General features: G+C 53.7%; 1 protein-coding gene across 1 annotated transcript; it reads right to left on the reverse strand.

Annotated features, from left to right (window-relative positions):
* Positions 1-15304: 15304 nt before the first annotated feature.
* NDNF (neuron derived neurotrophic factor) lies at positions 15305-49055 on the reverse strand. Its single transcript, XM_053658515.1, has 4 exons — positions 48643-49055; positions 26916-27104; positions 24438-24562; positions 15305-22861 (listed from the first exon to the last, which is right to left on the reverse strand). The coding sequence occupies exons 2-4, from the start codon at positions 27101-27103 to the stop codon at positions 21468-21470; spliced, it is 1707 nt and encodes a 568-aa protein (XP_053514490.1). The 5' UTR covers position 27104; positions 48643-49055; the 3' UTR covers positions 15305-21467.
* Between the last annotated feature and the right edge of the window lie 20746 nt (positions 49056-69801).

Genomic DNA, 69801 nt, shown 5'->3' on the forward strand with positions numbered 1-69801 from the left:
GGGTAGAAAGAGGATTATGGTCCACTTCTGTTGTGCCAAAATGAGCAATCCCATCTATCCTGACACAGAACCCCCTCATGCACCTAACAGAAAGACGACGAGAAACTTGGAAACACACAAAAGACATTGCCGGCCTGGTGCGTGCTGTCTCAGATACATCCAACTCTGCAGCAGCGAGGGCCAGCATACAGGCTGCTTCTGTTAGATGTAAAAATGCCGTGCCCAGGGGTTGGGGCCAATAACCTCAAGAGTCAATCACCCCGTAAGATAGTAGCCGGTTTAGCATCTAACCTAGAAATTTTTTTCCTAACATTTCTTTTTAAAATTTCAGACAGCTAGTTCATAAATGTCCTTTGAACAAATTATAACATTTCCCTGGTGCTTTATTTATTAATGAGTTAAATAATATCTTTGATATGCATTTATATTATATTTGCCTGATAGTATAATTTTAATTTGTTTGATAATTATTATTGTACATTTAAAATAATAAAAACCCATCCTGGCTGGTATAGCTCAGTGAATTGAGCAGGGGCCTGTGAAGCAAAGGGTCACTGGTTCCATTCCCAGTCTGGGCACATGCCTGGGTTGCAGGCCAGGTCCCCAGCAGGGGACACATGAGAGGCAAACACACAATGATGTTTCTCTCCCTCTCTTTCTCCTTCCCTTCCCCTCTCTCTAAAAATAAATAAATAAGCTATTTAAAATAACAATAATAATAATAACTCCAAACAACAAAGCTATCGGTGCATGAACTTAGTGCAGAATTGGCATTTTGAAGAGGCCTCTAGGGTCCCCTATTCTATTTTTCTCAATTCCAGTTGATGCTCTCAAGGCACAATCACGAGGGAAACTGACACATCCCTGCCTCCCCCTCCATCCTCACGCCAAATAACCCGCTGATGCCGAGGGCCCTACCGCCCTGCATCTCACCGACACCACACAGGCCAGAGCCCCCACCGTCTCTGCATGAGCACCATGTACGGCGGCCCCTAACTGGTCCCCTCATCTCCTTCCATACCTGTCTCCGTCTGTCTGTCTGTCCTGCACATAGCAGCCAGGGTGCTGCCTTACACACACTTACCTGGATACGGCGCTTTATGTTCAAAACAATTCCTCGGCTTTCTGTGGCCCACAACATAAACTGCAGGGCCCAGCACAAATAACCCCCCTATCTTATTACAAAATCACAAGCACATGATTCTGTAGCATAACAATATTGCACTCAAGCACACCATGTGACATTTTAGGTGAAATGTTCAAATTAAAACAATACATTGTCACACCCATATCACCCTACCGACTGCGCTCAAGCAGGCCTCACTTCTGCCGGGCCCTACAGTTCGGCACCAGCCTAAGGACCCTGCGTGGATATGCCCAGGCTCTGTCTCGCCGGCCACACCTGGCTCCTGCCTCTCCATTGGATAGGTCAAGGGTCAGCACCCCTGCTCTAAAGAGCCCGAGAGTATTTTAGGCTTCCAAGCCATACAGTCCCTTTTGCAATTACTCTGCCCTCCAGATGCAAGAGCCGTCCCCAGCCAATCCTACTCGAACTCCTAAGGGCCTTTTTCAACATCTTCGAGTGTCGAACCTCCTCCTGCCCCGGGATCTTGGCATGCACCGCTGTGTCTCCGCCTGGAGCAGGTTCTTTCCCTCCTGCCTACTCTGAAACACAAACAGCTGACCACTAGTCAAGCACACGGGTGTGTAATTGCACATCCCCCGCAGGGGTCTAAATGGAATAGTGCTTTGTGCAAGCCTCGCTTCTGGAAGGTTCTGGATCAAGTTCTGCCCTCCTCCCCGCCCGGAAGGCATGGTCCCTTCCCAAAGACCCAGGGCAGACTGGGCGCAGGAGCCCCAGTGGACGCCAGACTGGGTGCGACAGGGCCTCGGGATGACGGTGATTCTCCGGGATGTCCAGGGGTGGGTGGCGTGGGGCCGGGACAAGGAAGCTGCTTCGCATGGGGTCTGAGCCCCTTCCCACAGCCAGGCTGATCGAAGTAACGCAGCCAGAATAACATGGTTTTTTTTTTCTTTTTAAAAACCACTCTTACTGTTTGAAAATAAAATCACCAGCTCCTTCCTGCAGATACAGGTAGAAGATGCTTCTTTGTGAAAATCTTTTTGAGGAAATCAAAGTCAAAACAAACATTAAACCAGCAAACAAGCAAACCCCCTTTGCAGATCAGGATTAAACGCTCCCTCACATCATCCCCCATTTGGTTTAGTTTTTCTGGCTGTGAGTCTCGGAGTTTCTGCTGCTCGTCCACGTGAGGTGGCGCCGGAAAAGCTGCCGCGACTCAGCAGAAGGCAGCTGCTCGGTGCTGCAATCTGGTCCCTGGCTGGAAATTAGGTCCTTGGCTCCCACACAGGAAGCGAAATGCTGTGTTTTCATCTGCTCATTGTTGCCATCCAAATCCCAGGCCACACACGGGAGAGAGACACTGCTTTGACTTCTATGCAGAACAGAAACCTGGTCTGAAATATGGCAGAAAAGATGCCCGCCCAGCTCTCAGAGAGGAAACAGTGGCTATTTCCCAGAGTCTCCAGTCCCTTGTCAGGGACTGGCCCACGAGAGGCTGGACGTTTGATCCAATAGCTTTGTGCCTACAGCTGGATAAACTGGGCAACTGCCCAGGGTCATGAATTCTTCGCCGGACAAAGGAAGCGATGCTGATGTGGAAACCAGACAGTGCTGGGTGGGAGCAAAGGCAGTGAGTAGGGCAGTGAGTGTCAGCAGGGACCGCTGGGGGACTGTCGGAGACAGAGGGCCCTGTCCCAACACTATCTCCGCTTTTCCTGCCCTTCTCAGGCGGGGGGCTGCCCTGTGCACCCGGCCCCTCTGCAGGCCTCTTTTCTGCTAAGTCTGACATCCTTGACTCTTCTCTCCCTTCACCTGTAACCTGTCACTGTGTCGAAGGGAAAAGAGCGCAGTAGACAAGTGCGACCTTTCCTGTCTGTCACTTCAGGTTCGTCTCCCGAATCAGGGTTGCCCCTGACCCACGGACTTCCAGTCTCCCTTTAAAAGTCGTCATGACCCTGACTTGCGACCATCTTTATGCTGCTGTGACTCAGGTTGGCACTTCGACCCTGGTGCCTTTATTCTTATCCTGTTTGCGTGATACTACCCACCCCTCGCTGCCTTCGAATTATGTTTCCTCCATAAAACTATTTTTTCTGGGGGGATGGGGTGAACTGGCCCTCGGCAGCACTTGGCCTGCTCCGGGTTACCCTCCTTCACTCCTCACGGGGCATCGGGGGGCCACAGGGCTCCAAACACCCCACGCAGGGCTTTGAACCCGGACAGGCAGAGGCCTTCTGCTCTCCTTCCAGAAGCACAGCTTGAGCCCAGATTCGCCTTCCCTGGAGACGCTGTGTCCTGTCGTTCACTTTGTTTCTGGCGGGACTCCGGGGAGGCAGGAACTGTGTCGTGACCTTGTCCCCAGACCTCAGCAAAGGCAGTGTGCCTTTTTCTTTTTTAATTTTGGTAAAACACACATAACATTCAGCATCCTGACTTTGTGCCCACTGAGCAAACGGCACCTCACCCCTGACACGTGGAGACGTCTCAACTGGAAGACTTGGCACCGAGCAGAGCCGGGCTGGGCTCGCCGACTTGTGCGGCAACTGTTTGATGGAGGCGCCAAGAGGAAGCACAAGTAACCAACCACGTGTCTCTATCCAAAGGCTTCGCCGAAAGCAGCATCCATTTTCCGGGTGACGACAGACGTCAGCGTCATCTTCAAACAGAGGTGGTGTCTCTCTCATGTCCCCTTTTAACTTGTTTTTTTGTTGCGGCCAATATAAAAGGGTTTTCTGCCACTGATAAGGCGGCGACTCAAACCGCAGTGGCTGTCCCAGACGTGGCTCCCAGACGCTGCTCAGAGCATGTGGTCTGCAGCCACCGAGGCAGAAAACACGCTCCCTGAACCAGCGGGAGGACTTCCGGGAGCAGGGCCAGCCAGGGCTGCGGCTCTGTGGCTGATCCGGCCACGAGAGACGGGCGTACTTTGTCCATGTACACACACGTACACACCTGCACACCTCAGTGATCTCAATACCAGCGCCAGTGAGGTCCTACGAGAAGGACAGTAGCGACTGGGCCTCTCACCAGTGTCGCCGGTGGACGCGAAAAACAATACAGTGTTTGGGACACTGCTCAGAAGCTCCTTCTAAAGTCAAACAAACTTACCCCATGGTCTCACAATACTCCTCTTAGGGCTTTACCCAAGATAAATAAAGACTTTTGTCCACAAAACATCTCAAATAGAAATGTTTATAACAGCGTTATTCATAATATCCGTCAAGCGGAAACCACCAGGTTCTCATCAACAGGAGGAGAGATCCGTGGTGTCTTCAGCCCCCGGGTGGGTCACTGCCGGGCGGCCGGGAGGAGCAGGGTGCTGCTGAGCACGGTGACGCGGGTGGATGTCCGACCCGTGACGGCAAATGCAGGGGCCCGACTCAGAAGACGACGTTCCTCCACGGCTTCATTTATATAAACTTGAGGGTGAAGAGTGCTAATCTAGGGGAAAGACAGCCCCCTGTGGCCTCCTGGGCCCAGGGGCAGGGGCAAGGGGACTTCCTGGGGTGCTGGAGATGATCTATGGCTCGATTGTGGTGGTGACGTTGGTGTGTAGTTCTACCGAACCTGGTAGAATTGAATGCTTCCAGTGAGTGCATTTTATTATCCTGAATTTGATCAGAAAAGGAAAAATAATATTTGGTTGCTGGTTTTATCTAGTGTTATATCAATAAAATACACCTATTCAGTTGTATAATATGACCTAATATATAAGGCAAAATTTTATAAATTTTGCAGTAGGAGGGGAATATCCTTACGATCTCAGGGTGAAAAAGGATTTCTCAAAACCGCAAACCTGAAAGCGAAAAGAACACGACCCGTCCACTCCTTTCAGCCCCAGGCACAGCTGGCCGGCCCTGTCCTCTGCACTCCGTGGTTACCGGCATGTTTTCGCATCTAAGGGAGGCTGTCTGAGTTTTCCGGACGAGCACAGTGAAAGTTTCACTTCTCCAAAGGTGCTACTGTTCCCCCCTCTCATTAACAAAGATGACTCTCAGCTTTCAATTTCCTGATGTCCAGGAGGCGCAGGGCCTGGGGCACTCACACCCTCGGAGGCGGGGGAGACCCCACTCGCTGTGGGGACGCGGGTCTCACGTCACATCTCCAACTGGATGGCACGTCTCCAACTGTCAATTTGTCCGGCAGTGAGTGAGGGTTTACTGGGGATGACAGCCTGAGCTCACGAGCGTGAGTGCAGTTTGCACTCAGAAGAAACAAGTTCATTTACGTGCACCCTTTCACCTCTGTCCTCTATGCACACAAACTCCTGTGCCCTGGTCTTTGGGGGAACAGCCCACTTTACGGAAATGGCTAATCCTGCCTCCTACAGCCATTGCCCCACTTCCTCCCGAGTTCTCTTCGCCGTTTGCTCATCGCTTCCCTCCTGTCTGGCTGGTCTCTTCAACATGATCCCCTCCCTGGGTTTTACTTCTTTCAACAGCAAATCCAAAGACCTACATCCAAGATTGCTCTCTCCAGCAAAGCTTTCATTTAGAATGGAAGGGCAGATAAAGTGCTTCTCAGATAAGATCAAATTCAAGGAGTTCATCATCACCAAGCCCTTATTATATGAAATGTTAAAGGGACTTACCTAAGAAAAAGAAGTTAAAAAAGATGAACAGTGAAAGGACAGCAAACTCACAGTTACTAACAACCACACCTAAAACAAAAGCAAGTTAAGAGGACAGCTAGATCAGGAGCAGAATCATAGAAATGAAGATCACATGGAGAGTTAGCAACAAGGGAGTGAGAGAAGGAGAAGGGGGGAAGAAGGTACAGAAAATAAGTAGCATAGACGGTAGGTAGAAAATAGATAGGGGGAGGGCAAGAATAGTAGGGGAAATATAGAATCTAAAGAACTTGAGACAGGTGGTCATAAACTAAAGGGGGGGTATGGTGGGGGAGGGGTGTGCAGGGTGGAGGGGAATGAAGGGGGGAAATAGAACCGTAATGGCATAATCAATAAAATATATTCTTTAAAAAACCTGTTTCTCTCTACCCCATTCTACCCAAACAAGCAAATGAGAAACAGCTTCTTCTTGCTAACCCTTAGACGTCCTCACCCCCGCCCTTCTCCGCACAACTCTTTAACATCAGGACTTTCGTACGCCTGCCCCTCTCTCTTATTCTGCCATCATTGCCTCCTACTCCTACTCCTACCCTGAAGTTGTACTTTTCAAGGCCAACACAAAAGGAACATTGGAAATGTCACCCGCACGCGCCCATCTGCCCTGCAGCAGCATGAGTCACTGCCCTCCCCCGCACTCCGTTCTCTCTCCCCCCTTGTCCTGCCATGTGCTCCTGGTCCTACCCGGGCGATACGTTCAGCCAGTGGAGCTCGCTCTTTCCCATCAACACTGCTTCCCAGGCTGGTCCCGCGGATGCTCTCCGTGATGGAAGCGGCCCTTGCAGGGAAACCAGCGAGTTCGGGTCGTCACCCCTCCCCTACATGGACGCCCCCTGAGAACTCTCCCGCCCTACGGCCCTTCCTTCGTTCCATGTTTTGTTTCCCTTCATCGTTTCTGGGCGAACACCCTTCCTTTAGTTTGGAGGTGATCTGGACGCAGCAGATACCTCACTGCGGCGTGTCTCTCACCAAAAGCCTCCGACATGTTGCGTGTGATGGGCAGACAATCACGGGCCATCCTAGCAAAAATAAATGTCACCGCAGCGTGCAGTGAGGCAGAATGGCATGTCTGGTTCCCCCTCGCAGGCGTGCCAGGGCTCTCTGCTGTGCTGCCACACACATCGGTGAGGTACGAGTGTGCACACACCTGAGGGGGGCGTTCTCCATCCCTCACAAAAACTGGGAGGCCCGTGAGAAGACTCACGTCACGCTGCGCGATGGAAAGACTTCATTTCCCCAAAGGGAGTCTAAATGTGGCGGCCCCCCATTTAAACCAACCACCCTATTCCGTGTTCCTGCTTCGGGATGTAGGGTTGAGTCAGTCGTTGCTGCAGAAAAAGTTAGTTACGGCCGAACAGAGAGCAACAAACAAAAGTCGCCACTTGACTCCCAAATTCTAAATCAACTTTTAAACTCCAGCTCTGAGAGAATAGGTTCAAAGAAGAGGTTTTTCAGTGTGAAAAGCCCGAAGTGTGTGAACCAACAGCTGTTGCACCAGCGAACTGAACACAGACAATGACCGGAACCGAAATGATTTCTATTCATGTAACGGCTGCTGTGTCCCGGCCATGAAAGAAGACTCAGAACACAGCCGGGCTGTTCTGGAAGAGCAGGCGGAGTCTTCCTCACCTCTGGCCACAGACCTCCCTACCTGGCGAGCAGTGTTTATCCAGGTGCCACAGGGGTGCATGCGTGTTGGGACACCCGCTGCCGCTGCCCAGCCAAGGACGACCAAGGGCTATGTGGCTATCGGAGGCAGTCCTCGCTCCTGCCTTTAAATTCATTTTGGAGCGACTTCGAGAGAACTTGCAATGTTACTGACAACGTCTCCCTGGGTCAGAAAGACATGTCATTCCTTGTCTTCCCCAACTCAGTGAGTGTCCCTGCGCTGGGCTTGGAGCCGGGGCCTCGCTCCCTCAGGCACCCCTCCGTGTCCCTCTGAGGGGCCCCCCCGTCCCTGCTTTGGGAGGGGTTCTGAAAGTCACAAGCCCTCACGCTGCACACACAAGGCATTTGTGGGTGTCAGACCACCACAAGGAAGGCGCCCACACAAGGAGTAGCGTCTGAGTAGGGCACGGGTCACGGGAGCAGGAGGGGCTCAGTGACTGGTCTCGTCACTGCTGGCAGATTCCTCAAGTGGAATCGAACAGTTTGGGCAAGGTTAGCTGGGAAATCTGAAAGTCACAACAGACCAAGTGACAGACCAACTCCTACAGCCGAATCGCTGGATCCAGCACCGTTCTCAGCTCGGGGGACCAGGCTGCAGAGAGGTCAGAAGCAGGGCCTGGATCCGGTGAATCCAAGCCCCCGAGGGCCCAGTGAACGGGGCTGAGCCATCTGGGGCATTACCTGAATGGCTCTTAAATGTTTGTCATCGGGACCAGGTGCAGGGATGACCAGCCCGGTGACCCATTAGACCCCTCTCCCCGGGTGGTAGAGAAGGGCTCAGACTACTGAAAATGATGTCCAGGCGTGACAACGTACTGATAAAGCTTTTCTCTTTGTTGGCAGTTCTGGGGGTTAACAAAGTACAGTGACAAAAGTCAGAGTAGCCACAGAGAAAGGGCAAACAGGACAGTGCCGAGAGCAGAAGAAGCACCTGGTCGCCTCGGCGACGGTGGGGCTGCCCACTTGGTGTCGTCAGCAGCTCACCCTAGAGGTTCTCAGGCTGGCAACTGTGCTCCGAACTCTTCTGTCTCTGGAGGATTCTAAAGAAGCCTTGGCTTAAGGCCTCTCGATGAGATGGACGCCCAATGGTCCCGGGAAGATGATCGTGTGTTTTAGATTAGAAACCTGAACTCGAGCACCGGGGCCTGGGTGCTCACGGCGGCCCCACCGTGAACGCCCCCCGACAAGGCCTCTGATCAGCCCCGCAGGGCGGCCTTCCCCTGGAAGACGGGTTCTCTCCAAGTCAGACGTTCGAGCAGGGCGCTCGGGGGGAGCTGCTGCGTCAATGTGAGACGGGACGAGCAGGCTTCCGAGGCCGGCCTGGACCGCAGGAGCTGGCCACAGGGGCCGGCGGCGAAGTCCGAGCTACGTGGGGCGGCCTCTTACTAATTAATTCATAAGGCGAAAGCTGACGGATGGTCTAAGTAGTTGACCTCATTGTCCCGAAAGCTGAGGAAATCCCAAAGGCCAAGGGACGCTGGGTGTCTCTGAAACTCACGCTGACCATTGGAGAGTGTTGTTTATTTGCTTTACTTTCCCTGAGGACGGAGGAGGAAGTCTCGGTTAGTAAAAGCCAAGGCTTTGCAGAGTTAGTTCATCGATAAGGGTCTCGGTGAAGCCTGTGACCTCTCGCTGGGGCGATGGGTTAGATTTCCCCGTAACAGCAATTAAAATGTTGAACAAACTTTCAGGCCCCCAGTCTTCCTTCTCAGCCACAAAACGCCAGCGCGTCCCGAGAATGAACAGACATGACCAGCAGATGCACACACGGGCAGATGCGTGCCGCCCACTTGTGGGGTGACAGAGTCGTGACAGAGGAAGCTGAGGCTTTGACCCCACCCACATGCTGTTGTTGGATGGTGTCCAAGGCGTGCCCCGGAAATATCCTTGGAAATACTCTTAAATACCCAGCCGATGGTGCTTCAATGTCATGGCCAATTTAGGCATATTATTACAGGTTAAGTAATGAAACACTTCTCCCAAAATCCACCAGATTACTTGCCTAAGCAGGGGGCGGTTTTGTGAATGCAACCATGAACTTCAGCAGTGTCTTCTCTCTGAGTCAAGGGCGTGTATTTGGGAATGATCCTTAAATCCCTCCAAGATCTTCCTCTTTGAAGCGGCATGTTGTGTTTCTGAAGCAAAGCTCCAGTACTAATTTTAGTTAAATGTCGATGAGTTACTTAAAAGGTGCCCTGATGAATCAGCCCACCCACCAGAAATCCAGATACGTGGTCGCGCACCTGAAACTTGACTGCGTCAGCCAAGAGCATCACAGGTTTTCTGACGTGGGTTCCACATAGTACACTAATGTATATTAGATACAATGTGGCCACTCCACAGATTCTAGTCATCATCTACCACCGTGCAAACACATCACAGTATTACTGACTATATTCCCCGTCCCCATTCCCCCCATCCCTGCCCGCCCACCCCTCTGACAACCAGCAGGATGGCCAACTTCGCCTGCCCCGGCTGCCTTCTTCCACGCACAGGGACCCAGCGGCCGCCTCCTCGGCGGGGAGGCTGCCGGGGCCCTGCTCTGCCGCCCGTGGCTCGCTCTTCCTTTGGAGCACGCAGGGAGGGAGAGGTTCCGTGTCTGCGCCAGCTCCCGCTGGCTGGCCCCCTCTGCCTTGAGCTATGGCTAGCAGCGGGCTAGTTCCACCCGGGCTCACAAACAACGGCCCCTCGTAATTTCACGCAGTCATGATTAATGACGCCTGCTCCTGGCGGCACCTGGGGAGGAAGGTGTGGTCAGGGCTGGTTTTCCAAAAGAAAGTGGTCTCTGGGTACGCCTGCAGTGTCTTAAAGTGCAGCGAGACGGAAAACCGATTTATGGGCCCACCTCTCATTTCAACGTTTTTACTGCAAATCTAAGTGCGGTCGGTTTCTGAAGCAAAGCTCCATGTCGGGGCTTTGAACAATCTGTTGTTGTGAGCTGGAAATACATACAGGAATAGAAGCACAGACTCCTGGTCACTCCTACCATTTAAGTCCCAAGCTTGTATTTGTGTGGGGTTTTGATCTTTGAAAATACTCCAGAAAAGTAAGGGTGACTGTGTGACTATCGGGCCAAACTTCATAACTAAGTTTGACATTGAACGGCGGAGCTGAGACAAGGAAGGCATTGAAGAGAAAAGGCTTCTGAGTGGGAATCAAGGAACAGCCGGGCCACCGGCGGCACCCATCGCTCGGAGCCTGTCTGTTTCACCGTTCAGCCGACTGCGTTTGACCAGATGGGCGGAGAAAGCGCTTCCAAGATGAACTGACAATGCGCTCTCTGACTCTGTGGTTTTATGACTGCTGGAAATGACTCGGTGCGGAGCGGTGAGATGGCTTCCCTCCTGCTTTTGCACGGCCCACCAGGTGTACTGCCTGCATCTCATCCTCGGGGCCCATCTGCTCCGAGACGGGGCCCTTACCTACACTGCAAATGTGCCGGGTCACAGACTGAGTGCAATAAGTTGGGGCTGAAACGGCGGGGCATTACATAAGCTTCTCAGCACGGGCGTGGACCGAAGAAACCAGTCACAGAAGTGCAAGTCGTGACACTGAGCAGAGACCCAGGAGAGGGACATTCTTCCTCTCCCACAAGCAGCCGTGTTGAGCCGGCAGGAGACAGAACATAACGTTCAGACAACACATTTAAATGGCCAGGTTGCCAGCCCCGGATCCACAGGTGATTATTCACACTCACCTCCTCTTCCTTTATCGAAGTGGTAAATCCTCCTGGTCGTTTGCTGGTACAGGTAAGGGGAAGTCATGGGATCTTTACAGTCGCACAAAGCACACGCCTTCCAGGCCCCTGGCACAGCTGTGTTTTCCAAGGACTCCATTCTGGTTTGCACGTAGCCGCAGACGAGACTTTTGAGAAAAGCTCAAGCTGACAACAAAGAAAACACGTGAAAGCTAAGGTTTTCTTATCTGCAATCAGGGTTCATCTCTGTGCAATTTCCTCTTCTGACCCCGAAGTCTGCACCGTTGTCAGGACCTTAAGTTTATTTACGGCCCCTGCTTGGACTCCGGCCCTTGGGAAGCCTGGTACCAGGCCTCCCTGTGCACCGCACCACGGTGATAAAAGTCGGCCCGGAGCAGCCATGGAGGGGGGCAGCTGTCTCCACTCTGCTCTGCGTGACCTAGCAACAGCCCAGCAACAGCCCACACGCAGGCTGGCCTTCGTGGTGGGCCTCTGCCCCAGAGGGAAATCTGAAGGTCGGTCCAAGGACATGCACTTTATGGCTCTGCCCGTGGACACCGAAGCAAGCATTCAAATACAGCCTGGCAAAGTGAACATGGGAAGAAGCGGCCAAGGTCAAAAGAGGTCAAAACCAAAAGGAAGATGGTGTCCCCAAAGCACAGTTTTCAGCTTCGCCGCTGGGTCTGCCTTCCAGGCTCCTGCCAACCAAGGGAAGAAAGTCAACAGAACACGGGAGTTCCCACACTCCTGAGTCTCTGGTGCTATGACTCCAAATCTCATAGAAAACTCCCCCGACTCCCTTAACATTTTTGACTTAACATTCGTAAAATTTTCCCAAACAACGGTCTTTGCCAAAACTTGAATATCAAATATTAAATATGGCAGAGTAACACCCTTAAGAGGCTATTGTGTTTAGTAGCATCTTTTATCCGTCAAAAATGAGGAGGAGATGTTCCCGTGGGTTTCTGAATTCCATTCGCTTTGTTAACACAGCCTGGCAGCCAGGGGACCCTGACAAAATTTGCCCTGTGACAAACCTACACAGTGACCCAAAAGGAGTGACAAGCCACGCTAATGAGAAAATGATGTGAATGGCCAGCTCTCTGCTCTTCCCACAAGGATTTTTAATTACAGAGAAATCAGCAGCCGTGCCCGGGGTTGCCCAGGGGCACTGGCCATGCAGAATGACACCTTGGAGGGGGGTGAATTTAAAGTAAATGGGCTGGAAATACTGGCGTTCCGAGTGCTCAGCAACCGCACACTGGGGGAACACGCGGCCCCTCGTCCGGACTGTGCTGACCCCAGGCTTTGTGGCGGCTGATTCCGGGGAGGGGGCCCGTCCTTGCAATCGATCCCTGATCGAATGGGAAAATCGTCTTTCACAGAGACCGCCTGTCCCAGATCTGGACAAACAGGGTCACGGTCAGCCCGGGATCTCGTGAGCAGTCACCCGCTTTCCCCACTCTTGAAGTAAATATCCACAGGGCTCTCTGACTTCCTGGAGGAATGTATTCCTCCTCAGTGCGGTTGCATTTTTGTGCAGCTCGATTCATGCAGGGTATTTCAAATGCAATTTTTTCTCAGCTTAAGGGGGCTTCTATCTTTTTCTCTTCCTGCTCCCTTCTATAGGAAGTTTATAATATTAGATAAACTACTTAAATGTACTCAGATGAATCAGCCCACCCACGAGAAGTCCAGACACACTGCCCAGTGCCTGAAACTCCGCTGTGTCAGCCAAGGGTGTCCCAGGTTTTCTCCAACGGGCTCAGCCAGTGAAACAGTGCAAAACCCAAAGGAAAAGAGAAGCTGCGTTCAGCTTTTGTGACTGACAGTAACCCCTGAACTTGAATTATGACATTTGTTGTTTATGTGAATAATGGGATGCACTTGGCTCCCTGTCCGAATGTCCTATTACACAGTGAACACGAAAGACCACCACTCCTGTTGAAGGAAGGAGCGAACTAGTTCACCAACAAGGAGTGTGGCAGGCGTGGCCCCTCACTCACTCGGGACCTTCCCCCCTTGGGGACAGGCAGCAGTCCACGCATGGCAAGGCCGCATGGCACCACAAGGCTCCCCACTCGGGACAGTGGCCTTGGGAAGGAGGGAGGCCCCGTCTGTGCATTGGAGTCAGACTTGAGTTCAAGGCTTGGACCTGATGCAACTGATGCAAGGTGACCAGCGTTAGAAACATTTCCTTTGAACTCACATTGGAACGGCGTTATCTGGTCCCTAGAATCCCATGTGCCCTGATCCCTAAGCCAAGTCCCATATTTCAGGGTGAGCCCTCCAGGATGGAGACGGAGGGGGCAGCAGACAAAGCCTGGGAGCTTCCGGCGTGTGAGAGAGAAGGCCGTTCTGACACTGGTCACCGTTGTGTGGCTGGAGGGTAGGGACCTGCGGTGGGCTCTGCAGGAGGGGACCCAGGGGGCTCAACTCCAGACACAGCAAAGGACAGCAGGGCTTTGGGGCACAGAGCAGGTGGGGACAGGGTCTAGGAGAATGCGGTGTCCGTGCTAAAGGTGACTGGCAGCTTCTTGCCGAAGGCAGGTGGGGTGAGAAGAAATGACCTGGGGCTGGAGGGGATTCGGAGTTTGGTCAAATGTTATCAGCTCGCCAAGGTTGGGGGTGCTGGGTGAACCAACAGGGCTGTGGTCCAGCACGGCCAACGCTGACGGTCAAGGTGGGGACGATGTGCCGGGGCTGATGAGGGCTGGGCCACAGACAGAAAGCGCATGTGCAGCAGTGCATGTGGGGTGGGCGGGGCTGAGGACGGCGTCACGTGTGACTGGTGGAGCCACCACCCGCGCTCCGTCTGACGGGCACGTCTAGGGAGGACTGATGTTTAACACAAAAATGAGATCAAGCTCTCCTGGAGTGGGGGCCACGCTAGTCAGTTCAATGAAAAAAAAAAACAGTTGCAAAACCGTGTATTTAGTATAATTCCACATTTGATCAAAGTGAGGAATAATAAATATGAGTCCATGTGCAGGGAAGAAGCTCGGGAACATAAACTGAATTGCAAGTTTTCTTTGGCAAATGAGTTGGAGTGAAGGCTCAAGTTTCATGTTATATGTTTCACTAACGCAGTTTTTAAATTAACGTTACTTTAGGAATTAGGAAAAAGTATTTTTAAAGTGGAAGAGGGGTACCAGGGTCCTGATACCTGCTTCCCATGGTCCAGAAAACAGTTTCCCCCAAAGTAGCCGCGTCAGCTGACTCACTGCCTCCTGGGCCCGCCTTCATCCGGTCACCAGTGCACCTGCCCCAGGCCAGGCACGCGGTTCCCCGAGTGCAGCCTGGGGCTCGGGCCAGGGCTGTGGGTATGTTTGAATGCCAAGAACACAGGAGGAACAAATATGGGAACAAAGGCGTGGTGAAGGGCATCAGAAAAGTACCAACAGCAGGTTCTTAACAAGCCAGCAAGCAAGAGCACAGGTCCAACAAACTTTCGAAGTAAATTTGTGCCCCAGATTCCATGGGGAGCATGGCTGGGGGGGGCCTTTCCCAAAGGCAGGGAGTGAGAACCATCCCACCTCTGGTTTGACCTTTAACCCTGGGCTGGACACTGGGCGGCACCTCTGATTAGCTGTGTGATGTTGGGGACGTTACCTAAGCTCTCTGACGTTTGGTTTCTTCATCAGTAACATGTGGGGAAGTATAGCACCTCCCTCATCAGGCTGTCCCGTAACCCACATCACACCTCAGTGCAGGACATAACTCCCAGCTCAGCGCCTGACACGTGATGAAGGCTCAGTAACCATCTGCTGTTCAAATTTTTTAAAAAAGTGACAAAAGAAGGCAAAACAGAAACAAAACCAGAAATAACCACTGACAACCCTTAATAGGCTAACATAACATAAAAGCATTTAATAAAGGTTTATTGGCATCTGATCACATGTGAACATCACAGCAAACTCTATATGATAATCAGGTACCAAGCACGGTGGGTGGGGTGGAGTATGAGACACCATTAAAATCGAAATTGTACACAATCAATTTGGCGATACTTTGTGGACTATTTTTCTTGTTTCTGCCCCTCCATCTTTGTCCACACCAACAATAACTTGTTTATAAATGTCCAGGCCAAGCTTTCAACGTATTTTAACTTCCCCCCACTTTTATCAATCCCCCCTCCTGTGCTCTGTTGCAGCGAAATTCTGCTTCCCTCGTAAGCACTAGGCTCATACCATGCAAGTGCGGGTGAAAAGAGGGCGCCCTGGAGCCAGGCGGCCCCGCTTCGTGCCCACCTGGTGACACCTGGGGCTTCTTTGTTCTTTGGGTTCTGCGTCTGTGCAGTGAGGATAACATAACTCCTGCATTTCAGAGTCGTTAGGATTGAGCAGCTGTAGCTCTCATGCCTGGCACTCACTAGCTGCTTTGCTTAGCTCCCTACTTTTCCATAAAGAACCTTAGTGTTCATCACCCTCCTCGTTTTACAAATGAAGCCACTCAAGTCGCAGGAGTTAAAGCCATCCACGGCCGCTTCCTGGGCCTCCACTGTCCACTGCTGTCCTTGCCCTTATTAGCTTGTTGAACTCCAATAGAGAAAACTCAGTGCAATCAAAAGGTATTCTTTCCCTGGTTCTAACATAGGTAAGCCGCCAACGCACTTTGAAAGCACGAGTGAGTTTTATGGGAGCTGCTGGGTAGTCTACGAATGGCCCAAAGTCCTCAGAGATATTGAAAACTGGAGTTCTCTTCTCCCGAGATCTCCACGGCAGGACATAAGCGTCTGTGTGCTTTGGTCCCTGGCGTGCCCGGTCGCAGAATTTATCCACACGGGACACCCAGCCAGGAATGGGCGTCAGGAGCAGCCAGGTTGGCTCAGCACCCAGCCCCCTGCCATTAGTTGACAAATACAACAAAACACACGCCACTTAAATGGGGACGCTGTGGTCCTGCCCTAATTTCCCATCTGTGTCCTCTTTCTCCGTGCCTGAAGATCACTCCCGGGTTACCCTCAAGAGCCCGTGACCGCGTGCATGATGGGAAAAAGCAAAATCGGGAAACCTGTCCCTTAGATGTTGGCCGCTTCAGTCGAGGCAAGTTCTGAAGCCCTGTTTGCTCCTGGGCAGCAGGTGTTCCAACCCACCACATAAAGCGGTCGGCCAACAGTCTGTGCTCTCTTTAAAAACATGTCTGTTCAGTGACATTTTAAAACTGGTTGGATTTTATTTGGTTACTTGAGAACTACGTATACTTGGTTTTTGCCCTCATTGGTCCACTTGCCTCCTTACCTGGCTTGAGCAGAGCTCTTACCACACCCAGAAAGAGCCGGAAACTTTCAGTGTTGCTACGGCGACTGCGGCTGTCCTGAACCCGGACACCCACGTTGGGAAGGGGCGGTCGCGGTGACGGGCGGCCCTGGACTGTCAGCAAAGTCCTGCTGCGGCTCACGCCCCGTCTGGCTGTCTCTGTGAGGAGGGCGCCGCGGTCTGTTAATTCCAGCCCGGGAGTCTGCGGACGGGCACGGGCTGGGTGGGGCAGACGCGGAGGCCTCTGGGACATTTCTGTGGTTCTCCGGGCTGAGTGGCTGCTTCCAGAAGCTGCCTGTTGACTGGGTGCTGCAACTGTCAGGCCTGCGCAGTGAAGGCGCTAACATATTCATCTTATTTCCGAGTTGTTTTACAGGAAGGGGCGAGACCGAACCTCTAACCCCACTACTGCTCACACACTCGATTCTGTTGATTGTAGACAATTTTTCTCAGACGCAAAACCCTGTCAGAGTTATAGCTGAATGTGGACATTTCATGGCCTTGTCAAGTACATATAACTGAAACAACTTATACATAGATTAGGTGTATAATACTGTGCTGCCCTATTTGTATAAATTGGGAGAATCACACGAAGAACTAACTCTGGACCAGACACAGGTGTTTGCTTATTTCCAAACTAGGGCCATTTGACTGGGCTGTTAATTTTGGCAGGTTATTAACACAAGAAGAGGGAGGTGGCAAACACTTTCTAACTGCTGCTTAGAAGCCACCATTTCGGACGATCATTCTGCACTCAAAAGCAAAGCAGCACATTCGTCCCATCTCAGCTGTAAGAAGGTCGTCTTTCTAGATGGTTCCAACTGGACCTCATCGCCCACAGCAAGGACCCGCCCACTCTGATGTCTCTATTTTGCACCTTAGTCTCCAAATAATTGCCCCCAAACCGGAAGTCACAGGACACCCCATGTCTGAGGAGCCTCCCATGTCCCTCACTCAAAGCCTCTGGCTCTCTCTTTCTAGCCAGTTCCAGGAAACCCTTACCCTTCCCCGTGGCCCACTGGGAGGATGAGCTACGTTTATCCATTTCCAGTTTTGATGGGTCTTTTTCTGGGACCAACCCTCCCTGCACCAAGCTCTGCCCCCAACACAATGGGGAAGCGGCTGACCAATGGTAGGGGGCCGAGGGCTCCACCCAGGGCCTGGCCGACCTCGGAGATGGTTGTTTTTCTCTGGCGGTGACCAGTCGCCTCCTTCGAATGAATAGTCTAAAACATCTTTGAGAGTGGTATAAGGGAGGTTATGACTAGCCATTCTAGTTAACTTCCTCTTTAACCTTTGATGACTGAGTTTGTTTCTCAAAGGTTGAAGGGGCAGAAGGTACATGAGCAGAAATGAAGGAAATTTGACCCAGACTCACAATCCACCATTCCCAGGAAACCGAGGGTCTCTCACAGTGTTAACAGACGGTGATTACGGTGACGTTTTCCAGGGTAAGGTCGGGTGTAGAACAGATTCCCAAAGCTTTGTAAAATCAAGCCCTATTTGATCTCAAACGCCGGTTAGGGAAAGAAATGAGATAAAACTAAACTTTCCCCCATCTCCCCTCTCTACCCCTCTTTCTTCCACTTTTCACCTTCAAACTAACAAAATCGCCCCAAGTCCCAACTCACAGTTCATTTTCCAGCCGACAGTCTCTGGGGACAGCACAGCAGTGAGTGTGCCCTGGTGCCCCCAGGTCCCTCCCCTCGGAGGAGTGCCCAGGACGCCCAGGCCTGCCAGCGGTGGCTTTGCTGGCCGGGGGACAGACCCCAAGGTGATGCTTGCTGATGTCCCTGGTTTCACATGGTGTCACCCCTCTTCTCCTAGTGTCTCCGTATCAGAGAGAGAAGGCAGCGGCCGCAGGAGCTCCACGTCCCCGAGTTCTTCCACTTCGGGGCTGGTTTTGTGCACTCTGTGTTGGCGCCAGCCCCTGAACAGAGGCAGAGACGTACGCGTGGGGTGACTCGCCATGGTTTCCTGAAGTGAACCGGGAGCCCAGAAATCTGGGTTCTGGTCTCACTGGGCCTCAGTTGCCCATGTCAGAAAGGAGGCCATGTCCCGGGTGGTCCCCAGAGGGGCTGGCTCAGCACTGAGAGAGACGCCAAGGGGCTGCAGGGTCGTCAGGTCTCCTGACTTGTACCTGAAACTGTGTGTGTGTCTCATGAAGGTGCCTGGACGCCCCCCCCGCCACTGTTAAGAACCATTCAGCGTCTTTCAGACCCCGAAGATCATCTGAGTGATGAGTTTACTGCGGTCAGTCCATTTGGCTTTGCAGGATTCCAAAGTCACCATTTTCTCAAATGTATTCCAAGTAGCAAAAACACAGGGTGCTTACGTCTTTCTGGCCCCAATCCTTTGAAGCATGCCTAAAAATTTATCTGGACACTGATGATAAAGTAACTTCACCAGGAGAATTATCTGCTAGAACTCTTATAGATTCTGAATAGTTTAACAAATTATTTAGCAAATACAGGGCTACCATTTAAGCAACTGACTAATGATCCTGTAGCCTCAGGTTTGCGTGTGCATAAACCTAGATTAGAATATTTTGTGTCTCTAAAAATAGCCATACAATTTTTTTTCTTACAAGTTTGGAGTTATTCGTTGTAGGTTATACACAGAATCTTAAGGAAATCCAAAATGGTCTTTAAGAATGAGTTGCTTTAAAACCACCAATGGAAGTTTGTTTCCTTTTGGAAAATAATCCACAAGTTAACCCCCCACACACACCGCCTTACCCCGAGAATTGGTGATTTATACTCAGGCGAGGACTTTGGGCAATTCCACCACTTAATCGGTTTCAACTACGAGAACTCCGTTTTCACTTCTCTGGTCTTCCATTGATGTTTGCACCTGAAAAATGAAGATTGTGAACTTGAACTATGTGTGTTCAAACTCCTCCTCCTCAGTGATGCTCTGGGAGTCCCAACAGGGACTCCCAACACCCCGCCGTCAGCACAGACCCCTAGAGCTTGAAGGACACTCGGTGGTGCTTCTCCGCAGCTGCTGCTCTCCGGTCCTTTTGTTCATTAACGACACGTCTTCTCTCTTGTCCTCAGTTCACCTGAATGCCCCCAAACCTGAACACAGTAGTAAATGAGGGAGACTTATTTTTATAGCTTTTTTTCTCTTTATGAGTGACAGCACTTTCACAATGTCTTTAATTTTTCCTGTAATTTTTAAAAGCCCAATTTCCCTGGTACACCTTGAAAGGGTTCTCGGATTTATCCAGACTCTGCGGAAGCCACAGTCACAGGCGGCTCAAAAGTAGAGACTCGGTGACGAGGACTCGGCCTGGGCCCCCGGGTCTCTGAGTGTGAAGCCCGCCCCCCTCGGAAGCTGCAACGACTGGTTTGCCGCCGTGAACCCGGCACGTTGCTGCGCAGTAACACATTTGTGATGACGGAGAGAGTGGATCCTCCCTCGGAAGGCAGCTGATGACTCAGGGGCCACGCCTCCGGGATGTGCTCAGATTTACAGGGTTAGTGTCCACCCGCGTTTTCCTCGGGAAGTTACATGCCTGCTCTCATGAAAATCAGTTCAGATCTCATCGCTGTTTTGGACAGATGTGACGGGCTCTGGTTTGGATTCAACACTGACCAGCTGGACTTTTACGGGGGATATTTTCTCCCAGTGGCCACATCATCTGTTGAGTGACACCACTGACCCACCTGAGCCGTCGCGACCTGCGCTCCGTGGGAACGCCACCTGCCGCACCCCAGGTGAAGGGTGGGGCCAGCAGGCCCAGGACCGCGAGAGGTTAAGGGTTACACCTGTCCCTACTGCTGGTTCCAGAAACATTCTCTGAGGGTCACAGATTCCACCAAGAGCAACGTGTTCTAATAGAAGAGATGCTATAATGCCATGTTACCCAAATGTGTCACCACCCGACTTTACAAAAAGGAACGGGAGACAGGAGACAGTGACAGGTCTTCCTGAAGTCACATGGCTTCCACGACTGTAAGTTCCGGACTCTTCCGAACCCTGGTCCAGGGCTCTGCGCCACCGCACGGACAGAACCTGCGAGGAATGACGGCCCCCCGGGACGGCCCTTCCTGCAGAGCCCTGAGACGCGGTCCCCGTTCTTCTTGGCCTCGGTTCCAGCTTACACCCAAATTAGCTTTTAAAAATTCATGAAAATATCAAAGTTAAAAGCTCCAGACTGTTAATGTTACGAAACAGCAGCCTCTGTCGTTTTCTCGTTCCTAATCACAGTCAGAGGGAAAACATATGGACTGTCCTCTGCTTTGTGCTTAAAACAGGTGCTCGTCATTAAAGTGCAGGTTGTTCGGGATGATTCGTCCAATCTGTTCGAACAAGCCCACCAGGGCTCCCTCAGTGCTCACAGCAGCGAGCCGTTTGCCATCGAACCACAACAACAGAATGCCCACCTCCAGTGCCACCGGCCTTCAGGGAGAGACAGCAGGTCCTTTAACCATAAAAAAGGGTCAGTTCTGGCGCCGAAGTACAGAGAGGCGCAGTTGGACGGACGGAACATGGATTGAATACACCAAGGTAGCTGCTTGGGAAAATGAGCAGTACGTCATCTAGTATCTTTAATTTTATGTACATGAATATCATGTGTCGACTTTGTACATGAGATACATACCGCATTTCAACATTTTACTCAACAGGTAAGAATTTACAGTATCACTGACTAGAGAGCTGTCCACTTCGTATACTTAGATTAAATCTGCACTTTAACAGGAGAAGAATTTAATAGTTTACAATCATAGAAACACAGACATTTAAAACAAGACTTTATAAAATAATTTATATATATATATATATATCTTCTAGCATCTATAGAGAGGAATGATTTGCTTTTGTGGATGTGTGCAATGAATGGCATATTTTAACTTTTTAGGTAATAAAATAATTTAGGAGCGGTTCATGCAGTGGTCAAAGCAAGGGATGGCGGTTCCTTCGAGACGTCCTCTGTCTGAGACGTCAGCACGCTGGGCACACCGGAACGAGTCTCCCCCGCCCGGGGCACGCCATGGCCCACAGACACGCTGACACCCTTCCTTCCACAGCACGGGCGCCGGCCCCAAGGCCTCCCACCCGCAGGGGGCGCTGGCTCACTCTCCATCTCTCCTGGCAGTCTGCGTCCTGCACCTCTGCCCCAGGTCACTAGCAGAACCTCCTGGTTTTCACGACCTTGCTCTGGTACTTCACCGAGTGGCCCCCGTGCCCGACGACGTACACGTCCAGCAGGTAGGCTCTGCCCGGCTGGAGGCCTGTGATGGTCTCCGTGGTGACCGCTTTCTGCAGGTTCTGGCTGTGGAAGAACTTACAGAGGACCTTCTCCGACCTCTTCCTCGTGTCCGGTCCTAGACACTGGTTCTGCTCTCTCTTCTTCTGGTCCTCGCTGTAGCTGTCGTCCACCTCCTTCTTGTAGATGCAGAACTTGTTCCTGTCCTGCGTGCCCAGCCAGGCCACGGTGGCCGAGGAGCAGGTGCGCAGCCTGTCGAAGGCTTTGATCCTCGTGTCCTCGGGCAGCGAGGGGAAGGCGTGCTTGCCCGGCCGCGTGCTGGCCAGGACCTTCAACACGGACGCCCCTTTCTTGTTCCCTTTCAGGCGGACCAGGTACTTGGCTTTGGGCTTCCCCCGGAGCAGGAACTGCCGGATGCCCTCCACGTGCTGCGACAGGACCAGTTTCCCGTCTCTCCTCACCTGGACCTGCACGGCCCCCAGGCAGGAGTGGACGAAGAAGGTGACCTTCTGGTGGGAGGAGACGGGGGCGAACCGCAGGACCTGGGCTCCCTTCCTCTTCACGAACACGTCCGTCACCCTCCCGTCTTTCAGCTCGGCCGTCTTCTGCTCGGCCTCCCGCTTGGTCCTGGCGAAGGTGCCCACGTAGGCCGTGCTCAGGTTGCTGTGGCTGCTGGCCACGAAGACGTCGAAGTAGTACTGCGTGTCGGGCTTCAGGTCGGAGACGGTGAAGACGTTCTTGTTGCCTATGCAGACCTTCCGCACGTCGGCCCTGGGCCGCGAGGGGGCTGGCCGGCCCGGGCGGGGAGGCGGCTCGGTCAGGGGGCCGCGCTCCGCGCCCGGGCTGCCGGGCGGGAACCCGAAGTGGGCGAAGTCGAAGGGGCTGAAGTCCAGGCCGGGTTTCGGGGCCGCCATGAAGGCGTCGTCCAGGCTCAGCTTCGCCTCCACGGCGCAGAGGCTCTTGAAGTTGTGCTCCCTGTTGATGACCACGCAGTAGTGAGTGGGCTGCCTCAGCAGGGAGGCCGAGGGGCTCGGCTTCCAGGCCAGCGTGACCGTGGTGCGCCCCAGGGCCGTGACGTCCACGCGGGGGTCGTAGGGCAACTCTGGGTAGGGCCGGTCGGACTCGGGCGTGGTGGTGGCATAGACTTTGAAGTGCGTGTCCTTCTCCGTGGACAGAAGCTCCAGCAGGTACAGGCCGGAGGGGGAGCTGGACGACAGGAAGGACTCCACGTCGTTGCCTTTGTAGGAGAACAGCTCCGCGCCCGTCGCACTCGTCACCTGCTGCCTCTGCTGGTCCAGGGGCTCGGGCTCACCTGCAAGACAGAGACGGGCAGGGCCACCGCGTCAGGGCGGGGGCCGCGGTGGCCGGGCTGAGCCACTGTGAGCTGCTGCACGCCCCTCCACCGTGGAAACGACACCTGTGGCCCGGCAGACACGGGAAACGGGGGCAAGAGCCAGGCCCATCCACACCCACGGCCCACAGAGGGCCCCTCGGGAAGATCTGGGGTTATTTCCACCCAGTCTTTTATATATATATATATTACATAATCAATAGCATTCTCTCATTTTTTTGTAACTTAATAACTTTGCTTTTCATGACTAGATGTATCTAGACAAGCCTCTACTTTTGAATCATGCTCTTCTCCCTTAAAATGATAGCGTAGAAATGATACTGTGGTTAATTTTTGACCATTATAAATTGCGCTGTTCCTCTGTGTGGCAGGCTTTTCTGATTTTGAATTATTTCCTCAGGACACACTCCGGTGAGTGGACTTTTTAGGTCGAAGACGGCAGTCCCGTTAGAGGGTAATCCCCCCAGTCAATCTACCTACAGAAAGGGTGCATCCGCTGCATTTTGGCGGCCAGGCACTTTGCTAACCTTGCTTCTGTCGGTAGGACCGGACAGTCTCCTGCAAATACAGTCAGAGCACCCGTCTTCCATGGATAGAACACGGGGTGCAGGGGCGGCATCGAGAACAAGCTCTTCCCAGCTGTTAGCACTGTGGCTATCAGCCATCTCCCAGAGACCCGTGCGTGGGGCCAGAGGAGGACCGGGTGCCGCGTGGGGGCTCACCTTCCCCAGCTGGCCCCGGCAGGGGGACAGAGAGGTACAGAGGTTCTCGTATTTTAGCCCTGAGACCAACACAGCCACCCCACGACTGGCCCTTTTCTCCCTCAGCCTCATCCCTCCCCATGCACACTGTCAGTCTCTCCCTAAATACTGCGGGCTCTCGTCCCCTTCAAGTTATGGTGCCTGTGCCCCCCCCCCCGCAGGAAAGGGCAGCTTTCCAGGGCCCCCTGCAGACCCCTCTCGTTGCCGGGCATCTTGTCGTCTGCTTTCCGTCACTGGCACGGTCTCCAAATGCCTGCCCCACGCCTGCTGTGCCTTCCTTCTCATCCCGACTCACTCTGGTTTCTCTCCTTGTTTCCACCCTTTATGCCCCAGAGATCACAGGGCCTTACTTAACCTTGGCTGCATGTCAGAATCACTCCGGCTGAGCCGGTAACAGTCCCCGAGTGCAGACCACCCCGGGGCAATCGGTGAGACCCTCAGAGGGCAGAACCCAGACGTCAGTGTTCTGTGAAGCCCCCAGCAGGGTCTCCCACACAGGGGCAGGACTGCAAACCACAGCCAGAGGCGCGAGTCCACACTGTAGCCGCCCAGCACTACGGCAGCCTCTCCCCACTGTTTTTTTCACCACGGTCTCCGCCACCAGATGCCTTCTCCCCCCGCCCTCCAGCGGCCTCCCCCCCCCCACCCCACCCCCGTTCCCTTCATGGCGCAGCAGAATCTCCAGCTGCACTTGGGCGCCCTGCTGACAAGGCTGCGCACTCCGCGAGCCTTCTGCCACCCAGGTGGAGGCCCGGCCCAGCACGGCCGCTGCTCACCGGAGCCCTCCCCGCTGGCCTCCTCTGGCAGCTCCTGCAGGCTCAGCTTCCACTCCAGGGGCGTGTCGCAGGGTGTCACCGTCACCGACAGCGGGGTGTTGTCCTCTTCCACCATGAAGAAGTACCTGCGGGAAAGCGCACCCCTGAGAACGAGACAACTCTCTCTAACACGCCCGCCAAGGCAGACCGGGACAAGCACGTGGTTTAACATTCACTCAAGTCACAGAGAATAAAACCTGCTGTTTCCACAAACCTGGGCACCCCCAGCATTCCCCGTGCAAGTCCAGGAGCCCGCAGCTCTGCAACCAGATGTGCCAGCCACGTGAGGACTGAAACGCGTCACAGGCGTGGTACAGGGGTGGGGAGCTGGGTGCCGTGTCACCCAGGCCTGTCACTGCACCGTCCGTCACAGCCGAGGGAGGCGTCCGGGCAGGTGGACCGAGGGGTCCTGTGTTTCCCACCAGCGGACTCCTAAAAGGCGTCACTGGCTTCCGTCCAGAACTGTCCCAGGCCCCGTCTTTCTGGGTAGAGGGACCTAATCCCACTGAGAGGGTTTTGTTTTTTTTTTAATGTAAAGGCCCAGGTTTCAATCAGTGGAAAGACACATTTCTCTGTCACTAAAACGTCCCACTGGATTAAATAACCTGGTGGTTTTAAGACAAATCTTTTTACAAAAAATCAAAACATCCTGCTCTGTGCTTTCCCTTCAGATTTTTCTGACGTCTCAGAAGACTTTTGAAGGAGGATGAAAATGTTGCCTAATGATTAGCAACACCATATGCATTTCCCCTCCGAGTAACCCACACGGTTCCATGGTGTCGCCTTTCACAGCCGGCATCCTGGGAACCAGGAGCCTGCGGTTTCAGCCCCAGCGGGCCCGGCCACGCACTTCACCTCCGGGCACCTCTCCGCCTGTGTTCTCTCCATACCCTCTCCAGGGGGACCGCCACGGTTTTCGACTCTGTACGGCTCCTCCGTGGCTCTTTCTCACCCTCCAAGCACTATGCACCCCAGGGTAGAACGGGGGGCCTCTGCTCACTCCTGCGTGACCTCGCCCAGACTCCCGGCTCTCACATCCTCTAGGTTATCGACTCTCAAACCTCAACCATCAGCCCGAACTCTGACCTCAATTTACATACAACAACCTTCTGCCATCTTCACTTAGATTTAAACTTAAGGCATCGAATCCAAACCTGTGATTCTCGTCCCAGATCCACCCGCCCTGCAGTCCGCCTCCGCCCCGTGACCGACGCCCCGGCCTCCGAGCTGCCCAGGACAAACTCCGCGGGGTTATCGCCGACTTCTTTCTCTCCCGCTCCATGTGAACACCGTTGGCTCTGCCTTCAGAACGTACCCGGACCCGTCACTCTGCTCCCTCCTCCCCGCCGCCCTCCGGTCCAGGCCGCCATCTCCCCTTGAACTTATCGTCTGCCCTTTGCTGCTCCTCGACCTCCTCTGGAATTTTGTCTTTAGTTGCAGTACCAGCGATGACTGTATGAACATAGAAATGATGTTTCTACCTCCACTGCAACTCTTCCCTTAACCAGTGCACATTGACATTCCACCCCGATGCAGGTATCCGAGCCCTCAGTTCCCAGCCGTGGGGAAAAGACAGAATGAAAGAATAAATAAAGAAAATAGACACCAAAGGAGTGGAGGCACACATGCTCTCTGTTTTGAATGTCCTGTAACAAGAACATGTTGCTTTAAAGAAAAAAAGGTAATCTAAGTTTTAAGGCCACTCTGAGAACCCAAACCTACTTAATGTTGAGAACGGGAAGTTCACGGCTAAGCTACTTATCTGACGCAGTGGGCGGGTCATGGTGTGGGAAGCTGAACTTGAAGAACACTGCCCAGAGCAGGACACAGGTGCCTGCGGGACATCAGAGTAATTTTTAAAGAGAAATTTTGAGTCACTCCAAAATGTCAAGAGACCAAATAGTAAGACAGTGAACGTGTCCGGCAAGAAATCAGCTGATAGTCGTTCAGCTCCCTGGTCAGGTTGCGTCCTGTGCCCCGGCCGGTCTGCCCAGGCCGGGCCTCAGTCGCAATGGGACGCGAGCCCTTCCAAGGTCACGTTCCTGCATCTCGTGCCTTCGTTCTTATGAATGTCACTGAAAGACTCTTCAGTGACATTCAGAGCCAAAATTAAGCCGTAAACCTTTGAAGAATCACGTGCATTCGATGAATCCCATTCTAATCCTAGAGAGTCCTTCTTAGAGATTTCCCCCCCCCGTCCTGAAGAAAAGGAAGTGGCCATTCCGAAATGCAAGAAATGCAAAACTTGCCCTTCTCTGCCCAAAAGGTCCCGGGAAGCAAGAAACAGAACCCCCAGGGGAGGCTTAGGAGTGCGCCCCCATTTTCCCCTGTTGAGAGTAAACAGGCCGAGGGCCGACGTGCAGGGTGACAGGGGACCTTCCCTTCGGAGCAGGCATCCTGGACGGGTTACTGACAAAGGAAGGGCTGCAGGGAGCGTACCTTTTGGGCGTGTCTCTGAAGAGGTAGCTGCTGATCTCAGCCCCGTCTGGAATCACCGGGGAGCCGTGGAAGAACGCCTTGTCCCGGATCTGCATCTGGAAGAGCTCCTCGTCGCGGGTGGGCAGCTTCTGGGTCCGCGAGCCGAGGGCCAGCACCAGCCAGGACAGCCACCACCGCAGAGGCACCATCCTGGGGGGCAGAGGCCGGTGGGTGAGCGGTAGGTCTTCTGAAGGGGAACCACGCCAGCTTCCTTCTGGCAGAAGGCTGGCGCTGTGCTCTGTGTTTTGGACCATGTGCACGATCTCGAAAACTTTCTGGGCATTTTTTTTCTTCTTCAAGGTATATTGTGGGGTTGATAATGAATTTGCTGGAACCTCGGATACGGTCAAAGACGGTGAGCCTCCCAGGACACAGGGAGAAGCCTCCCAGGGCACAGCCCTCCCTGGGCGCTGAGAGGACACGCACCCCACACAGGGGTCCCTGCAGGCACCTGCACACACACGCCCCCAAGTCCGAGCCCCCGGGTGAGGCAGAGCCGCAGAGGGCCGGGACAGGCCGCTGCACGGCCACTGTCCTCCTCCCTCGAAGCCCGAGGGAGCGCCCTCCCCCCCGCCCCGCGCAGGAGCACCCCCACCCCCACTCAGATGATCGCCGACCAGGGGTTTCTGGAGATCACACAGCATTTACCTTCCTCATCAGTCAGCCTTTCGTCCACACCCACAGGGGAGTTACTGGCCGAGGGCGGCGTATCACCAGACTCTTGCCCACCAGGTGCACAGAGAAGCCCCCACTGCACTGGGAATGGGCTTTGAATCCTGGCCTCAGACCCGGAGGCCAGCGGGTGGCCGTCCTGCCCGTGGTGGTTCACTGTCACTGACTCCCACCAGAGCCCCGACGCCCTTACAGGGCACTGTCCCCTGCACAGCACTGGAGGGATGTTGTCAGGGACCGACTTCGGCGTGTGGCAGTGTCCCCAAGGGAAGCCTCACGCAGGCCAGTTCTTTGGAGTCAGGAGCAAGTGACAGGCTGCGCTTGCCCGGAGGGCCGGGGGCCTCCCCCCGCCCCCAGCCCAGACAGAGCTGTCAGCACGGGTCTCACTGCACTTTCCTGAGACTGCCCCCCAGGGAGCTGGGGCTCCGGGGAAGGTCCCAGTTCACTTTTAAGAGCTTTAAATAGCAAGTCAGGTGCAAATACTTGTGATAATTTGTAATGAAGCAGAAGCCAGTTTTATTCTGAAGTCACGACTCTGGCTCTGAGGTCACCTCCACTTAAACCATCTTCTGACTTGAACTGTGTCTTTCTGTCGGTGCTATTAAAAATAGGCCCAGACAACCAAGACACTTCGAAGGGAATTCACTTTCTTTTTCTCTGACGGGTGAGAAGCAGTTTTATCACAGCTCGCTCAACATGTCCCCAAACTTCTTTTCCCCAAACGGGCTTCTCTGCCACCTGTTCTGCGGTTTCTAGACCAAAGTCTCTGCGGTAACAGAGTTGCCATGTGCAGAACAAGGTGCTAATTCGCTAAGTGGATTATTATTACATCTAGTCCTCACAACAACCTCGTGAAGTAGGTGCTATTCTTTTTTAAAATTTATTTTATTTATTTTTAGAGAGAGGGGAAGGGAGGGAGAGAGGTAGGAAGAGAAACATCAATGTATGGTTGCCTCTCACACGCCCTCTACCGGGGACCGGGCCTGCAACCCAGGCATGTGCCCTGACTGGGAATCAAACCCGGGACCCTTTGGTTCACAGGCCAGCACTTGATCCACTGAGCCACATCAGCCAGGGCCTATTCTTATGTAATAATAAACATTCACCCAGGACACATAGTCAGGGTTGGTTAGAGCACCATCCCGATATGTCAAGGTTGGGGTTCGATCCCCAGTCAGGGATCATACAAGAATCAATGAATGAATAAGTCAGTGGAATACTAAAGCAATGTCTCGCTCTCTCCCCCGACCCTTCCTTTTCCTCTGAAATTATTCAATAAATAAGAATTAAAAACCTCCTTGTACACAAGCAGAGAACCGACGGAAATGCAGCTGGATCTGACAGCGGAATCCAAACGCTCATCCGCGGCCCCTTCTGCAGAGAACTCCGCCATCATTCCTCGCCACAGGCTCCGCTTCCCACCTTCCTCTTCGACGGCTCCGTCGCTGAACAAAAGCACGGCAGGCAGCCGAGAACCCGAGTCCTTCCTGTCAGCTCCTGCCTGGATGTGCCCTCTCAGGCGACTGATTCACCTGACCCCTCTGGACCTCCACTTCCTGAAGGATTTGGATAGATGCTCTCTCAACTCTGAAAGAGAACGAGGACTCCACTGATACTAACCGCACCCCCTGCAACCAGTTCGCAGTTTAGGAATGAGACCAGGCCTCCTTAAATATCCCCAGAGAGTCTGCCCCCAGCTCTCCCGAGGATGGACGGGCAAGGTGAACTCCAAGGGCGGGTGCGGCTGTAAGCAGCAGCTCCGTGAGAACTCCCAGCAGACCAGCATTGCATCTACCAGAAATGGCTGGAGGAATCAAAAGAAAACACGCAGTGAGCCTGCTCGAAAGGAATAGGAGCTAAACTGCCGGGACCTCCGCTCACAGCCTTACCCGCTCCCCACGATGCCCCTGCCCCTGGTGCTGACGGAAACGGCGAATCTGAATTGCACACGACCCGCTGCCTCTGCTAAGAAACATGTATCAGTTCAGCAGGACAAATAGGCCCCGTGCACTCTGGAGGGCATCCCGGAAACTCCGCCCCCTAAGAGCAGGCGGCCAGACAATGAGGCAGGCGTCGTGGGAAATGGGCAGCATCTGGCCTTCCACACTGACCAGGAGCCCGAGTGCCAGGCCCATGTCTGCCTGGAACAGGTTCAGGGCAGCCTGGCCTCCCCAGGGCCCATGTTCGCCCGCAAAGCTGACCAGTGCCCAGCACCACTGGACAGCCGGGCAGGACAGACTGCCCGGGGCCCCAGCACATCGGGATGCTCAGGGCAGCCCCGGAGCTAGAAGAGGAGCTAGTTCCGACTGGTGGGAAACTTCCCAGCATCCTCAGCTGCCATGCGAAAAACTTCCTCTTTATTAAATCACCTCATTATAGTGGTGAATGCCGAGTGAACAACAGGAACATGAATTCATCGTGTTGCGTGCGTGCTGCATGCCAGGCGGGCCTCTGAGTGCGGTGCGTGCGTCGGCCCCCGTCATGCCAGCAGCAGCCCCGTGAGGCACACACTGTTATTTTCCTCCGTTCCCAAACGAGCCCCCCACAGGGAAGACCCCAGAGGGAAGAGACTACGGTGTGAGGGCTGCTCGCCAGTTTTCAGGAGTGACTTCACAAGTATGGTAGGAATGAGCATTGCAAGTCCCCCTCGTGAGCTACGTAGCAGTTCAGTGTTCAGCGAGGACTCAGCTTCCCACAGGACCGGGCAGAGCAGGGGCTGGGACAGCTCCCCAGGGCTCGCCCTGCTGGGGGCAGAAGGACAGACAGACTGCCCCTGCTCACAGTGAACAGTCCAGGAAGACAAAGCCTCTGCGGCCATGACCCCTGCCTGTCATCCAAGGCCTGAGCTCCTGGGCTCAGGGACCCTCTCCTAAGGGACCCCACCACAGGGGCCTTCTTTGCACCACCCGTGGGAACCAGGGGTCAGAGGGCAGAAGGTGCGGACACTGTGGATTCTGCTGTTGCCCCGAGTAAGGAAGTCCTTTATCTCGGACCCAGGAGTCTTAGGCCATCCAGCGTCCAAAAAAAAAATGAGGCACACAAACCTGTTAGCCAGCAAGTGGGGTTACCTCTCAGATCCTCGCAGCTCTTGACACTGAGCATTTACTTATCAAATCCTTTACTAGTTTATCAACTGTGCTGGCTCAGGTAGGCATTTTCATTTACATTACCACCCACAGGGGCCAGGCTCAACTTTATCTCCTGCCTTCTTTACATAATATACCAGAGGTCCCCAGCTAAAATTCTCTCAGTCCACACGTTTTGTTTCTGAGTCAACGTTAACCATTTTCACCGTCACAACAAGTATGGGCACCACGGATGCCTTCCCGAGAACGGTGCTTTAAAACGAGTGTGATCCCTTGCGTCTTTTCCTCGCTGTTTCCTCTTCGTTGTATCTGTAGGAAAAGACGGGTGCTGAGCGGGCTGCGGAAGCCGTCTCCATATACAACATACTTACAGGGTGGCAATACTTGCGACATCGCAATAGACGTCAGTCGGACCAACACGCTGTGATGCCCTAAATTTAGACAGTGATGTATGTCAATCACTTTTCAATAAAACTCCAGGGAAAATCAGTAAAATCCCAGATACGAAGGTTCATAACCTGTAGGATTATAGTTTCCACATGTTATCTAATAACATTCATTTGTTGTCAGCTATAAGAGAAAGTCAATCATTCTTTTGACTTGATCACTTTACAGGCAAAAATTTTTGACAAAATGTATTTGAAAGAAGCACAGGATGTAACTAATCTAAAACTATTGTGCATATTTTTAGAATTTATATCCAATGATTCAAATTTAAAGCTTTACTTAGGTATTTTTAAAGGAGGGTTTTAAGATTGTATAAATTTTTTTCCTGACCAATAAAATATTTTCTCTCATTCAGCTTAAAGGCTTAGTCACTTTAAATGATTAACTGAAAATACATTCTTAAGAATAAGCCTGGGGTAAGCCCGTCCATCAGAACAGACTTTTGTTCTAAGATTACAAAAGTGCCCTCTGATGGTATAATGTTCCTCTCATTTCTTCTCGTGGCTTGTAGGTGTCCAGAGCTTGTCTAAAGTTTAAGTTAAATGGCACATCTCAGAATTCCTCTCTCAGTGTTCTTTCTTTGTCCTTGGCCTCTGGGGGGGCCACCTAGTAAACAGGTCTGCACAGGAAGAAACCTTGTTCTCTCCCTACGACCAAGGGTCCAGCCCCCACAGACGGAGAGAGTTGCTGGGCTGATTCCAAATGTTTTACTCTGCTGGGGAGATCAGGTGACGTGCCACTCAATGAGTCCCTGCCCAGAAAAGGGAAAATCAAGGCGTTGTTACCCTACTGCCGAGGACACTGACTTGGGAAGTTCTGACGAGTCAAGTCGGCAGGTGCCAGCCTACAGCCCTGACCTTGCTCCGGCCCTCAGGGGCCGTCACCTGAGACGCACACCTGCAGAGGCTGCTGAGACAGAGGTGAGCAGAGGCAGACAGACACCCTTCAACCTGGAATCCAGACGGTCCATCAAGTCGGCAACGGTGACGCTGGTTGGTTGCGTCTGCTGGAATGCCAAGGTGTCCCAGAATAAAGTGGCTTTTGAAATATAATTGTCCAAAGATTGACCAGAGGGAGAGACAGTTTTAAACATTGAAAAGTAAGTAACTTTAAGTGTAATTAGTTCATGTGATACACACACACATTGAAGGTCAGTGTATTTAGAAACGTTCTCTAGGTCCCACTAGCTGGTGTGAGAGAAAAGGTAAGTGAGCAGCGGCCCCACCAGGGGACCCCTTCAGGTACAAATGTTTATCTTTACGTGCACTGCCCCCTCTGGGGCGAGCGGGGCGTGGACGGTGTTGTTGGGGATCTTTCGGACTGAGGACAGGGCTGCTTCTCCCGCTCAGTCTGCACCGTCTCTGCTGGGCCCACTGCCCCTGCCCCGCGGGGAGAGTGGACACCCATGGGCCGCAGAGGGCTGGCCATGGACAGACCAGGCAGTTTTACTGCTGCGGGAGCGGGGCGGTGGGCAGCGGAAACGTGCAACTCCCCCTCCGACCGGCAGCAATCCCTTGAGCTTTTTAGTCTACGTAGCCCACGGTGCAGCGAAACTAGTCCAACTGGGCAGGGAGGTCCTCTCTCCACAAACCTGAGAAGGTGTTTGAGAACCGTAACCCGGCCGGCTGGTGGGCAAGGGAAAAATTAAAGGAGGCTGGAGCAATCCACCAGCGCATCAACCAACCCCCAGGGTGAGGTCTAGGCCTCAGAAAACACAAGACACCTGAAGACGAATAGAACCTGCCCCAGGTTTCCACAGCAGCGGCACCGCTGCGGCACACGCATGCACACGTGTGCACACACACACACACGCACACACCGTCCGTCCAGAAAGTGTCTGGCCATGCGCTATGACAAATAGAGGCATTTATTGAAGATACTAGATACAAGAAACATTACACACAGGACAAGGACACCTCAGTCCCTTCAAAGTAGGCACCGTGGGACCTCACACAGTTCTCCCAGCATCTCTTCCATTGTTCAAAACACTCTGCAAAATCCGAATCGCCATCGGCTGCCCCATTGTGTTTTCCTGAACCTCACCAATGGTCTGAAATCTCTTCCCCTTCAAAGGTGATTTTGGTTTGGGGAAAAGCCAGAAGTCACAGGTGCAAAATCTGGGCTGAACCACGTGGGTGATTTGATGTTTTACAAAAAACTCTGCATGAGACATAACGCATGAACAGGCATGTTGTTGTGATGAAGCCGCCAATCACCAGTTGCCCACAGCTGTCACCTTCTGAATCATCTGAATAGTTTTCATGGAGGAATGTTCAAGTTTAATGCAAAATTGGATGCAGATTCGTTGCTCTACTTACTCGGTCATTTTGAATGTGACAGCCACACAGTGCACATGCTCACTCAAGGGCATCTACCACCCCAACTGACTAGTGCGGTGACGTCATCATTGTTCACCCATGCGCATTCCAGTCCACTCTCCTTGGCTTCCAGGTGACATCAATGTCACCCAAAGAAAGCATTCTCATCATATTAACAATGGCTGGACTTTTTCTGGACAGACCTCATATATGGACAGCTATTTAGTTATATTATCTCACTAATGTAAGAAATTGGCAAATCTGGTGGATAAAAAATTCTTTTGGGTTTTCACGTCACTGCCCAAGGCTCTTTGGCTAGACAGTGTCTCCTAAATTAAGGGCCCGTGACCTTTGTCAGCCTGTGAAGCCCTCAGATCAGATGGGCACCCAACAGCCCGCCCCCTGAGCACCACGTGATCAAAGCTGGCCCTCCCTCCCTCCCTCCCTCTACACCAGCCACCAAGGCCCTCAACGACCTTGAAGACACACGGGACCCCATCTGTAAAAAGTGCCATCACGCTCTCAGAGACACTGCATGTTTGTAAGATGTAACAAGACCAGCATCGTCGGTATAAAATGCCACACAAAGTACACAATTAAAAAGAAAAAACAGAGTGTCATTAAGATTCACTTAAAACCTGTCCAATGTCCCCAACCCTATGTAGGCCACAGACATGAAACAAATTCACAGTGACCCAAAAGAGGGATTCCAAGTGAACTGGAGGGGAAGGCATCTGGGATAAATGAAGTCTAGTGTTTAATTACAGACTGTGGAAGCCTCATGACTATAATTTAGTGAGGATCCTTTCAAGGGCCAGGCTGCCACAGAGATTTCTGTTATTTTCTTTTCCTTTTTAAGTGCAAATATTTAGTCTTTTAACTCTATTTTTAAACTCAGGGGCATTTGTTTCTGTTTGAATCAGCCATACCACATCTGATAATAAATCTGGAGCATCTGACCTAACTGTAGAGGAAAAAGTGTAGCTTTGGTGGGGAGCCCCCACCCCCGGGTCTGCCGCACCCTGCGCTGCGAGCCCCGGGCTGACTGGGCACTTCTATCCTGAAACGCCTGGTCACACACACCCAGAGTCCCTCTGGCAGAAAATTAGCCATGGGAGGCGGCGGGGGAGCCAAATTGCCAGAAGCTGCTGTGTTTTGTTGTTTATTGCAAACAATGAAAATGTTAACTGAAATTAGTTGGTCGCTCTTATAAATACAGAAACCTCCTCTGCTGAGGTTGAAAATTTGGGGAAATGGAGCATATTGTGGTTTGGTCCATTTCCATATTAAAGAGGGTAAATGAAGCAGGTGGCAGAAGAGGGTTCTGAGAGAAGCCCTTCAGGAGAGGCCCCCCACCCGGGCCCACCCTCACCGCAGAGTGTGGCTGCCCCAAGCCCACGCCCACGGCCCAGGACGCAGAACAGCATCAGGTCCAGCGCCCGCGGGCCAAAGCTCTGTCCTGCCGCCGCCCTGACAGCCAGCATGATGGTTGAGGTTTGTGGGGTTCGTCACGTCAATTGTCTGCGGATCTGGGACCTTCACCTGCGTTTCGGCTGTAGTAGTTCCAACCTTCTCTACCACTTCTCTGCACGACAGCCCACTCTCATGCAGGAGGGAAATTAAGTTAGTATGAGAAAGTGGTGTGAAATGGAAACCCGCCAGAGACCCCAACACAGTTTCCATTAGGTCACCCCCCCAGTCCCACCCCACTGGTCTCAAGGTGTGTGGCTCACAGCCGGGCGGGCTGGGGCCAGGGCACGCCCAATAACCACGGTTTGAAAGGGGATCGGATTTCAGCAAGTCCTGTGCACTCCCACCATCGTTAATGCCAATAAAAAGCATAATGAACAATAGACAGGGCCAAACTAAATTACAGCAATAGCTTTGGTCCAGGAAGGAAGGAGTAGATCTAAAATGTGATGAAAAGATACAATAAATTCAAAAGTAATTTATATTGCAACCTAAAACCGGGACAAAATGCTGACTATCTTCCTCCCAACAAAATTTCCTCTGTACGCGCAACCGAGGCACTGGGGAGGGCTCCCACCATCTTCGGGGAGCCCGTGAGCTCCAGAGACAGGGAAGTTCTGCGGGGAAGGGCAACAGGCTTGGTTGCTTTTCTCACTTTACTTCGGCAACTAAGCCTTATTTCCTGTTGATCTGCAGGAAAATGAGCATGACTTGCTGTGCACCGCCCCCAAAGCAGCTAGCAAACTGCCTGCCCCACCCTCTGCCGACGTTGAGCTCGGAAGGCACACCAAGCCTGCCAAGAGTCTCTAGCAACAGCACGGTCGGCCCAGATGGCGAGACGTGAATGGTCGAGGTCAACAAAGGCTGGGCCCCTTCGGTGTGTGCCACAATATAAAGGCGCCGGAAGTACAGAGATATGGAACATGGGCCCGTGCTGTCTACAGTGGAGTTGAGTGGACAGTAACGATGCATGAAAGGACCCCGAAGTGCAAGACAGAGCAACCAAGAGGCAAAGGGCAGCTAGGATACTAAGTGCCTAACAGAGGTGAGCAGAAGCATCACCAAGCACCGGCGAAGGCAGAGCAGGACTCCGAGACAAAGGGGGAGAAGGAAGAGCTGGATTGGCGAAGGGAGATGGAGGCAGGGAGCCAGGGCGGAGGCAGGCCTGCATCGGTAAGAGTTAAACCAGCGCGGACCCAGCGCCTGCCATGTGCCGGACGCCGAGCAACGTGCCGGGAACACTAGAGGTGCTCTCTTCCTGCAGTGTTGATGGTCGGAAGACACAGAAGAAAATTCCACTCATGGTATTCATTGCTACGTGGAGATTAACACAGGCCTTCGTGACAGCGTGGCAGGGGCCGCTGTGGATGAAATGTTTTGAGAAGCTTCCTTGGGTGAAACAATATCGACCCTGAGATGCGGACAAGAGGAAGCCAAAGGAACAAACGTCAGGAAAGAGTGTTCCTGCAGAGAAACGGCTCGTGCCAAGGCCCTCGGGTGACCCCAGGCCCTCGGGTGGCCCCAGGCCCTCGGGTGGCCCCAGGCCCGGGGCACTGCTGAAAGGGAAGGGTGTCAGTGCGAACCCGGTGGGTCAAGGGTGCATCAGAGGGCCAAGGGCAGAGCCCCCAGAACGCTGTGAACCGTCTACAGGAGTTCGGCTTCCATTCTGAGCGGGCGGCCTGGGATCTGACCCACATCTTCTAGGCATGACACAGTCTGCTGTGTAGAAAGTGGGTTTTAGGAGACGTGTGAGGTGAAGGGGGAAACACTGCCATCTCCGAACAGAGAGAGGAGCAGGCGAGGGCTGCTGGGGTGCCCGCGGTAGGCAGGTGGTGCACCGGCTTCCTGCAGGAGAGGGAGAGGGACGGAGGGTGGGGTGTGCCTCGCAGACCAGTCACCAGAATGGGGTTCGAGCAGGTGAGCTGGAGGCGGGACGGGAGGGAAAGAGCGGCCTCGCAGATGCGCCTCGGTCACAGGAACACAGGTTCCGTCAAAGGACAGCGCGTGGGGCAGGGGGAGATGGAGGGACTGGGACAATGAGAACGGTCAAGGACGCCACCTGTCTGGGCGGCAAATGCCTCTCCTTCCTCCTCCTCCACATCCGACCACTGAAAATCTGGTCTAGGCTCACGCATCTCGTATGGACCCTATAAACAGTCTGTCTGTACTCCTGAGACCCCCGGGCCAGGAAGGAAACCCTCTTTACCTGCAAGTTATACTGGGGGTCACATAGCCCAACACCAGGCTCATGAACAGGCTGCGGTGTATAACGGATCAATGAAAATAATAAATTTGACTCTAGGGGCTAATTCATGAATTTGTTTCACAAGAGGTAACACGAGCTAAATGGGAAATGACCATTTTAGAGGTGTAAACTTCTATAATAACCTGTGATGTGACACCTAAAAGTCGGCTATCACGGCTGTAGGTCGGCGTGGCTGCCACAGACGGGGGCGTGCTGGGTGGCCCGGGTGCTGGTGTAAGGGCACCTCATGTGTCCTGAGGAGCCCACAATCGCCCTGGTAAGAACGACACAGGGCCTCTTTCCTCTGAAAACGTGGGAAACCTGGTTCGGTTGGGATGCACTTGACGGAGCACAGGCACGGTGCAGATGGCCACTCTCTCGCCTGGGTGTGCACTCGGATGGCCGGTTTTCCCACCGGGACACAGACTCTGCCCCAGGGGGCTGGGGCCTGAGCTGCCTCCTGCCCAGCACGATCCCAGGAGCAGGAACGCGCTGCTCGTGGGCCACACGTGGCGGAGCTCCGTGTCCTCCAGGCCTGTGACCTCCCGTCAGCTACGGCAGCGCCGAGATTTTCACCTCCAGGACTTCCGCTGTTCAAACTTCCTGACTTCTAATCTCCATTCCTCACCCAAGTTTAACACTTTAAACACCAATTTGGGGAGAAGCATGAATGACTAGTCCTTTGAGAACTGTTACTATACCCACATTATTTCATAGCTTTCTCTTTACCTTCTTTACATAAAAAAGAAAGACACGCAGGTGTATTTCCTGGGAGACATGTTGATTATCTTAAAGCCCAGTAATAAGAGCCGTGGGCCATTTGGAGACTATGACAAGACTCCAAGGTACACCAGTTTCTCATTTGTTTACGTGCCTCATGGAGTTTGCAAACACAATGCCAAAAAGTGAGGTCCTACCAAGAAGCCATCATTTATTCCCACTATAGGGTAATCACAGACTGAGGAAGTGGAGTTTCAGTCCGTGGGCGGACCCAATCTCATAATGCTCCAATATCTGCTGGTCCCGAAGCTTCCCCTCCCCGCGGTCCCTTACTTCGCAAGACAGCCCCACAGCCTGTCTGCTCTGTGTACCCGAGGTGGCCTCCAGCGCCAACCACAGGACAAAATCAAAACCGCGATTTAAAAATAACCGTAATAACCAAGGTAGGACCCTCTAAAGACGGGTGAGTGCGGCAGACACACCAGGGGTCGTAAGTAGTTGATTAAACCCGAAATAGTTAAACTCTAAAACGGTTCCTGCTTCCAGAGAAAAGAAAAGGGGGGGCGGTATCGGAGTACAGAGTTGTCTTGCTCTTGAAAAAAGAAGTTAGAGTAACAGTTTTTGTATAGGTACTTCTTCTACCATCTCTCTTATAAAACCCAAGGCCAAGAACAAACTTCAAACTAAAGAAGAGCCACGCCTTTTGAGAGAAGAAATGATACTCTCCAAGGATGCTGATTCCCGACAATCTGGAAGTTTAGAGAACTTTGAAAGTTCAGCTCACGTGCCTGTGTCCCTTTGCTCCCTCGGTCTGACCTCCCTCCTCACTTCTGTTCAGAGCTCTCTTCCCAGGCCCTGGGCTCCTGCCAGCTCAGGCCGGGAGCTTCTTGCAAACACTTGAATTCAACTTGGCTTGTTCTTTACTCTCTTCTGTCCTCCACTTCCATGCCATTTGTGTGAGTGTGGACATACATACATTCATACATGCACATACGTTCAAGCCCTGGGACAGTTAAAAGGCTGCCAAAGTGAAACAGAGTCTGACCACTGGACTTAGGGGAAGAAGACTTGAGTTGAAGAGGTTCTCGCAGGGCCCTCACGGGCGTTTGTACTTCAAGCAGGAATCCTTAGGTCACTGTTCAGTGAGAGACGGACTGGAAACACAGGGAAAAAGGCAACATGGTGGGCTTTTAAAAATGGCCACCGGACGGCAGAACACTCCCAACGCCCTTTCATCAGCCTTGAAAGGCGGCATCCGAGGACGTCGATTTGGTGTGGGCCACAGAACTGGGTTTAATCCCGCTCCACAGTGAGTGAGCACAGGCCTTCTGCGCTCCAGGTCCGGCTGCAGAGTTGAGATGCTCGAGTTGGGATGAGAGAGCTGAGGATTAGGCCCGGTTCTTGGGACGATCGGCATTGTTATTTCTGGATTAAAAGGTGATTAAAGAACAGGACGGTCACAGCACAGATGATACTGAGACCCCGCGGCCACTTTTAATGAAGAGCCGGTAGAAAGCAACGGTGACGTACATGAGCCTGTAAACCTATGACAAGTAGGTGACAAACCACGAAAGCAGACCCACATGGGAGTTCAAGGTCACAGTTATTTCCTCCCTTTCCCCGCAAAAGTAAGATAGACAGTGAGGTGTGGTTTTCTTTTGAAAAACTATTTAGGGGAAGCGTTTCGGGAAGGCTGAACCTGGGAGAGCCTCGTCTCGGTGGCCGGCGGTCACCGCCCCGGGCAGAGCCTGCGGAGAGAAGGGGCTTCCAAACCGTCTCTCTGCTGTCGTCGCCTTGTAGGCAGGAATAAACTTGACATGTCAAGACTTTTCCAGTAACGGGCTGCACTTGGTGGCTGAAGTGCTAACAGTGGTGTGTGTCTATATACTCTCTCGCTGTGTACACTTACTTACCCCTCATGGTGTTTTAAAGGGCTTTCGACTCTCAGGATAGTGGAATATCACATCATACATGTCTGCAACCTCCCTCATTTGCCCACTGAGATGTACAGTTTCATCCAACACGGAGGTAAATAAAATGTCACTTGTTTTAAAGATCTTAGAACTGACCTTACTACAAAGCTTCCCTCTTGAAACTCAGAAAACGCCACATCGTTAATGGAAATGGAATAAGTGCAGAGCTGAGTCACAATGCATCGCCACTAATCTAAAAAGGGATGTGAAATCGGTTTACTGGTTTTTTAGTTTTGAATCCATGATACGTACTTGGAATATGTCTCAAAGTCATGGTGGGTTATGTGTCTCCAACAAACTTTCATTCTTCCAAGAAAATATGTTTCATTACTTCCTCCTCCAGACCACTTGTCTCCAAAGTAGGTTAATGGCTTTCTCTGTCTCACACACACACACACACGCACACACACACACAAATCTGACTGGACAAGTGGCGAGTCTCAGGGTGCTTTACGCCCAGACTTGCGCAGCCGGTCAGTCGGACTGAGGCAGCGAGGGCGGAGGAAAGACAGACAGGTCTCTACCTGCCTGCAGGAGCTGTCCTAACGGCTGCTGCTCGACCAGGCGAAGTGACCCCGCGGGGGTGCCCTTCGGGACTGGGGTGGAATGTATGTGACAGCAGCTGGGGGACGGGGGGAGGGCGCACGGGAACCTTCAGACACTCGGAGACTGACACTCCTCTCACTTTCCACCGCGTCCACTGCTGGACAAGCCTCCCACTTCCTAGCCGGCAGGTGTGCGCGTTGCTCTCCTAGTCACCGCTGCTGGTCCTTCCCGCCGTTTTGAACCAGAGCATCTCTACTCTCGAAGACACGCCGTTTCGGCACGACCACACGTACCACCTCTAACAGGATAACTGTTGACCAACAAACACTTAGCACGTAAGTGGTCTGCAATTAAGGTCTTGGGCAATTAGACTCAATTGATGATATTTTTGAATCATTAAATTATTTTTAAAAACCAAGTAAATTGTGTCCTTGCAAGTTCATTTAGCAATTCATCTCCATTTTAAAATGTTAGACATTTCCATCAATTTTACTTTTGAAATCAGAGAGTTAATCACTTTATGTTGAAAGTCTGTGAGCTGAGGTGAGTCTGTTGAACCAGGGCTGGCATTTCTCAGGAATGGAAGGGTAGAACATCCTCTTCGCTGGGTTCCTGGGGGAGTAAGGAAAACGAAGGACGCGGGATGCCTTCCACACGATGGTGGGTTACACACAGTTATAATTAACAAGCAGAATCATTCTCACTCACCCTGTGAGCTCCAGAGCACACAAACACCTCCAATGTAGGCTAAGACCTGAGAACGCCACTGAAAATCAATAAAATTTCAAATAAAGTATTCAAAATGTAATACGATATATATTTTTATGAGGGCGTGAAGAAGGCTGGATAACATTTTTTAACTCGTAGGACAGTGAAATTTCTGGCGCACAGTGGACTGTAACAGGTACGTATGGGAAGCCGAGGCATTACGAAACGCTGATACGAGTACGTAAGACGGTGGGGGCGATGCACCTGTGGACCCGGTCGGCTTCCTTCCACCTTCCTTCGAGAGCTCTGACTCTAACGCAGTGTCTCCAAACCCCCCAGAAAGGCGACTTCGGAATGTATATGGGAAACATGTGCAAATAACGGAAGGCACCCTATACTGGGATAGGAATCATAGTTTATTACAGGGGATGAAGCTGCATACTCAGATCTTTTCCTGGTTAATTTGCAGGCAGGGATGACTTCTTGTCAGAGGTGATTAGAGCGTCGTCATTTCCACCTGGTGCTGCTGTTACGGAATAGAAGCCCCCCTGCGCCATCTTCTACTGTTCCGGGTCCATCCAAATGCCGAGTAAGGACGCCATTGTCAACCGATATTACGCAGCATTAACCAAGCTCACTTCCTCCTTCATGCACAGAAGTCACCGTAAGTTGACTTCTGGAGGCCCTCACTCTTCGTCCAAACGAGAGGTCTGTGTGCCACCACAGGGCACGAGGACAGTCCCTTTAGAGGCTTCTGCTCTTCCACAATGACCCTCTCAGAAGCAGGTGCCGACCTGTTCAGCATCATTTCGAAGGCAGTATGAACCCTCCACCTCAACTGCTGAAAAAGACGACCTTCTCTCTCTCACTTCACTTAAAAGACACGTTTTTAAAGATAAATATTCATTGGACCTAACCTTGCAAAGATACTCTCAAATGTCCTTTCTAATCCCTCAACATCAAGACTCTGTGTCTTGCCCTGGCTGGTGTGGCTCAGTGAATTGAACGTCAGCCTGTGATGCAAAGAGTCGCTGGTTCAATTCCCAGTCAGGGCACATGCCTGGGTTGTGAGCCAGGTCTCCAACTGGGCATGTGCTGGAGGCAACTGATCAATGTATCACTGGCACATTGACATCTCTCTCCCTCTTTTTCTCCCTCCCTTCCCCTCTCTAAAAATAAATAAATAAAAATGTTTTTTTAAAGACACTATGTCTTAAATTCCCACCAGGGTAGACTGGGGGTTACGTCCATGATTTGTGGGACTCAGGGCAAGGCCTCAGTTCAGAAATGAAGATTCCAAGACGGCAAAGGCAGAGTTCAGCTCAGAGCAGGGCTGTCCGAGCGCCGCCCCAGGTGTAACTTGTAATCGAGTGCACGCACCGAAAGTCGGTGATGGGAGGAACGACCAGCAGGTGTGTGCTGGAGGCAGGCTGTTCAGAGGAGGCGAGGGCAGCGGCCCAGACACCAGCCCTCTGCCTCGTTTCTACCCCGCGGCAGCACCGCTCTTGCTAAACTGTTGAGGGGCAGTTACATGTATACAGTCCTAAAATCCCACTCGGCCCGTTGAGGGCGACCTTGAGGCTGATGTGGCCTCAATGAGTTCGGTGACAATGAGTTCGACACCCCTGCCTAGCCAGTAACACCTCGTGAAAGATCAGCTGGCACCGCCTGCCCTGGTCCCCAGGTGTCTCCGTGTTTCTAGGGCCCGTGAAACACAAGTGAACTTTGAAATTGAAAAATCATCTTTTGCAGGTGATGTCTCAGCGCCAGGAGACACCTTCAGGTGACAGTAGTGAACAGCGGTGTCCCGGGCCCTCTCAAGCCACCTCCCCCGGGGCCTGTGCATTCGTCCCCCAATTCGGGCAGTCCTGCCACCATTGCTGGAGGGCCACACGCTGCCCCCCCCCACTGAGGAGGCAGCTTCGTTCTCCCACGAAGAAGGAATACGTCATCGTCGTACCACGCCGAAGCCTGCCCTGAAGGATGGCTCGGGACAATGCCCGGGACAACGGAGCTGTCCTTGGCTCGGGAGGCCAGAGAGACGCGCCCGCCAGGTGTCTCTGCCACCACAGTTGACAGGGTCCAGCAACTCCTGGGCCCACCACGACACTAAGCTTCTGACGACATCAGTGTGCTTCAGAGACCACTGTAACTCAAAACAAAATGACCGCACTTTGGGCGCTAACAACACATGAATAGTATTTTGATTAAAATCTAGAGTGTCCTTACAGGTAAAAAGGGTTTTATTTTTGTTTTTCAATGCATTTTAAACAATGTAACCAACCAATGCATTAAGTACATTAATGCTTGTATGTGTCTGTCTTTTTTAGTGTTAGGTGTTTTTTTTTATATGACCGATAACTTAATCAGAAACACATTTTATTACAGAAATAAAATGCCTAACGTTACGGGCTTGGAGGCCACGTGACCCGAACACAGGAGGGCAGGCCACAGAGACCCCTGTGGCTAACACCTCACCTCAACGCGCTGTGAGCTGTGACCGTCTGCACGGCAGGGGCCCTGACGTCGCAGTGACTAAGTGGGAGAAAGCAGTCCCGAGGAAACCAAGCCCTGTGACACTGACGTGCCCCTTTTGACATCATATTTTCAAGTGGGGACCACGAGGCTGCCCCTCAATTTGTCTGCCAGCTGTCCAGACGTGGCACCTGCTGCCTTTGCCCACACACGCTTGTTTGCAGTCTCTGTGGTATAACTCAGCCAACAGTCACGGTGATTTCGAAAGTGTCATCCTCTGTAAATCTCTCCAACGTTAGTTGTTCCTACTCATTTGATGAGTTTCAGTCTCATATTTTCCAGGATCTGTGTCTATTGGGACGTTGTCTTGGAGAACAGAATATAGTTAGGACGGGTTTTTAGTTGCGATAAGGCACCTTTTGAATGCAGTGCCTGTCCTTAGGCCTGACAGAAGCCGGCCGAGCACACAGCTGGAGGGAGAGGCTGCTGACCCCGACTGCATGTGAACGAGAAAAACACCAGCAGCCAGAAACTCGCGCGGTGGCCCTCTCCCGCTCAGCCGCCACTGTGTGTGATGCTGGCTGAAGCCGTGCCCACGAGCGGACGGACGCAGGAGCATCACTTTCTGTTACTGGCGACTGCGTTCCACACCACACCACGGAGGCCAGGGCTGGGAGCTCCGCTCGAATAGCTCGGTTTCCAATCATGTTTTTACTCGGTTCCTTCCAAACTTTATGCAAGCCCATCGCTTCTAAAAACTGGGGTTTTTTCCTTATAACTACATAAAAGGCAGCTAATTCTTTGAAAAGAATAATTAAAAGAGACATCTTGGAGGTTAAGGGTACACATCATGCCAGCTTTTGTTTTGAAAGGGTCAGAGTTTTCACAAGTGAAACTAAAAATAAAAACTTCGGGGAAATAGATGAAGCACTGAGAGTGTGCACGTTCAAATTGGCTGCAGGGAAAAACTGACAAATGAAAACCAAACACTATTCACCAACTCACTGAAATAAATGCGTTCCCAAAGGACCCGGAAATCATGGGGGGCACGATGACGTGTCCCCCGGGGAAGTTTCCACACCGGCAAACTGGAGGTCTGCGGGCTTCAGAGTGAGGTCTAAAGCCAGTCGAGCTCAGTGAGTTCTTTAAAAACAAACCGGCGTCGTAACAGGACCCGGGATCCAGCTGTTCCCCGGTCAAATCTGTCTCTTCATCTCCAAGGGAGAAATCTGCAGAGACGTATCGCTAGTTCTCTGTTATCCCATCCGGTCTGACGCCTTACTCTCGATTTGTAAAATGCAATGCAAACAAAACTTCTGTTATTTGGGGTGAGTTCATATGGTACATTTCATATTTTCAAACTATTTCAAAGGACTAGAATGCATGGATTTGTTGGTTTGCAGTTGTTAGTAAAACACCAGCAAGAAGGGTGGAGTTGTGGGGACAGCGTCTTGGGGGTTAGGAAGTAAGTTTGGGGAGGACGCAGCCAAGAAAACGCCCTCTCTGGGCACCGGCGGCCTACAGAACGGCAAAGAAGCGGGGTCAGCTCAGCCGTGGCAGGAGACACGCAGACCCACCCCCACAGCCCGGTGAACACAGGTTCGCCCTGCAGCGCTGTGCTTTCCCCAGGAGTAAAACCGAATGTATAGTCAACATAACCACGGCGCAATGCAGCAAAGTGTTAGCGGCTCTGCTTCTCCGACCCCTCCCCATGTCAGCCTGCGTTTGTGACATCATCCTGGGAAAACAGTCGGAATTCAGCCCAGCTTCAGGCGGCACTTTACAGGCTAGTATTAAACAGAGCAAATCTTGGAGGACTTTAATTGTGGAATCGGTTTCAAAGCAAAGATTTGGATTTACTGTTCAAATATAACTTGCTTAGCGGCTGCTTCTACGAAATGATTGTGAGCCAACAGGAAGGGATAAACTACACTTTTTCAGAATCATCACTCCAAACTAAATATTTAGGGTTTCTCGATATTGTTTCAAGGTCAAAGGGTTAATCCGAATGGTTTTCTGCAGGTGACGCCTCTGGGACAGAGGTGGCCCGGTGGCCGGCTGAGGGCCGCTGCCCTGGGTGCCCAGCTCCCCGCAGCAGGGCCGGGCCGCCAGGCAGGGGGCAGAAAAGTGGGGGGGGTGCTTCCCAGCCCCCAGACCCAACCACCTGATCGCTGGGAGAATGAAGGAGGAAGGTTTGACACAATTTTCATCAGCGCACCGATCCTGTGCTGTCTGCTTATTCAGGCATAATCATTCCCCGTCCGATACCGACTCCACCATCAGGCGAGCTGAGAAATGAAGCTCCGTCTCCACGACCGTGACAACAAAAACACAATCCGTTCTAAAGTAGAAATTCTGAACTCTGGCTGAATAGAACTACTACAGGAAAGAACACAGGAAGACAACCAACAGATACACTTTATATCTACCTCTCCCCCTTTCCTTTCAACTAACTTGTTGGTTTTACAGCATGTTTTTTTGCCCTCCAAACTCAGAGTCTGGTCAGTAAGTCTGAGCGAGAAACCGAGAATCTGAAACGCCAGGTTCACAGAGCCAGTTGAAAAAGTCACCCCATGCAGTTTTCTGGAAGCTGACCCACGGCGGCCACCCCAGAGGCAGCGTGTCCTCAGCCCGTGGCCAAGGTCGAGGCAGCATCTTTCTGGCTGCTGTCAGTGAGTCTTTCCGGCACGGCTGTTCCCCAGACACAGGACACCCTAACTGGCGGTGGGGGCGGCCGTCCTTCAGGGACGGATATTTTTCAATTATGTATTCGTAACATCTTAAGAGATAAAAGCTGTATCTGCAAGTGATTAAAAGATGTTTTATGCGCCTCGTCCCATCTCTGCTGAAATGAAGCCGTAATCTAAACCGAACGTCACTCCCAGCCATTCGGGCCCGGAACAGACTTCCAGCTTCTTCTTTACCATGGTTGCTAATTCAAACAGAGTGTTCGGCCGCCTGCAGCCTGCGAGGCCGGCGTGCAGGTTTAAGGAATAAAACGTCCTGACGTGAAGATGGAAACAGTCAGCAGACAAAGCTGCAAACTGCTGGGTTCCCAGTGTGGGACGCAGGTTGCGGACGTCCCCTGAAGTCAAGAAGTGTGTAGAGCAAGCACTTGCCACGTCTTTCTTTAAAGGAAGAAATAAAGGACTTTTGAGAGGAATGTGAAATAGTGCCGATGCCTCCAACTTGTGAGCCTCCCATTCCCAGCTGACCCATCCCCATGAAGCTCAACTCATCCGAGTCACCTTTAAAGGACGAGTGGTGTGATATTTTAATATAATCCTGGATATGGGCTTAGATTGAAAATGGGAATTGGGACCATAATTAATTACGTTGCCAAGTTTTTCGAACTTTAAGAAGCCAGATGGAGGCAAATGAGGACATTTCACAACACTGTAACCTTCTGAAAGTTCATGGGTTAAAACTTTAATAAAATGACAGCACCTTTTCCACATCTGATTTATCCCATATGCGGAATGAGTGTAAGCCATTAATACCCTTTCGGTGTTTCCCCTTTTCTGAAACCGCTGTAATAAGAGACGGGCATAAAGCCAAAACCCAGTATCGCCGCAGTCGGCCAGGGTTAGGGCCTTATTACCCCCCGTGCTGAACAATAATGAATCATAACGCTCATCTCCCTCAACGCACTGGGCTCTGCTCGCCTCTCTGCTCTGACATCCGTCCCTCGGGTCTTTGGGGACAATCACACACTCAGCGCCTCACGCCCTCACAGCCCTCCTCGGGAGGAGGGCCGCGCTCTCCGATCCGCGGCCCCAGAGCCTCCGGCCCCAGCGCAGGGGGCGGAGAAGGGAGCGGGTCCTATTGATTTCCATTGACGACGCCCGGGTTCTCACCGGCGCTCGGGGCCGGTGGGAGGAGAGGGGTGGGACGCGAGGAGGAGGTGGGACAGTCCCCCTTGGGAAGAGAAAGGAATCGGAAACCAGGCGGAGGAGGGGACACACGGGGTGGGGGCAGGGTGTTTAGACGGATCAGCAGCTACATGAATAAATTCTTCTTTGTGATTTATCCTGATGGAAAGATAAGTAAACAAATTTTACCAACCCAACTAAGTGTATCCAAAGAACTCAGTTTTTAAAAAATCAAGCCCAGAGACATTTGTTCAGGCTCATTTCCCCTCAAGGTCTCGGCTTCAGGGAGCTCCTGGTACCCAGAGCAGGAGATGGACAGCACCCAGAAGGGGCCAGGAGGAGGACCGTGAGCCAGCTGCAGGTCAGCTCGGCCTGGCGCGGGGACCGCGGAGTCCAGAGCGTGGAGCCGGGCTGCGGCTTTCCGGGCGCGGAAAGGAGGGTGCGCCCAGGGCGCAAGAGGAAGGCAGACCGCACCCTGAGCCGGGATGTGCCTGAGGGCAGAGCTGGCACCCGAACCGCTAGTCGGGGTTCACGCGCGCCCGGGCCGCTCGGTCCTGCAGGCTTGCCGACCAGAGAGAACCGTGACTCGAGCCCTGTCCCAGCTGGGGCGCGACTCCCATCGCTGCGTCCCGCCGCTACGCTGCTCTCCGGGCAAAGCGGGACCCGTCCCAAGCCAGCCGCTCATCCCTGGAACTTTCTCGACGCTCGCCCACGGCGCGGAGGACTAGAGAGGCCGGAGTGGAGGCGCCGCAGGTCCCAGTGCCCGGTGCGCCGTCCAGAACTCGCGTCCACCCTGCCGCCCTCGCCCGGCCCGGCCAGCCCGCAGACGGCGCTCCGAGGGCCGGAGCCTCAGGGAGCCGCAGCCCTCCCGCGGGCGAGCCGAGCCAGTGCCTGGGCTCTGTCCGGCACCCGCAGGCTTCAGCGGATCCCGGGACCCCGCCCGTCTACCCCGCCCGCGTCGCCCCCCAGGAGGCAGCTGCGGAGACCCGCCTGCGCCCCTCGGGCCCGCAGCTCTGGGCGGCCGGAGCCCTCGCCTGCGGCGACTGAGTGAGGGGACGCGCGTACCCCTCCCAGCGGGCGGCAGCCCCCCGCGCGCGTTTGTGCCGGGAGGGCGAAGGCGCCCAGCGCCGGGGGTGGCTTTCCTCTCCCCACTCACCTGGAGAAAATATGCCAGTTCCTCCTGGGGGAGAAGAAACTTGGTCCCCGCGGTGTTGGCGCCAAACGTCTACGTCCCGCGGCGGCCAGATGCTTAGCCCAGCGTTCGGGACCCGCGGGGACCGGGCGGAGGCGGCAGCAGGCAGGAGAGTGCAGTTGCCGGGGCGTCTCAACTTTGCGGGCGGCGCTGCGAACTTCAAAGGCGACGAGGCTGCGGCGCGCGGCCGCCCAAGTTGCTACGCGAAGTGGAGCGGGCGGCGCGGGGCCCGGAGCAGGGCCGGAGGGCCGGCGGCCGCGGGAGGTCCTCGGGCGGAGAGGGTGCGGAGGATGCGGCTGGCGAGCGAGCGGGCGGGCGCGGGGAAAAGGGCGCACGGGCGGCGGCGCAGGGCTCAGCTCGCTCCGCTCTCTGGCGGCTCGGAGCGGGGAATGCGCGCTGGCTCCCGAGTGTCACCGCTGAAGCCCGGAGCCCTCCCCACCCGCCGCTGCCCGCCCCTCCCTCCTCTGCCCGCAGCCTCCCCGGGCCCCTCCCCTTCCCTCCCTCCCTCCCGCGGCGCGCCAACGTGCGCGCGCGCGGACACACACACACACACACGCCCAGCCACCCTGCGCTCCCCAAACCCAGACCCTCGCGAGCGGCGTCTCTGGGGCCGATTGCGTTCCTACCTCCCACGAACCGGGGGAAGCGGAGGAAGGCCCATGGGGACCCCCTCCAAGTCGCAAAATCCAGGGCGACACGGACATGAGTCCGTCACCCCGTCTGGGAGACCCGGGAGCATAATAAGGGGACTCGGGTCGCTTTGGGGAAGGGGTGGGAGATCAGCGAACTGGAGGGGGTCGAGGGCGGAGGCAGAAGGCAGAGGGTGCTCACCCGTGCCTGCGGGTCCCGCGGTCCCCAGGCCGCCTGCCCACCTTGCGGCCCGCGCGCCCAGCCTCCTCGGGCTGGGGCCCAGCAGCTGTTTAACGATCGAAAAGGGCCCTCCGGAGCCTGGGAGAGAGGAAGCAGAGGGTGTGAAGCCATTAAGGCTGACTAGGTAATTATGATAAGAAGTCACCTAATTAGCAACCTGGCCTGGGACTAGAAAACCAAAGAAAAAAGTACGGAGTGATTTAGTGATCTCATTTTCACGGCTGCAAACCTAGTTTTCAGCAAATCTGGCTTTCAGACTCTCGGATTTTAAGTTTTCAGGGCATATACTTCATTAAGATACAGTGTCAGTATCAACAGCATGAGAAACACTTGCCCCCTCCTATCACCACAGCGAAACGACAATAAATAAGATGAAAACCCACCTCGCCAAAGTCACGTTAAAACCTGTGGCCTTTCTGTCCCGGGTCAGGCCACCACCAAGTGACGCTTCTGCAGCTTCGACGCTCCTTGAGAACTCGGCCGGAGGTGGGTATAGGAGACCACCGGTGCTCCCTCAAACCGTTATGTAAAACATCAGTGCTCCCCTAAACCCTTATGTAAAAGCCACAGAACTCTTGCTGCTGCAAGAGGTGCTGACATCACCGTGCAAACCTATTTTTTTGCAAGAGGAGACAATGACACTGGAAAAGGAGACCTCTGGGTGTCAGCCCAGAAGATCTGGGGAGATGACTCCAGCCCTTAGGAGACATGACCCAGAGCAGGCCGAGCAGGCCGGTCGCGTGTTCTTTAGCATTCATTAAGTGCCCGCTGTGTACCTTGTCTGTCTGGGTGCTGAGATTTCAGGGTAAGACATAGTTAGTGCCTGCCTCTGAGGAGCTCCAGGCCTGGTGTGGAGGAGACGAGGCAGAAAGGAGCAGGGCGTTACAGCCGAGGCAAATGGGTCTGCCCACCAGGCAGACGCGAAGGTGGGGAGGGGCACGGCCAGTGTTTCGAAGGCACCCTGGATGCTGAGTTTTGAGTGCAGTGCTCAGAAGGATGAGGGAGAGGCCAGGCAAATAAGGGTGGGAGGAAAGGGCATTCCACAGACAGAAGCCAGGGAAAGCGAGGGACTCGTCCCAGTGAGCTGCGTCCTGGGGACTGGGAGAAGGCAGCGGGAGGAAGCCAGCCAGGCAACCCCAGGCTCCGCGGGCCGCAGAGCCAGAACCTTCTCGAACGTGGTCTGTGGTTGGGAAACTGTTGAGTACTTTAAACAAGAACAGATTCTAAGGTTTCCTTTTAAAATTGATTTTTATTATGTTTCCATTATCATTTATCCCCCTTACATACCACTCCACGGCCCCACCCCCACAATCACCACACTGTTGCCCATGAGTCCTTTTTCCTTTACGCTCGATCCCTCCGCCCCCACCCCTCCCCAGAACTCAGACATTAAGGTTTTTAAATGTCATCAGACAGGAGTTCCAGAAAGCTACGTCTATTGTCAGCTGCAGAGGACAAAGGCAGAGAGAGAGCCAGCCGGGAGGAGACACTCGGGTGTGCAGTGAGGCAGTGCCCTTGGGGGGCGCTGTAGCGACCTTGAGGGCGCCCTGAGGGGAGCACCTGTTGGATGGCCGTGGTGGGTAAGGGGGGCCAGGAGCCGGCTAGGCTGACTCCCAGGTTTCCGGTGGGGCAAGAAGGCAGGTGACGGCGCCATTGGCCACGGGAAACAACACAGGTGCATTTTGGGGCGGGATGTAATGGGGTCTGTTTGAAATCTGTTGAGTTGGAAGTGTGGGGGTGAGGGGTCCCTGAGCGCAGCACTGTGTAGGTGGCAGGAAGGGGAAGAGCCAACCACAGGCGCCCATCAGGATCATCCACGTTCCCGCGTCACTTGGAGGGCCACGGGGGGAAGAATGGAGGGTGCGGCCTGGCAGAAGCACCCAGGTCCCTGACCCCAGGCTGGGTGGATGGAGAAGAACAGGCGGTGAAAGGGAGATGGGGACCAGCGATTGTGGAGGGGACTCAGGGGAGAGCAGGGCTGGTAGAGCCAGGGCTGCAGGGGATGGGGGGCCGGGGTACAAAGAGGCAGAGCAATGGGACCACCAGGCTGGGAAGCCACTGTTCCTCCACCAACCTCTCTGTGCCCCTAACCTAAGCAGTTGTGGTTTACAGTGTGCATGTGTGTGTGTGTGTGTGTGTGTGTGTGAAGGAGCCAGATAATCGCAGGTGGAGAGGTGGCATCCTGGGGACACAGTGCAGAAGCTCGTTCACCCAGCAGTCTGGCCCTGAGAGGGAGGAGAGGCTTGTAGGGGAAGCGTCTGTGTAGTAGGTGCGCTTCTGCCTTTCCTACCTGAGACACCAGGTCTTCACTGTGTGATGCTGAGGTGAAATAAGATGGGGAGGGGATGGCGGAGAAGTCAGTGAGGGTCTTCCTTGGAGGGTCAGCTCCCTCCTGGGCACAGTGGGGGCCACAGATTCTACCCACTGAACCCCACAAGGCTGGTGGGGTGACTGGTCAACCAGGGTTGAGACGGCCCTTTGCATTTCATTGGGAGGAAGAAGCTGGACAGACACCGCAGTGCGTTTAGTCAGTGATGGGCCAGATGTGGGGGGAGGGGGCCTGGAAGAAGTCCGGGAAGGGAGTTTTTATGAAAGTTCCTAAAAATAGTCCTGAGCATCAGGATTTGCTTATATCAACATACCTGTCTTCCACTCCCCCCCAAAAAACACACCATTGGTAAAACCAGTGTGTGTATTCGTATTTATATGTGAAAATATCTTCAATGTGTTTGGACAGACTTGGGCAACCTGCCACCTTGGACAGAGATGCGCTGTTTACTCAGGCAGACTTGGGTTTAATTCCAGACTCGTGATTATTTGCCGTGAGACAGACAGGCTAACCTTGCGGAGCTGCGACGTTTTTCTCCCGGCGTAAAAACGGAACAGATTACAGCTGACATAGAGATGTGGTGTGAGGACTAGGTGGTGTATCATGTTCAAGTGTTTGTTAGTGATTTGACTATTTATGTCTGAATTTACTTTCAAACGATGAAATGCACAAAGAGGCAACCCAGGAAAACAGAGGTAAGAATCTACTACAGAATTAAGAGTGTAATCTGAGTCTGTGGACGAGGAGTCAGGTGCGAGTCTGGGTCTCGAGGCAGCGGCCCTGGAGTGTGGTCCTCGGTCCTGGGCGACGGGGCAACCCTCTGGTCAGGGAGGCCCACGGCCATCGCCAGCCCCCTGTTCACACAGGGACGGCCACGTGCCCAGTTTACCGTGCTGACATCGGCACTATTAGGGCAAAAGCCACGGCAGGTGCGAGGGCCAGCCCCAGAGCGTGGGTCCGGGCGGTGACACCAAGATATCAGCACAGGTGATGTCATCCCCACTGCCACAAAAGTCCCTGTCACTCCAGATTGTCTTTGATGAGGCAATAAAAAGTATTCCTCTTGTTAAACGCCAGCCCTTGGCGCTGCCCTCTCGCTACTGAGAGCAGTGAAATGGGGGGGCGGGTGGGTGGGGACTACACCAGACTCGTCCTCTGCTGCTGCTTCCTAAGGACCTGGTCTGCCCTGATTCAGACTCTCGCGGGACTGAGGTGCCAGCTGAACCAGCTGCTTTGGTCACGGATGTGGCTTGATGTAAAAGAACAGCTGACAGACAAAGTTCGGGTATTCCCACTCGGTGATCGGACAGACATCTTTTTATTTAAAAAAAAAAGTGGGGCCTGTCAGGTCAAGGTAAACAACTGGAAGTATTCATTTTCAATGAAAAATCTGAGCTTTTGAGTAGAGCACACATTGTTTCAAAAACTCGTCGCTGCCGCATGAACTTGAAGCTTCCCAATACTTTGTCTTCCTGGTTAAGACAGTGCTCTTTCCGATTAACACGGCGGTTGACATCCTGTGCCGGGAGGTGTCAGCCTGTGGAAGGTCCGCAGGACACGGCCAGTACTTTGCGATCGGCCGATGAGGCAGGATGTTCTAACATCAGGCCTGAGTGGAAGGCCCTTTCGAAGCTCAAGGTAGCCCAACGGACCTTAACTAACAGACGCGATTTCTCGTTCCACGTCGCAGTGATAAGGTCGAAGGAGCCAGCATTTGCAGAGGGTTTGCCGCCTCAGGGAGGACCAGCGAGAGTTACTTGAAAAGCTGACTGTTGGAATGCTGCTTCGTTTTCCAGCGACAAATCTGCGTGAGCCCACACATTCCGCGCTCACTCGGAACCCAACGACGGTGCCGCGGACTGGACACAGAAGTGACGGGGGACCCCGACCGTCCTCTGCAGGGCCGGACGTTGGAGACACTGGCGGACAGTGAACACAACGCCGCTCTTCTCACTGAGTGGTTTCCTGGGGAGCAGAGGGCTGTTTTCAGAAAAGGTTCTGTTATTTGTGTTAACACAGAGTAGGCATAGTGCAGTTATTTTTACAGGAATGGTTTTTAAACTTCCGTTTTAGTTCCTAATAAAGTGAATGCTGGTAGAAGTAACCCATGGGCGCACAAGCTGCTTGGGGCCCTCCAGGACTCCACGGTTGCCGAGGGGTCCCGAGGAGCCCTGCTGCGCAGAGACGGACACAACCGCCCCCGGGGCCTGGCGTCGCAGGCTGCCCAGAGACCGCTCGCCTCTCCGTAAAGCAGCAAAGCCTCCTCTTCCCTAAGAGCCCCTGTTTGTTTGATTTCGAAGTATATATCTGCTCACTCGTGGCATTTGCTGTGAACGTTTTTACTCGTTGCCTTTTACACTTGGTCAGTTACCTGATGGGGAAACCAGCGAGTTTTGGACACACCCAGAAAACGTTTCCCCAGAGCCGCCCAGGCTGCGCGGAAGGAGCTCCAGCCCGCGGTGCGTGCCGCTCTCCCGCGGTCCGGGCTGCTGGGCACAGCCGCGTGGCTGCCGCGTGCAGCACCGGGCTCCGTGCCGACGGTGGCGCCAGCAGCCAGGGCGCACAGGGACTGACTCTGTGTGCGCAGAAGTGAACAGGTGAGGGCGACACAGGGCCACTGTAGTGTCACACAGGGTGGGAAGGTTCTCGGCTGTCACAGGGAGTCCGCGGGTGTGTGACTGACCGCTTCTCTAACTTGGGACCACCCCAGAGCTGCTCTGTTTTCTGCGCCCTGAGGCTTGTTGGGGCGCAGCCAGAAAGCACAGTCTTCCCCTCGGGCATCTCGCTCCGGAGCCTGGTGGTGTCGGGCCAGTGAGGTCATCCCCGCCAAGGCTGTGTGATGACGCAGAGCAGCTCGTCCCTCAGACGTCGCGAGGCCTCGTGGCGTCAGACAGAGTGGACAGAACGGGCTGCTGCGTCACAGGACCACCTGGTGACCACCTGGGGACGCTGCGAACTTGGAAAGCTACCTATTTCCTCCGAGGCTCTGTCTTCTCACCTATAAAATGGGGATAATAAACTTTCCCTGATAGGGTCAGGGTCTGAATTAAACTGCTTGAATATGTAAAGTGCCCGACACATCACACTTTCGCTCCTACCGGTCAGAAAGCCATCAGTCGGTGACAAAAGGGAAGGGAATGGGGTCATTCAAAACCTGTCCGTGAGGAGGAGTGATTTCACGTGTGACGAAATGTACAACTGTAGCTAGTACTCCCCCCTTCACCATTTCTGTCCCAGTTATTCCCTGAACGCCCAGTGGAAAAGCCACGAACTTTCACATTTCTCGGAGGAGGAAACTGAGGTGTGGAGACGTGAGAGGCCAGGCTGGGCTCTGGGCCTCCCTCCGTCCAACCAGCTCCTGGGCCACCGCGCCAGGGACTCAGAACCCCTCCACTGTCCATCTCACGAGCCCCCCTTCTTGTCCTGGCGCTGTCTTACCGATGGCAACTTCCTGCAGGAGGGTTTCCGCACATGATGTACACAGTCCGGTGGCCCCTTGCTGGTACGCGGACACACTCACTGTGTGTGGAAGTGTGCTGACCCAGCCACCACAGACACACACATCTCAGGCCTCGTCCGGAGGCCGAGCCAGAGGCTCTGGGCCAATTAGGTAGCTGCCCGAGCCCCTTCCCTGAAACCCATGTGACCTCGCAGGACACAGCACAGGTCCTTCCCAAAGGTAGTTAACACATCAGCGTACCCACAAGCAGTCGTACGGCTGGGAGGGCTAAGGCAATGTCTAAACTCTGCACACGTGCCGCTCAGAAGAACTAGAGATCGACTATGTGAATCTTAGATCCGGCCAGTTTCCATTACCAGGAGCTCAATTACTCAAAAATTAAAGGCCTTCCTCTCAACCTTTTGGTGGCCCAGGCCCTGTTTCTCAGGCAGTGGCTTCTGCGACCTGGTGCTATGCCGGCCTTGGGTCCCCACGGAATGGTGGCGGCGGGTCTGGTTTGGAATCCCATTTCACAGGTGAGCCCACTGAGGCCGCCGGAACTCGTCACACTTCGTGCTGAGAAGAAATCTGAAGCCGGCCAGTGGCTTTTTCCCCTTTTCCCCGTAACCCTGCCCTCTCCCCTTTTGGAACGGATTCATAGTATCCCTCGCAGTTGTGCGGAATGAACTAAAGAATTCCAGAATGAACCGGGTCCAGCCACACGAACATCCACCTTCAACTATTTCCTACTCATTTGGCATAAAAGAAAACTTCCCTTTGAGGAAATAAACTTGTCTTGAACAGAGGAACCTTACTTTTCAATTCTGTTAAGCTTCTCAGTGTGTTATCAGACTCCGATACATGAAACTCCTGATGGGAAGGGACCAGGGAAGGCCGGCTCTCGTCACACGTCTGCTTTTAAAAGTACGACTAGGAAAGAAGCGCGCCGATGCTCACTGCGCCGGCCGGGTCCAGTCCCACCCTGGAACTGGACCACGAGAGCCAGTCCCTGTCACGGCGAAGTCCTGCGCGTGCAGGGCGGTGAGAAACGGGCCGCCCTCGTGCCTGAGCACACCTCCATTCTCCCTCCGCTCTGTTGGAGAAAAGAACTGCGTTACATCAGGCCACTTAGCAGGAGTCCAGCCTCCGATTCTAGGTAATAGCTTGTAACTGAGTCCCAGGATTAGGGGGGAAACGGCTCCCCCCCAGCAGAGTCCAGCGTCTCTGGCCACGCAGAGCCACAAAGGGAGAGCCGGGTTCCCGCGGGCGCAGGCTCAGGGCACCTGGTCTAGGGCCTCCCCACTCCTCCACCTCGGACGACATCTTCTCCCCATGAGGTATGACCACCAGAGAACCCCGAAGGTCCCTCCCGTGTCTCCCCACCATTTCATTCCTCACTCTCTACAGTCCAAGCCCCGAATGTCTAGCGATGCGATAATCCAGGTGTTTTTCTCTCCCTTCCAATCCCCAGCCCTTAAACGACTCAGTCGAAATCCGAGGGCATTCCCGTCGTGAACAAACCACAGATGTAAGGGTGGGATATTCTTCTGCAGTTAGAAGAGAACAACACCATGAAAATTCAAGGAGGTGGGGACTCAGAGGTCGCCGAAAACCCTAAACTCCAAAGAACTCATTTGTGTATCTGTCAAAACGTAGGAAAATCCTTTGGTTTTGACTTTTCCAAAGAACCTTATCTGTGTGGGAAAGTGCACGCTGATCTCTGAGGAACATGTGATTCGTGTTAAACAGAGAGTCTCACTCAAGAACCAGAAGTAATCTCACATCCAATCAGTTCTAGACCAGAAGTGGGGTAGTTTCTTGTGAGTGAGAATGTTCTTAAGGGGATAAGTCGCACAAACCAAGCAGGGCCCCGGGTCAGGGAGAACGTCAGAAGTGCCGGGATGCCTGCCTCGCTCACCTTCACAAACCCCCTTCCAAGGCTCCGGCGCCCTTTCCCCATGTGCCAGGGCCCGTGTGGCCAGACACAGGAGAGCAGACAAGGCCAACAAGGCAGAGGCGAAAGGCAATGAGAGATGGGGTGGTGGGGAGAGAAAGGTGACAAGGACAAGAGACAGTGGGTAAGGATCTACGGTCGAGAGAGACGGACAAGTACGACGGGCAGTGAAATGAGCTGAGCTGCAGCCCCTCGGCCCCGGGGCTTGGAGGCTGAGGGTCTGAGAGGGGAAGAGGAAGGAAAAGAAAATGAGGAGAAATGCCCCTGTCACAGGGGTTGAGAAGTCCCAGGGAAAAGGGGCGACTTAGCACCAACTCTAGAGGCGACATCCTAAAGCCAATATTTACCTAGCAAGAAGTCAAAACAGAGTGGGGACAATGACATTTGGGGGGGTCGGGGGAGCAGAGGGGCCTGTGCCCACAATTTCCATGTCACCACCAGTCAGGAAGGAGGACCCCAAAGAAGTGCTGGATCTGCACGGGCAGTTGGAGGGGAAGGAGGGGGACAGGAAGCTGCACTGGGAAGGGTCTGGAAGTCGGCGGGGAGCCCGTGGCACAGGAGGGAAAGCACCCTGCACCGCGCGTGGGCACCGGGGGGGAGCGAGCCAGCCTTAGAGCAGAATGTCCCCGGCATTTCCCAAGTTTAAACACGGCCTCCACCATTCCTTACTTGATTTGTTTAAACTGCAGACCTTCTGTTTTAGAATAGCTTATTTAACGTGGAAATTGACAACCTAAACAGTAATATCTGTTTCACGAGCTGGAGGTTTTTTCTCATACACGTTAAAATAAATAAAATATTTGCTATGGACCCGCTGAGATACTATTGCACGTGGTGCTGCTGTCCCTGAGCCGGAGGTGGGAGGCAGGAGGGGTCCTGTCTGATCCGAGGGGGTGGGAACCCCTCTGAGACCCTAAGGAGGCAGGAGAACAGTGGACAGGGGCGCCCAGGACAGCAGGGGGAGGGGACAAGTGTGGGCCTCCCAGGCGTCCGAGCCTCCCTCAGCTCAGACGGAGCCCAGGGACCTGTGTCCCGTGTCCACTCCGCAGAGAGGGAGGCGCCGCTGCTTACTCCACGCCGCTCTGAGGCCTCAGGGCTCCCTCAGCGAGCCCTCCCACCTCCCCGGTGCCCGGTGACTCTGACTTCTCGTTTAAAGAACAGAGCATGGGACCTCAGCCCTTCCGATTGGACCCTGGCTGGCACTCTGTGTTTCCTGTTTGACAAGAAATCCCGAAGTTGACATCGGCCCCATTCTTTTTGAAGAAAATTGGTGATCGAGTGATGAAAGAGTGACACAGGCGACAAGACAAGAACACGACAGCCTTGCTCACTTTCAGTTCAGAATGCACGCACCCGCAGGCTTTAAACAAGCCAGTGTGTGAGGGGGTTCCGGGCTCACGACAGGCACTCGATACAGTTCAAGTTCAGAGAGACTCCGATATGAAAACCACGCACTGTGGGAAGCGTAGACTTTGCCCCAAAGGTGCGGAAGAGCTTCCTGCCGTTGTTGCCTTTAGTGGGAGTGCCAGGAGCCGGGACTGTGGCTGGGTGTGAGTCTCACACGGGGAAGTTAGCCGGAGACCAGGAGCGCGCTGAACACACTCGCTTCAGACAAGTGCAGGAAAATCCAGATCGTGTCGCACGCGTCCAGGTTGGGCCAGGGCACGTGGGAGGTCAACGTGAAACACCGGAGCCAGTGCATACAGCGCTGGTGGGGATGGGGGCCGCTTACTTCTTACCGTTCCGAGCAGATGTCGTGACTTGGGCCTCGCCTGGACTCTGTGCTTCTTGGGGCCCGTGTGCGGAGAACGAGGACTTTTTCAGGCCTGTGACCGAACCTTCCTCAGCGACCGAGGGTCTCTCAATAGTAAACGCAGTTAACAGGGCGGGTAGGCCCACCATCGGCGTCAGCCCTGGGTTGGCGGGGGAGGGGGAGGGGCCTGGCTTTCCAGGTGCTGAGTGGGACCGTGGGCTGGAGGAAGGCGTGGGGCCGTGCCGTGTAAAAGCTGCCTAGTAGACGGGCTTTAAGAACCCAAGGACCCCTAGTGGGGGCTCTGAGCGCCGGGCAGGCGTGGGGGAGGGCCAGCCTTTCACTGCACAGTGTGTGTTTCCTGAATTTTGTACGGAGTTTGTATATTAAGTGTCCAGAGTGGAAATGGAACGAGCGCACGGAGCTTTGCATCTACATCACCTTTACGGCTTCCCCGGCTGCCACCGGTGCGGTCCCCCCTCCACCGGGGAGGCTGAGGGACAGGCAGGCCCTTCTGGTTTGTCCACACACGGCCGAGGGTGGGACTGTCTGACTTCCTCGGCCTCCAATCGACGGAAACTTGGGGTGAAAACGAGGTCTTCGTCCACACTGTTCTTGCAACACCTCGAGGTGCCCGCGTGTGCTCAGGAACACGAAACAGGCCGGGCAGAAGGACACGTCTGTCCTTCTGAGACGGAGTTTCCAGGCGGGGCTCTGGGCCATGGGCCCGCCCCTGCAGGGACCTACCCTGGTGGACACACAGTCTCCCAGTGCCCCATGCAGTAAACAGCAATGCCTGCACCAGCGATAGCCCTTCTCTCCTAGTCCAGGGCCGGGACCCCCCATGCGTTGCCTGCAATCTTCCCCAAAGTATCACAAACGGGTGTTCTCCCCATTTTGCAGGTGCAGAGGGTGAGATGCAGAAAGGCCCCGTAGCCAACAGAACAGTTGAAAAGGACCATGAGGGCACGGCTTGTCTTCACTCTGTCTTGCCCGAAGCCCACTCTCTTGTTACCGCGCTGGGCTGTTGGCCCCCGTGGATGCGTACGCAGGCGAAGAACAGCGAGGTCTCACACGGAGAAGTGCGTGTCCTGGGTGTGGAGAGCAGTGGGTGGTGGGCGGAGACAAGTGGGGGGAAAATTGTTCCTCTGGTGACCCTAAGTGCTCTTTCCAAAACAAGTCTGAGCGAAGTGCCGGGAGGGGTGAAGAGTGCGGCAGAGGCAGAGGCCCCGCCTCCCCGATGAGCTGGGCGGGGCTTCCTGAGAAAGCCCGGGAGGCCAGAGCCGGGGGTGAGAGGCAGAAGGTGGGAAGCCCAGTGTGTGGACGTGCTCAGGGTGGGCCAGTGTCTGCCTCCTAAAGGATGTTCATTTAACAAGTTCGTCTGGGGGCTTCCCCGAGTCGACCATGTTGCAGGAGCCCTTGCCGAGGTGCCGGTCACCCAAGCCCCTCCGGGGGCCGGGGGCAGGGAGGGGGTGGAACGGCACTAACTAAACAGACCGGTCAGTTCATTAAAACGTGTTGCAGGAATGCAGGAGACAAAGGCGGACAGAAAGCCTGAGCGTCCCCTGCGCGGTTTCCCAGCACCTCGTCCTGGCCGGGGGCTGAGTTTATGGTACCGGCTCATCGCACTGTGGTGACTGCTCGGTACCTGACTGCGGTTAAAGACACTCAGGGCCATCAAGATCACACACGAAGCGACCGTGGAGGGCAGCGGCGGGCTGCGTGTTCCTGGTCCCAAAGTCCCTGCCGCCCGTCGCGAGGGGCTCTCGGGCCCTGCTCGCTGGAGACTCTGGACCTTCGGACCGGCTCGGGGCCCCACAAACAATGGAGATTGAAATTGCCCAGAAAACTCACCCACTGACTTTACTTGTTTTTTTAATGTTGTCGTCCCAGGAAAGGTTTGATCTTTTAAAACTGTTCTACCGTCTGAGCCAGACGACCTGCATCCTCAAAGTGTGTTCCCCATGTTCCAAGACCCAAAACTTAAAGACCCAGAACTTCTGAGCCAGGCCGGGGGTGCTCACAGCCCCGTGAGTGACGGACAGGAGGCTGGCCAGCCACGCCCACCCCACGGGGTGATGGGAGGGAACTGGGCAGCAGGGGATCCTGCGGGGTCGGGAGGGTTGCCTCTGGGGGCGTGGCAGCCGGCCTCTCGGGTGCCTGCTCCCTCCCCTGTGGGCTGGGGGAGACCCTGCCCGCTCCAGCTGGGGCCAGGGAGGCACTGGGGGCCCTAGGACTGAGGCTGGAGGCTGCGTGTTGGCTCCTTGCCGCTCGCCATCTGGGCAGTTAAGGGTGTTCCCTGATTCTCTGCACTTGGCTGAAAGATTCGCTCCAGTTTGTGAATGGCTAGAATTGCCCAGCACGAAGTGAAGTGATTTCCCCCGTAGTTCCGTATCATCGACGACACATTCCTTCTCCACTGTGCGTGTGAGTGTGTAAATACTCACACGGGCTCAGCTTACACTCACAGAATGGGCAGAACTCCCCACGTTTGGCTCGTTGACTCCAATTCTCTGAACGGCCCTGGCCAATGCCCCGAAGGCCGGGTGTGGCATCCGTGCAGGCGGTCTGGGCTGTGGCTCTGGGAGAGCCCAGGGTGACAGCACCACCCTGCTCCTCCACCGTGTGGCTCACATGTGTGACCACGTAACTGCCTGGCGTAGCTGCGATCCTTGTCACCTTATACAGTTAATCACACGGAAAAAAACAAAACAAAACAAACTGCCTAAGCAATCGCACCCACTGGGTGTCCTCCCAATATGGCAGGTTCGGTCACTTTTCCAAACTCATCTGTGTTCCACGCGTCTCGAACACCTGCGATCGCTTCACCACACAGAGGTCACTGTGACCGGGCACCGCATTAGGCGCTGTGGTTACTGGGCCGTGCACAGACCAGACACAGTCCCCAAGCACCAGTTCACGAGCAGGCAGGCGTGCAAACAAGCAGGACTGGTCAAGTGCGACTTATAAAGTGCGAGATGCAACCGGAAGCTCCGGGAATGAATGACTACGTGGCCCACGTGTGTGGGTTAGTGAGGCCTTTCCGGGGGTCGGGGGAGCAGTGCATGTGAGCAGAGTCTTGGTGGAGGAGCCAACCCCACCACGAGGCCGACAGTTGAGAATAACGGTGATCGTGCACCATGGTGGCAGCAAGGTGAGGGAACACACCTCGTGTGGAGGGAACAGAGGGCTGGAGGGCCGCGGTTGGAGGGGGCCAGAGGAGTGGGCCGCAGCCCGATCAGGGGCACAACCATGACCCACCCCAGGAAGCTGGGCTCCATCCTGTGAGTCGCTGGGGGGTCAGTGTGCTGAACCCAGGTGGTCTCCCTGGTGTTTGTCGGGCTCACTCAGCCTTCGGTGTGGAACAAAAATTGCCCGAAACCCAGACTGCAGCCAAGTGACGACGGGTCAGAAGATCGCGGCAGACGCCCAGGGGGGGACTTAGGGTGGGCGTGGCCATGGCTGTGGGCGAGCGGCTGGGGAGACAGGCCCCCACACAGAGGCCCCAAACTCTACGGGGCGTCTGGAGTGAGAGACGGGGGCAGCGCAGGCAGGAAGCTCTGGTCTCCGACTCGGGAACCTGGATGGATGCCCCTGTCTCTCGACTGACGAGGAGCAAACGCCAGGCAGCAGCGAGTGGAGGGAGAGGACCTGACGCGTCTGTCGGGGGACATGCTGTCGGAGGGCAGGTGTGCCATTCAACACAGGCAGGTCTGGCCGGCGGCGGCATTCAGGTCTGAAGCTGGAAGAGTAGCCCCACTTCTCTGGGGCCGGACAGCTGTCCAGGGCATAGAGCGGAAGAAGACCAAGGGCAGACTCGGACCCACGTCCACATTTTCGGAGGGGGACGGAAGCCAGGAACACGGAGTCACAGCTGTTCGGGGAAGAGGCGCCGAGAGAGGAGACAGTGGCCAGCAGTGCCCGGTGACGGAGGGAGGCCACTGAGAAGAGGCTGCCCAAGTCTGCCCCGGACTCCACAACCAGGAGGGAGGCCGGTGCGTCCCTCGTGGGAACAGTCTCCCCTGATTGACGGGGATGGAAACCAGGTCACAGAGGTCAGGGGCTGTGGGAGCAGCGAGCGGGAGCACAGCGTGTGGAGAAAACCCGTCCAAGCAGGTGGGCTGCTCAGGGGAGAGACTGTACCAGGTGGGGAAGGAAGGGGGAGACTTCAGCCTGTCTCCCTGCTGATGGCGAGAAGCTAATAAAAAAAAGGAGAGGCGAGAGCCAGAGGCAGGGAACCCACGGGAGGTGGGACGGAGGGTGTGGCAGGCTGTGAGGCCCTCACCAGGGGGAGGTGGTCCCTGCCGGTCACAGGAGGAAGAGACCGTGACAGGTTGGGTCCCGGGGGACAGTGTGATAAGGGCTTTCAGGTGCAAAGATGAACGTCAGGTAAGAGGAGAGGGTGACGGTTAGGGAATGGTGTGCAGACCGGATCCGAAGGAGGTCTGAGCTGCGGGGAATCGCAGCAGCGAACCTCGGTGAGGACCGCGGGACAGCCTCACACAGCAGCCCACGGGCTCCCCTCCGGGCTCGGGGGCAGTGTTCCGTGGGCGGTGGGGAGCTACGGTCGAAAAATGCAGCATTTGGAAATCCAGTTAGAGAGGTACGACAGCCTTGTAAACATAAAGACCCGGAGAACACCGAGTGCTAACAATGGTACACGACACATTTGCCCAATATCAACGAACGGGCGCAGCGGTGACTGGGAGGAAGCACAAGCGAAGGCCTGTGCGTCCCTGCCCGCGCGGGGTCACCTGGGGGTCTAGTTCACTCCCACCTCCACCGCCGCTCCCAAACGCCGAGTGCGGTCCCTCCCACTGCTGACCAGCCCACAGCCGGGCCGACTGGGGTAGCTGTCCAGCTGGAGGACTGCAAAGGGAGCCGTGAGACGTTTCCAAGGACGAGGACTGTGTAGGTCAGATTCCCGGGGTGTGCATGGCTTTCATCTGTGGACGACAACGCAGTATCAAACCAAACCCCGAGGTCTGAGACTCCATTTGACAAGAGACTTAAGGGAAGAATAGGAAATTACTATTTTTAGTCCTTAAGAAACTAACGGATTTGCTAAAGCTTTCCCTTAAGTCAATTATGTAAGGAAGAAAGAATATTTACTCTCAAAGCTTTAAAAAAATATTTTTTGACTGAAGGCTTTGAAAAAATGTAAGAAAGTGTTATAACTACTTCAATTTAAATGTTTAAAACATTTCCCTCAGCTTTACAGAGAAAAAAAGCTTACTGCACTTTGAATGACATCATGGTAACTCGTCTGGGCTCTGTGAAACACTCGCTCTTTGATATTTCCAATAAATACGCCCTCAAAGGGAATGATTGATTTCTCTTTATCAACTGTTGAAAGCAGACGCTCGCGGGAACCGGGGGGAAGCCTGTCACTAAGTTGGCGGTTGGAAGCCCCTGAGTTACATTGTGTCATAACTTTGCTCCTTCAGAATTGCACTTGGCAAAGATAAGTTAATCATTGCTTCCAATGCCTGTTTAATTGTAACACTTAATAGCTCTAAGGCATTAAGTCCATACTTCAAAAGTATTAGTCATAGACTCACAGTAACAACAAGACATTGCACTAGACGCTGCCTTAAGTATACTAAGGGCAAATCATGACAAATTTGAGCTAATAAAAAGAATTTTTATATTCCTGTTGGCAACCTCAACAGGCCCAGAATGGAATTTGCGACTTTACTGTGCTGTTTGCATTAGCAAATAGGTAAAATATGCACTTGAAGCACAGTCGTGTGTGGGGCAGGAATGTGTGGATACACAAAGATACTGTTTCTGGGAGAACTGGCAGACATGACTAACCGACATTCCCGGTCAGACTTCATGTGTGTGTGTGTGTGTGTGTGTGTGTGTGTGTGTGTGTTTCCACACTTGCAGTTTCATCTTTGTTAAGCACACTAGCTTTTTATTTAACTTCTATGAATCGTGGATCCTAAGACACGTTTGATAACTAAGCTGTTTTCATTTGTTGTCATTTAGCCCGTCAGGTACATAGGGGGGAAAAGTTTAAAAAAAATAATTTGTCACTGAACTTCTCGTGTCAGAGACGCAAAAGTTTTCAGAATACGTACTGTCCAATGGCATGCATTGTAAATGCTAGTGTCATTTATATAAAAAGAAACGACTTAGTTGGGTTTTTTAAAGTTTTTAACTATGTAACTTCCAGAAGAAATGTTTTTCCAAAACAACTCCCCAAACGGCGTCGCCTTCTTTTGAAACAATAGCGCCATCTCGTGGCGATTGCTGGATTACTCCACGTAGTAAGACGACTAGGACACAGATCTTCGATTGCAACTGCTAAAAGCCTTTTCTTTTAACGGCCTCAGCGTTAAGAGAAGATCACAAGGTTACAGCTTGTTTCCATGTGGACCTAGAAATGGAAGCAAGTGCTGCCTTTGACCAATCACAAATGACCTAGATATTTTAATCAACAAATCTGGTTACTATAACATATGAGGAAGCGAAGCAATTGATCAAGAGGAAACAGCACATATTTCAGACCAGAATGTTACACAAAGAAAACATCTCACCCAGGCGCCTTCGAGAGGCACCCGCGCCCGGCCTGCGGCTGCACCCCTGGTGCTGGAGTCCGGCTCTGCCCTGGACAGAGCAGGAGGAAACGGGGAAGACCGACAGGGGGCGCCGCGGGTCCGGTGGTGCAGCTCTCGCAGAAGCGAAGGCGCCTGCGCAGGCCGTGGCTGGGTGCACCCCTGAGCCGCAGCCCCTGCTGCAGGTGGTGAGTGCTGAGGGCCATGCGGGCCCAGGGGAAGGTCGTCAGCCTGCATTCTGTCCTCCCGGGGGCCCTTCGAAAGACACGTGCCCTGCCAGGGGTCTGTCCAGAGGGACCGCTCCTGCTCAGGCTGAACAGCGCTGGGCGTGCGGGAGACGTGGGGGCGGAGATGTGGGGGAGGGGTGGAGAGGGCTCGGACCGCGACCGCGAAGGTGTCCCCTGGCACACGCCAGCCTGGCTGTCTGTGGTCTCTCACTCTCGGCCACCTCGACCCTCCCGCACAGGTAGATTCTGGGTCAAAACGCCCCACGCACCAGGGGACTGTCCTCCTCTGGTCCTGTCGTGGGCGGGTCCTGTCACTGTGGGTGCCGTCAGCTGTGTTAAACAGATGCCACACACAGGCGAAGACGCGGGACTCAAGGACCATCAGGAGGAAACTAATACAAGAACGGACTGCGTGGAAGGGCGTGGACGACCAGAGAGGCGCACACAGGACCGAAGAGCCCGGGGAAGGTGGCCGACTGCGGAACGGGCACTCGAGATGTGGCCTTGGCGGTTCCCACGACGAGGTCAATGTTGAATGAATAGACAGCAGAAGAAAAGGCGGCGAGAGAGGCTGTAGTTAGAGTTGACCTGAGAGGATTAAAGAACTCCACTGGCCCTGGCTGGTGTGGCTCAGTGGATTGGACCCCGGCTTGCAAAAGGAGGGCCTCCGGTTTGATTCCTAGTCAGGGCACATGCCTGCGTTGTGGGTCGGGTCCCCAGTAGGGGGCGCATGAGAGGCAACCACATGGATATCTCTCTCCCTTTCTACCTCCTTCCCCCTCTCTCTAAAAGTAAATAAATAAAGTCTTTAACAGGACTCTCCTGAGGGAGAGGTATCTCCAGTCATGAAGAGTCCTGCAGTGAAAAGTCGCATTTTTAAAACGTTTCAAAGAAGCACCCAGCCCGTGGGTTATTTCATTGAAACTGTGGTCCATGCTGTTCCCACCCTTTCCTCTTGACGGGCCTTTCACATCAGAGACTATGACGAGTGTGTTGAGATGGTGGAGGCCAAACAAGAAAACACTGAAATGACAGGCCACAGGCTCACAGAGGGCGTGGCAGGGTCTTCGGTCCCCCACTTTGTCCAGCCCATCAGCAGCAGGAGAGTGCACTCTGAGTTTCGTATTAACCGGTATCCAACGTGTTCTGTCACTTGGAAGCAAACCCAGGGAGCAGCGCAGCCCGGAGTCCTGGAGACGTCCACAGGCAGGCCCGGGGACTGCGGGTCTGAAATCAAAAGGACCGCCGCCGCACTTCGGCCAGCCGCAGGAGCGTTACTGAAGCCCTCCTGGATTAAGGGGCTTGTCTGGCCGTGAATAAATCACCGGAATAATTGGAAACAGAAGTAGCTGTTGCTGTCCTTTCCTCAACGGCCAGACGCTTCAGGAGACCGTGTGCCCAGCAGCCCGGCACTGCCCTGGAGGACGCTGCAGTCAGTGATGGTTCCCAGGAGCCGTTAATGGGCATTCCGCACTTCAACTGGTCTGTTAATGGGTGACCTTCAATCCGAACGCTAATTTGGGGAAACCGCTAATTTTCCTGCCCTCGGGTTTCGCCCCCAGACTAGCTCATTTAAGTACAATTTCACTTTTCCAACAAGATAAAAAGTTATATGGAATTTGATTTGCTATGGAAATACTTGCCTCTTAAATATTAGATTCACAGCGCATTCGAATACATTAAAATTAACGTTAATGTTACAACTATTAATAATAAAGTTCTGTCCTCCCATATTTACGCTGGGGGGTAATGTAGGTTCTGAGGCTTTGCTGAAACGCATCTACTGCTAATAACTATGGTTTTGGGAATCCCTACTATGTGCCAGGTGATTTATATACATTATTAATCTCCCCCCAGACGTTGTCAGAAGTGTAAGGCTTCAAATTAAGAGATGGACTCTGTGGCTCAAAACACAAGCAGCGAAAGGCCGAGAATGGTCCCCGCAGCCCCTGGGGGCGTTGGGCTTGAACTCAGGCCTGCGCGAGTCCAGACCCCCGTGTCTCCCACCGCAGCAAGTCGCCAGGATTTTTTTTTCCTTAAAGAAGAGAGAATCATCTCAGTCCATTTGGGAACAATTCTGTCTTTTTATCTTAAAACCTTGCAGAGCCGAACGCGACGCCACTGTCCTGACAGCGGGTCCCGCGCCCCGGGGTGGTCGTCTCTGCGAAAAGACCCTCCACGGCCGGCACTAGATGGCGCAGAGGCATTGTTGCAGCGTTCGGGACGTAACGTTCTCTGGATTCCTAGTGGAAAGTGTTCCTAGCGTAAGTGAATCCACTTTTTCATGCGTTTTCTACATTTATGACACTCACTTTGACGTTAGTTCCCGTCGAACTCAGAAACTTCCACTTTCTCATAAATCACGTTAAGTGGCGCCACCTACCGACGACGCGTGATATTGCTGCCTAATATCAGAAACAAATTCTTGAGATTTTTAGAATCGGGAGACACCGTTCTGTCAAGTTTTCGGACTACAGAAGGCGTATTCCTGGAGGAATGTGGATGTCTGGAGTATGAGCAGTCACAGAATATGCGTTGCACATCTTCCTGGCTTCTCGATTTTATTGAATGTTTATGTATGAATACAAGCATGTATCTGCAAACTTGACCTGAATTCTTTACCTATTTGAGGAAGACAAATACCATGCGACTTCACTTTGTGCAAAGGGTCTAGAGAACCATGTAAATGAACAACCAAAACAAAGACAGACTCCTGGACCCAGAGAGCAGACTGGTGGCTGTCAGAGGCGGAGGGGGGGGGCGGGCAGGTGGGGGAGCCGGAGGAAAAGGGCGAAGGGAGGGAGGAGTACGGATGGGAAATTACAAAATAGGCACGAGGACGAAAAGTACAGCACAGGGAACGTAGTCGGGAATATTGTAAAAACCGTGGGTGGCGCCGGGTGGGGACTGGAAATATCGGGGACCACTGTGTAAAGCATAGGATTCCCTAACCACTATGCTGTACACCTGAAACTCATACCAATAACACTGAATGTCAACTTAAAGGGAAATTAAAACACCACCAAAAATTGGGGGAACTCGAGAACTTCCGTAGCCTGGGAATTGCCGAGAACCGGTGACATTGCTGGCGTCACAACCTCCCACGTGAGAAACCTTTGCCGGTTCTCTGCTGCCTGGGAACCACGGGCAGGTTCTCGGCCTGGTGATCCGTCTCCCGTTGCTACAAGGTTTTGAATTCAGTTCTACCTGGAGGTGTTTGGTTGGAAATCTGCCATTCACTTTATTACGTCAAACAACAACTAAATCGCTAGCACTAGCTTTCTAACGCCGTCAGCCCTCTGGAATATGTCTGCCCCTGTGTCAAGGAATTACTCAAATGCAGGCCAATGTGTTGGGTGCGGCTTCGACGTGACACTGGCGATGAGTCTACTTATCGCTTGACGTGCCACTATAACACGGTTGCCTGACACTGTTGCCTTTGAGTTGCTCTTCATTCCCTGAGAAAGTCAGGGGACGTGGGTATGGCCCCACAAAAGACAGACCACTTCGAGATCTCGAACAATGGCTCACAGTGAAATCCAAATGTGAGGCCACAGAGGGAAGAGCTGAGACCAGTGTGCGGACACATCACCACCACAAAGCACCCGACCGGGTTCCGCTTGTGCCCGGCAGGGGCTGCCCCGTTGCTGCCCTCGGCTTGGCCTCCCAGTAGCTCGCCCAGGAGGAAACTGCGTGGTTTCCCACAGCTGGTGCGTGAGATGCAGGGAGGCTCCAGGGCTGCTGTTGGATGCCAGAGCTATGGCCCTCATTCCCCTAGCCCTGCTGTCCTGGAGAGGCCCTTTGCTCTTTGCAGAATGACTCTATCCTCACGTCACCATGGACACGGGCAACACACCCAGGAGCCGGACCCTGAGCAAGCGCTAATGGAATGGGAGAAAACCCAGGTTAAGGGAGACCTAATTTAATTTGAACCCTCCACTTCCTTATATTGAAAAACGCCATTTTAACTTCGAGAAATTTGCAAATAATT

The sequence above is a fragment of the Artibeus jamaicensis genome, unplaced genomic scaffold (assembly GCF_021234435.1).
Source record: "Artibeus jamaicensis isolate MK-2021 breed Jamaican fruit bat unplaced genomic scaffold, CSHL_Jam_final scaffold_537, whole genome shotgun sequence".
In the NCBI taxonomy this organism is placed as follows: domain Eukaryota; kingdom Metazoa; phylum Chordata; class Mammalia; order Chiroptera; family Phyllostomidae; genus Artibeus; species Artibeus jamaicensis.

Coding starts and splice junctions, on each gene's coding strand:
- NDNF (XM_053658515.1), bottom strand. CDS start 27,103: ATGGTGCCTCTGCGGTGGTGGCTGTCCTGGCTGGTGCTGGCCCTCGGC. Junction 24,563..26,915: donor TTCAGAGACACGCCCAAAAG/GTACGCTCCCTG, acceptor GCTTTCCCGCAG/GTACTTCTTCATGGTGGAAG. Junction 22,862..24,437: donor GGCCAGCGGGGAGGGCTCCG/GTGAGCAGCGGC, acceptor TCTGTCTTGCAG/GTGAGCCCGAGCCCCTGGAC.